The sequence below is a fragment of the Chenopodium album genome, chromosome 13 (genome assembly GCF_948465745.1).
Source record: "Chenopodium album chromosome 13, dcCheAlbu1.1, whole genome shotgun sequence".
Taxonomy (NCBI): Eukaryota; Viridiplantae; Streptophyta; class Magnoliopsida; order Caryophyllales; family Amaranthaceae; genus Chenopodium; species Chenopodium album.
The window spans coordinates 44,486,103-44,558,191 of record NC_137846.1 but is presented as its reverse complement, the minus strand read 5'-3'; the positions used below and the strand labels follow the sequence as shown (position 1 = coordinate 44,558,191).

At 33.7% G+C, this 72,089-nt stretch overlaps 2 protein-coding genes and 1 pseudogene across 2 annotated transcripts; 1 reads left to right on the top strand and 2 right to left on the bottom strand.

Moving 5' to 3' along the window:
* Positions 1–22,472: 22,472 nt before the first annotated feature.
* On the top strand, positions 22,473–32,458 carry LOC145574795 (alpha-1,2-mannosyltransferase ALG9-like). The gene is made up of 11 exons (XM_081632655.1): positions 22,473–22,776; positions 23,777–23,861; positions 23,956–24,115; positions 24,906–25,123; positions 25,277–25,578; positions 27,358–27,472; positions 27,567–27,705; positions 28,496–28,692; positions 29,148–29,237; positions 29,320–29,503; positions 32,321–32,458. The coding sequence occupies exons 1-10, from the start codon at positions 22,499–22,501 to the stop codon at positions 29,446–29,448; spliced, it is 1,713 nt and encodes a 570-aa protein (XP_081488781.1). The 5' UTR covers positions 22,473–22,498; the 3' UTR covers positions 29,449–29,503; positions 32,321–32,458.
* On the bottom strand, positions 30,869–32,488 carry LOC145574796 (uncharacterized). Its single transcript, XM_081632656.1, has 2 exons — positions 32,347–32,488; positions 30,869–31,806 (listed from the first exon to the last, which is right to left on the bottom strand). The coding sequence occupies exons 1-2, from the start codon at positions 32,486–32,488 to the stop codon at positions 31,049–31,051; spliced, it is 900 nt and encodes a 299-aa protein (XP_081488782.1). The 3' UTR covers positions 30,869–31,048.
* Positions 32,489–38,304: 5,816 nt separating this feature from the next.
* Positions 38,305–41,236, bottom strand: LOC145575563 (uncharacterized; annotated as a pseudogene).
* Positions 41,237–72,089: the final 30,853 nt, after the last annotated feature.

The window sequence follows — 72,089 nt, the reverse complement described above, 5'->3', positions numbered from 1 at the left end:
CCAATTTCCGTCGGTAATCGTGTTTTCGACGGAATTCCGTCGGAAAGTGGCGTCGTAAAAGACCTTTTCCGACTGAAATTCCGACGAAAACACTATTTCGACGGAAATTTCCGTCGTAAGAGGATTTTCAGGCCCAGAAAAATCCGTTGAAAATTTCCGACGGAATTGCAATTCCGTCGGAAAACCCAGTAAAAAAAATAAAAAAAAAAAGTAGCACCACCCCATACCACCACCACCCCCCACCGCAAAACCACCACCTCCACCGCAACAAATAAATCTGAAAATACTCCTCAAATATTCCCCACAACCACCACCTACCCCACCACCACCTCACGGCCTCACCTCCCCCTTAACCTCCACCAGCCCGCACCTCTCCACCAGCCCCAACCCCACACCATGACCACCAGCAGCCCAAACCCCACACCACTACCACCGTTCACCACAAAAAAATCGAAAATAAAATTAACCAAAAAATAAATAAATAAAAAAATAACCACCACAACATGTAGATCTAAGTTAACCACCAAAACAAAGACAATTAACCCAAAACAATGTCGAAACAAGTAGATCGAACATATAGAATTTCAGTAAAAAAAAAAATTAACCATAAAAATTAAAAGGATCCAAATAAATATACAATTATCCTCAAAAATTTATAAACTACTATTACAATTACTTGAAAAATTAACCATAATCAGAAATTTATTAATAAATACATCTAGATCACAATCTAAACTAAACTAAAACAAGATTTATAATACTTGAGCGATTGACGATTCTTGCGCGTTGCCGGTGTAAATGTGGTCGCCATTGTTTTTGCACGGTTGTTATGGTGGTAGTTGTTGTTTCACGGTTGTTATGGAGGTAGTTGTTGTTGGTAGTTGGTGATGGCGGTGGTGTTAGGAGATCGGCGGACAGAGAAGGGGAAAGAAGAGGGCGGACAGAGAGGGGGAAAGAAGGAGGACAAAAGAGAAGAGGAAAGAAGGAAAAGGAAAGAGAAGAAGAGGAGAGAGAAAGAGAAGAGAGGAAAGAAGGAAGGAGAAGACCAGAAGAGGCGGACATGAGAGAGAAAGAGAGAAAAGAAAATAGAGGGAAAAAAAAGAAAAGGGGCGGAAGAGGAAAGAAGAGGGGGTTAGGGTTAGAGTTTGTCTTTTTTTTTAAAAAAAAAAAATTATATTCCGTCGGAACTTTCCAACGGAATATTCCGTCGAAAAGTACAAATTTTCCGACGGAATTAAATTCCGTCGTAAATTAATGACGGAAAAAAAATGTCGGAAACTTCGAATTTTCCGACGGAATTACGTGTCCGTCGGAACCAGTCCGTCGAAAATGGGCTGTTTTCTTGTAGTCTTATAACCATACTGGATAGACCTATGAGAATACATTAAGAGATTTAAAAATAGTCATAAGTGTACTTCTCATTATGGCTATCGGAACCTATTTCCTCGACCATGAGTATTGTGAGTTCTCTTATTTGAGTACTAGTATGCTTTGATGTTAGTCAAACGTCTGTCGTAAAAGGGGATTATAACGGCAACACTTGGGCGGCTAGGTCCTCTCAGTAAGAGAAGCTACATTACAAGACTAGGAATGTCCCCCTACTAAAAATAGGGAAGATGTCTTTGTTGTTTACAAGGCCTCTCGAAGAGTGAGACTGTGAAATGCATGGCCGTGCTCGGATGGATTTTAGAAATCATCTGTTTATTGACAGTCAAACTCGGATATCAAGAAACACTTCTAGACGTAATAAGGATGACGAATAAATCTTACCTTATAGTTCATGAAAAGACATTAAGCGACATAGGAAAAAGGCTATACACTAAAATCGCACTTGTTCGGAAGGACAAGTGGGAGATTGATAGGAATGGTGTCCTTCGAACAAGTGTATTATTCCGATAGAGGGTTCGGAATTATTAGAAAGCTAATTATTCAGTGAGGTCAAATGATCAGAATGCCTAGGTGGAGGCCGCTTCCGATCAGTAATATTAATGAGTAATTAATATTACAGCTTAATCTTGACGGAACCCTTCGGGTCACACCGAAGCAACTAACGAACCGACACGATGAATTAATTCGAAAGGAATTAATGAGTCGCTCGACTATTGTGAACAAAGACGTCGGATTCCAAGCGTAGAGCGTCGGAACAGAATCTTAAAAGTCGAGCCAATATTTAGGAATTGGCGAGACGGGAAAATGCTTCAAGTAACAAGTAAAAACCCTAGCCGCACGAAAGGCTAGGGAAGCGCGCCAAATAGAAGTGCGCCATGTGGCAGCGACCATGGTGGCGGCGTGCCACGTGGGCAGCCAGCATGTGGCAACGCGCCACGTGGCAGCGTGCCACGGTGGCAATGCCATGTGGCAACGGGCCGCGGACCCGGGTGGCGAGTCATGGATGCGGGCCCAAAAGTGGCGGTCCAATCGAACCCAACTTGGGGCTCAAGGTTGGGTAGCACATGGTTAGCTCACAATGCATGTGAAAACTTGGGGAGCAAGTGAGGAAGTGGTCCTCACATAACCATGTGACCCTTGTTACTTTGTTATTCCTTGGTTTATTTAACTAAGGATTGAATTCAATATTCTTTCTATGTGGGATCTTTTTGTGAAAAATTCCCACATTGAAAGATAAGTGGAATTCACAAGGAAGCACTCCTTATAAATAGCCAAGGCATACCTTGGGATTGTTCACTTAGAAAAGGCATCTCCATTGAGAAAACCTTTAAACACATATAATTACTCGAGTATTAGGTCGGGCTTAGCTAACCTCTAAGCATTGGACCTTGCTGGGGTCGAGTTGCGGGTGGATTTCCGTATGAGGTCTTCGCGTGAGCAAAACTAAAAGCTTTCCCAAGTAAGAGCTCGGGATACGGGCGAAGCACGCGTCAAAGGTAATTAATCTTTCCTTAATTCTTGTTGTTTAAGTTAATTATGTCTTGTGATTATATTAATTGTAAGTGTGGTCTTGGCTCGGGTTTTCTTCCACGGTGAGTTGGACTCATCGAACCCCAACAAAACCTATAAAAATCGGTCTTGATTCGGACCGATTTTTTGCTTAAAATTATACATAAACCTTTAGAAAAGATTAAAATTATCCTTAACAAGCATGGAAAACTTTAATCGTATGAGATTTTTTGTACTAAACATACAAAATAACATATGTTAAAATATTGTTTTTTTTCTTCTAGTTTTCAATAAATTATTTAAAATTTAGAATTTTTTAATAAAAATTCTAATATTGGTCCAAATTAGTCTGGTCTGAGTTTTAGACCAATTTTTTCAATCCGGTTCGAGTTTTAGACCAATTTTTTCAGTCCGACCCGGTCCAAGTTGGTCCAATCCGATCCGGTCTTGGACCGATGAACAACCCTAATTATGGATCCTACTAACGGATTTTATCCATGATTTAGTTAAGTGGTGGTAAAAGCTAACTTTTTAAATATTTTGTGGTGTTAAAACAAAGTTTAAAAAAAAAAAAACCATTTTTGTGTTTTTTTGTTGTTAAAATTCAAAATAATCTAATATATATATATATATATATATATATATATATAAAGGGGAGTTTTCCCGAGATTTTAGAGAGCCAAGTAGGATTTAATTTTTTCAGCGAACAATGTAGGATAATAAATTTTAGTGGTAGCCAATTAAATACGACATTATTAATTTCTTTTAGATTTAATAATTTAAATGACACATAAGCAAAATTGGCGAATGAGATTTTTTAGTTTAAATTAATTAAATATAAAATATTATCTTTTGATATTAGGAATATATATATATATATATATATAGGAAGGCTCATGTAAGAACCCTCCTCTATATAAAAACCCAACTTATATAAGAATAAATCTGGACCGTGTGATTAAAAAGATCTAACCGCCCAAAACTAATAGATTTGTAATGGCACTTTTGTAATTTCAATGGCACACTTTCCCCTTTCTTTTTCCTTCACGGTTCTTTCTCTGTAGCATTGATATATCATACAATTCTCTCTCTTCTCTCATAATTTTGGCTGCAAATTCCTTCAAGAAATTAGGGTTTACTTTAAGAAATTAAGGCTTGTTTTCAATTCTTATGATTCTATTATTTCTTTTACTGAATTTATGTGTTGATTTAGAATGTTGTTTTTCGTTTTTTTTTGTTTTTAATCTATTTTATGCGATTTTTGAGATCGAATTTATGCGATTTCTAAGCGATTTTTTGGTCGATATTTGTGCGATTATTGTTACATTATTTGTTGTTTTATTGCTTACGATTTTTGTTCGATGTTTGTATTATTTTGTACGATTATTCGTTTCGAATTTTTGTTTTCAGTCGTTCTTTGTGTTATTCTTCATGTATTCTGATTTGTTTTTTTTTCTTTTCCGTTTTGATTGCTAATGAACGAACTCATTGATTCTATTTATTTGATGATGTTTTAATGATTTTGTTGCATTATTATTGAATTATTGAGTCTAATTTTGCTGCATTTTATTGAATTTTGGGTCTAATTTTTCTGCATTTTATTGATTGTGGGTGTATTTTGAATTTCAAGTTTATCATATCTTATTTTGGATCCTAAAGTTAATCTAATGCAGCCATCTTCTTCATCAATGTTCTTCAATCAAGTTAATTTCTAGCTTGTAATTAATGTCAATGGTTTTTTTTTAGGAAATTAATGTCAACACTTAAATGTTTGACACTTCATTTCATATGTTTTTGAACTATAATTAGATCATGTTCTAAATATTTGTGCACATGTTCTAAACTATTATGCAAATGTTCTAAAGTTTATTCATGTTGTATGATAAGTGTTTTATTTGTCCACTTATCATGGCTTTCTAAACACAATTTTGTACTCTTTCCCCTACTTTAATCCCTTTTTCTAACTCCTCTTGTGCTAATTTGCATCTTTTGGCTTCCCCGTTTCTTTTTATGTGTGTGCTCGTGCTTGTAGGTACGATGAAAAATGGGCTAAATAGCATAAGCATGAAGAAATACTCTTTGGAAGCAAAGGAAAGCAGGAGCGGGCGTGCAGCCTGTTAAGAGCGGGCACTCCTGCCTGAACTGCCACATTCTGCCTCCCCCTGCACATATAGGAGCGGGCGTGCAGCCTTCAAGGAGCGGGCGCTCCTCCCTGATCCTCTATATTCTGCCCCAATCTGCTGCAAGAGGAGAGGGCATGCAGAGAGCCCAGGAGCGGGCGCTCCACACGCAGGAGCGGGCGCTCCTAATTACTGGGGCGGGCGCTCCCCCTGTTCTGAAGCCCGATTTTGACGGATTTTACGATGTAACTTTTGGACATATAAATAGGACGCTTGATTTCAGATTGGAGGATCTTCTTTCCCTTTAGTTTTCTTAGGCCCTTAGTTCCTCTCAACCCTCATTAATTAGCTTAGATCTTCTCAAACTCAATCATTGTAATAGATTAATTGAAGATTGTTCTCTTGAATTCAACAATTTCTCAACTTTGAAGCATTTTAAGTAATTTCTTCCCTCTATCTCTTACTCTTTAATTTCAGTTTTATTTACTTTGAGTTGTTAAATTCCTCTCTTGATCTTGCTTAATTGTTGTTGCATGTCCAATCTACCTTATTCCTACTACTCCTCTCAACTTGTTAATTTAATGTTTGAATTGGAACTTGTTGTTTTGATGTCCTTCACCATGTTTAGTGAGTAGTTAATTAGCTAGGGGTTGGGTGAAGACCCAACCAAGCCATGGGTTGATTGATGTTTGTGCTTGCATGTTCATTTTGGGTTGATGATTGATTGTTAAAGAATTGGTTAATTGCATGTGTAATTGGATGGCCACTTATTGCTCATGTATTCACTTCTATGCTTGCATTGAGAGATGGATTCTAGTTGTGAGCCTTTTCTTATATGGCTATGCTAAATTCCTCTTGATTATGGTTCCTTGTTTGAATGATGTAGTAGTCTTAGTTGCAACAATTAGGTGAGAAATCTCAATTGCTTGTGCTTTAATGCTTTCTTGGACCGATCGAAAGACAAACCCGATTTAGTAGTCTACTAATCATCGTTAAGACTTGGTTGGCCTATCTTGTTAGTTGAGTTTGGCTTAGGAATGCTTAGTGTTGTGGCTTCGAAAGAAGGCAACATTGAGTGCCCTCTCTATCACCCAATTTGTGTTCATGCTTGCCTAGTGTTTTGATCCATTGGTTTGGTTGGCGTCGATTCCCATTTCCCCCTAGTGTTTGTCTCCATAGTAGTTACCTAATCAAAACCCCCAATTTGTGACCGAACTAGATTGCAACCGTTTCATACTCTCGGTGTACTTACCCATTCCCTGTGGATACGATCCTCTACTTACCCTAGACTTGTCTTAGGTTGGTTTAGGTAGAATTATTGTTTGGTTTTAGGGTGATTGTCCAACGACCGATATATCCCTCTACCATTGTATTGTATTTAGTGTTGTGAATAATTGAACAATAAGATTGTTTTTCTAATGATAATAGTCTTAAAACTCCTCAAAGTTGTACCTTCATTTAATCCCTATAAATATTACTACCTCTGTTAATTTTTATGTGCAACTTTGGGGTATTATTTGTGAGATGTAAAATATTCCAAAGTTGCACATAAAAATTAACGGAGGTAGTACATTAACTTGTATCTTCTCTATGTGAGTTTTGTTAGAATTTGCCAACTTGGTTCCTAGTATGTCTTGCATCAGAGAGATAATGATGTGCTACTAATGGCAATAGTCTTGACTACTTAAGCTTTGATTTGAAAGAATATTGGAGTATAGTTAGAACTTAGAACCGTGTCTTTGAGTCACTAGAGGACAGTCATATGCTAGTAACCTGTTCTCACAAAACTTGATTTTTTTTTTGTAAACTATAGTCCAAGAGAGTCCTTAGTTGCATATATCCTTTCAAGTGATTGCACATAATATTTTACAGATTTGAATATGTATAATTAGTTGCATAAGTTAACATTTGTGAATTGAAATTGTCACTTCTAAGGACTTAATTTTCTTGGTGTATGGGATTAGAGAAATAGTCTAAGTTAACATTATTAATAAAATACTGAGTGCAAGAGTTTTTAACATCTCTCAATATTGACTTATTCATTGACTTATCTAGATATAGTAGTTTATACAGATTGGGGAAATATCTTGATATAGTCATGGGTTATGGCTTTATTTAACCTTAAATTGTTAGTAATTTTTTGAGGATTACTCTATGGACCTATGTCCTTTATAGTTAGAAAGAAAAGAAAATATATGTCAAGGCTATTAAAGTTGGTGAAGTTTTACGTAGTGCATTGTTGCAACTTCTTGGTAAGGATATGCGTGCTTTAGTAAGAGACGCATTGGGTTTACTTGTTCAATATTTTTCTTGAGCTTTATCAGGTTTGCTAATTGGTTTCCTTCCAAACTAGATACTTTCATGTATTGTCCTTTTCTTAATCTCTTTCATTGGACTAAGTGGTTATCTTCAACTAAAGTTTATGCAAGGATGTATTGCTAGTGCTAAGGTTGGACACTCTTCGTTCTTCCTTTGTTTGGATAGAAAATTTAACCATGTAGGATGATAGCTAGATTGTTGGGTCCCATTTTTTATTCCTGCAAATTAAGTATGAGGAGGAGACTAGCCGAGTTGCTAATGATGCATGTTTCTGTGCAGAGGAGATGATAATTCGATTACATGAAAAGAAATTGTTGGTTTTTACTTGCTCAGTATGTGTGATGAGAAGAGAAAAATTATTAAGAACAAAGCAATGGTGCATTTTATACATGTGTTCTAAAGTTTCTTTATATGTTCTAAAGTTTTCAATCTATGTTCTAAAGTTATCTTACTATGTTCTAAAGATTTGGTTACAGCAGTGTATGGATGTCAGATATGTTGGAGGTTGTTCAAGCCATCAACAAGCATGTTAATGTTAAATCTTTTACTCATTTTAGGAGAGCAGACAATATCGTTGCTCATCTTGTTTCAAAATGGGACACAAACGGGAGTTCGGAGTTAATTTGTATGAACACTTTCCCCCAAAGTATTCAAACTTTGGTGGATTTTGAGTTGCAATAATATTGCCTTCTTAATTTTTTCTTAAAAATAAAAAAATTACACATTAGCCTACTAGCTCAACAGGTAGAGCATTATGCCAATGCACAAAAGATGTGGGTTCAAATCCCAAGTAGGTTCATTTGTATAATGTGGAGACGAGAGTTTGTATGAGAGTATAGTTGTGACAAGTTTTTTTTATAGTCGTTAATCATTTCAAGCTAATTTTTTGTTCGTATAGCTTAGTGCTAATTTGATTTATTTTCATGTTTTACTTTTAAGTTATTATGGTTTACTTTCGAAAGTTTTTTATAGAGATAACCTATGTAGGAATCGAACCTACATCCTCTATGCATTTGCATAGTGCTCTACCAATTGAGCTAATAGGTTTTAGCATATGTTCTTTTTCTTTTTTTTTATTCTTCTAAAATTTACCGTAAATGTTCAAAAGTTTTTTGCTAATACTTTAATTTTTCAAAAGTTTTTTTTTGCTAATACTTTAATTTTTTCTGCCTATGCTCTTTTATATGTTCTAAATTATTTTCCTATCATCTAAACTTTTTCATCCATTACTCTAAATTTTTTTTGTATATGCTCAAAATTTTCTGTATATTCTGAAAATTTTCACCCTATGTTCTAAATTTTTTCTATCTATAATCTAAATTTTTTCACTTTAAGTTAAAAAATTTTCTATCTATGTTCAAAATTTATTCACACTATGTTCTAAACCTTTTTCCTATGTTCTAAATTTTTTCACCATATGTTTTAAACTTTTTCCCTATGTTCTAAATTTTTCACCCTATGTTCTAAACATTTTTCCTATGTACTAAAATTTCTCACTCTATATTCTAAACTTTTTTCCTATGTTAGTTCTAAATTTTTTCACCCTATGTTCTAAATATTTTCACCTTATATTCTAAACTTTTTGAATATGTTCTAAACTTTTTTTCATGTTCGACATTTTTTATCTATGTTCTAAATTTTTTCCTATGTTCTAAATTTTTCCATCTATATTCTAAATTTTCTGTCTATGTTCTAAATATATGTTCTAAATTATTTTCATCTGTTCTAAATTTTTCACCTTGTGTTCTAAACTTATGTTCTAAATTTTCTTTTATATTCTAAATTATTCTTACTATGTTCAAAACCTTTTCTTAAGTTCTAAATTTAATTTTTTTACCTATGTTCTAAATTTTTCTACTTATGTTTTAAAACTTTTCCCATGTTTTGATTTTTTCTTATGTTCTAATTTTTTTTCTACTTATGTTCTAATCTTTTTTTCCCTATGTTCTAAAATTTTCTGCTTATGTTCTAAACTTTTTCTTATGCTCTAATATAATCTACTTTTTTTTCAATTTTTTTATATTAGCAAAAAATTGCATTTCAAGTAAACATAATGAAAACAAAAAATAAGCCAAAAACAATGATTAGAAGCGACTATCGAAGTTCAAATTGAAAAAAACAGTGTGTCATTTTTATAAAGCTTGATATATAAAGGATTAGCAATGCAACAGTAGCTTCATGTTGTTGGAGAAGTTAATAGTAGTGTAGTAGTATGTAGTTGTAGTAGTCCTCAAGAGTAGTAGCTCTGATATTTTCTCATTGTAGCCGTTGTAATCTTATTAATCAAAAATCCTTCAAGTTTTCCTCTATTTATCTGTTATTATTATTGCAAGTCCATAGTCAGATTTCCTAATGCTAAATAAAGAACATATTACAGAAAATTCTTTTTTAATGTTCAATTTTTTTTTCTCTATGTTTTAAATTTAGTCCACTTATGTTCTAATTTATTTTTTCCCATGTTCTAAATTTAGTCTACTTATGTTCTAAAGTTTTTTTCCTATGTTCTAAATTTTTTCTACCTATGTTCTAAAGTTTTTTTTTTCCTATGTTCTAAATACTCTTTTACCTATGTTTAAATTTCTTTTGCCTATGTTCTAAATTTTCACTGCCTATGTTCTAAATTTTTTTCTATTTTCTTAAATTTTTCTACCTATGTTCTAACTTTTTTTTTATGTTCTAAATTTTCACCGCCTATGTTTTAAATTTTTTTTTCTATGTATTAAATTTTTCTACCTATGTTCTAACATTTTTTTTATGTTCTAAACTTTCACTGTCTATGTTCTAAATTTTTTTTTCCTATGTTCTAAATCTATATGTTCTAATTTTTTTCCTATGTTCTAAATTTATTCTGCCTATGTTTTAAATATTTTTCCCTATGTTCTAAAATTTAATTATTCTTTGTTGTAAATATTTTATGCCTATATATGTTCTAATTTTTCTTCTTATGTTCTACACTTATGTGTAAATTTCTTCCTATATTCTAAAATTATATTTTTCCATATTCTAAACCTATGTTCTAAATTTTTTGCATATGTTCTAATTTTTTTTCCTATATTCTAATGTTTTTCCCTATATTCTAAACTTTTGTTCTTAACATATGTTATTTTTTTTTTTATGCATATGTTCTAATTTTTTTTCTTCATATAATAGCCCACATTAAAGTCCATGAGAATGAATTTCTTCTAAGGGTAATTACTGGTAATGAAAATGTATGAAGAGAAATATTTTTTTAGAAGTGGATATCCATTAGACCATTACCATGGCTATTTTCAAAATAATTTTTCATGAGAAATACGTAGTAATTACACAATTACATGTCCTTGATCACCTTGCACAACTAGTTATGATTCTTTTGAACATAAGCAATCCAATAATGATTTCGAGCACAATCATATTGATATTCTTTGTCAAAGTAATCCAATCCATTAACTCTTTTTAGCAACTCAAAATGTACTTGAGATTACTATAATTCTCAATATTATTTCTGACAAATATCAAGAAAATATTAACTTTTGACACTATCAAAGTATAACACGTTAGCATTTAGCTCTAACAAAACAACATAATTTCATTAAGCTGCTCTTCAAATTAAATAGAGCCTTACGTCTAGAAAATATAGACATGATTTTATTATAAAGAGCAAATACCAAAATGTTAATTAAATAAGGGATCAATTTTAGACAAAACTGATGAAATTCAATGAAAAGTCTGAACAAAATTGCTGAAAATTCGTAAGAAAATTGCAGAAGAAAAAAAATACATAATAACTTGCATGATTATATCAACCAAGAAAATTTGACAAAATTAACACCGAAATTGAATAAAATAATCAAAATCAAACCTGTTGCAACAATTTGAATACTAAAGAATATCAAAAATCAACCTAAAATAGGAAAAAAATGTACTTAAAATTCGTCGAAATTAGTAGATTATTACTTACCTTTGCATTTCGTGACTTATTTTCGTAGCATTTCGTTGTTCTTTGCCAATGTCAGTTTGTATTTCACTTTGAATCAATTTTACGAAATTGAGGGTTTAATTTTTGTGAAATTTTTTCTAAAATTATTTAATACAACTTGGTTATATGCAAGTTTATGAACAACAATCTTGAAATTAAGCAGAAATATTAAAGAGAATCGTTGATTTCTAGTTGATTTGGAGCAATTTTAGTGTTTTGAAGAGAGAAATTACAGTAGGTTTAGGAGAGAGAAAATAGAGAGGTTGGGTTGGGTTTGAAGAGAAAGAAAATTAAAGGTGAAAGATTTTGATAATTACAAGAATGCCATTATTTGCTATCCATTAATATTAGCCATTCATCTCAATCTAATCCTACAGTTGAGATTGGTTCTTATATAACTAGGGTTCTTATATAAGGAGGGGTTCTTACTACCGGATCCCTCCCCTATATATATATATATATATATATATATATATATATATATATATATATATAAAGGGGAGTTTTTTACCGAGTTTTTAGAGAGCCACGTATGATTTAATTTTTTCACATATGTTCATTAAAGGCGGATTTACACTAATTTAGTGTAAATCAGCTGCTTAAAGGAAACAAATATTGTTTCCTTTTTTACTCACACGTGCGCGACAGGTTCTTCAAATTTAACAAAAAGCGAATTTTCTCTTTCTTCTTCATTATTCAACAAACTACTTTCTCTCTCTTGTTTCTTCCTCAATTCGCCATTTTCTCTCTCTTCGAACACCATTTTCGCTCTCTTCAATCTCTCTTCTACAGACGATTGTTGCTCTCTGCGTTTGAATTTCGAAGTTTATTTGCTATATTCAAGTTCGTTTACTTTTTTTTTTTTTGCGATTTTTATTAGTTTAAGTTGTTTTGATTCTTCGATTTTTAGGTTTTTTGATTTTTTTTTTTTTTTTTGTTTTCGATTTTCGTAGTGTTTTATTCTGCAATGGTTAAGAAGAAGATTACAAAGAAGTCTTCAGATGTTGAAGAAGGTGTGTTTACTTAAATTTTTCATCACTTTTTCAAAATTTTCAATTGAATTTTCGCTTATATATGTTGAATTAGTAGTGCATGTTATTTTTATAGTTTTCACTTGATTTTTCATGCAGATTCTGATAATTGAATTTGAATTTTGAAGTTAATATGTTTAATTTTGCTTTATTTTTTTGTTCATTGTTTATAATTGGTTAAAAATTTGTTATATATATGTTGTTGTGTTGTTATATGTTATACCTATTTTTCATGTTTATTTTCAGAATTTTTTTATCATTGCTTATTATTCTTTTAATTTTGCATGTTAGGTTTTAGCAGAAAATGCTAATTAAACTGATTTTAGGTTTAGGTTTTATGTTTTGGTTTGAGTATGAGTATAATAGGCATATGTGCATTGTGTTTGTGCATTGTGTTTGTGCATTGTGTTTGTGTATCTGTGTTTGATTAACATGCATATGTGCATTGTGTTTGTGCACCTGTGTTTGATTAACATGTATATGTGCATTGTGTTTGTGCATTGTTCATTGTGTTTGAGTAATAGACATATGTGTCATTTATATGCTTTGACAATGTTCACTTTATGATGTTAAAAGGATCACTTTATGCTGTTAAAAGGGGTCACTGTATGTTGTCACATGGGTAACTTTTTCAGTTAAAAGGGTTACTTGTTGTGTTTAAAAGGGTCACTTTATGCTGTTAAAAGGGTCACTTTATGCATATAAAAGGGTCACTTTTTGCTATTAAAAGGGTCACTTTGTGCTGTTAAAAGGTTCACTTTGTTCTCTTAAAAGGGTCACTTTATGCTGTTAAAAGGGTCACTTTATGCTGTTAAAAGGGTCACTTTATGCATTTTCCATGAGTAATTTCTGAATTTGTAATTTTTTGTTATTTCTCTGTAATAATTAGATACAGGTGGTTCAATAGGTGGATATCGTTATAAATTGCCTACAAAAGGAAAAGGAAAGCCTAAAGAGCCTGCTAAAGGTAAAGCAGTATCTAAAAAGGCCAAGACAGTTCCTGAGAAGAGCAAAGCAGTACCTAAAAAGGCCGTGACAATTCCTGAGAAGGGCTTAATTATTTCTAAGAATGCCAAACCAGAGTCTGAGAAGGCCAAAATAGTTCCTAAGAAGGCCAAAATTGTACCTAAGAAAGCTAAAATAGTGCAAGATTCTGATTATGAAATGCTTTCTGATTCTCATTCTGATTCTGAGTCTTTTGTGTAAACATACATAGTTTTTTTTTTTTGCATTTTTTAATTATATTTTGTTTTTAGTTTATATTGTTTTAGTTACATTTTTATTTATTTTTTATTATTTAAGGAGCGAAGAAGCTTGATTGCAAGGTGTAGACCATATTCATTGGAAATTTTGTTGCAGAACTTTAGTCCTGAGCAAAAACAGGCTGTTGAAGAAATTGGTTTTGGTGGTTTATTACATCTGAAATTGAAAACTCTTAATTGTCAAATGCTACCTTGGCTTGTTGAAAACTTCAATGGTGGTAGCTGCATGTTTACCATTGCTACAGGTAAAGAATTTGTTGTTACTAGAAATGATATATGCGATGTGTTTTGCTTGCCTTTGAGTGATATTTGTGTTCCTGAACTTAATAAAAATTCTGAAGATGAAAGTGTAGATAAACGTATCATTCAGGCATGGAGATCTGATTATGGTCTTTCTGGTAAGCAACCTCTTCATTTGTCAAAATTGTAGTCTCGGATGGTTGATTTGGATGATGGAGGGGAAGAATTTAAGAGGTGTTTTGTTCTTCAAGCTATCTCTAGCTTTTTAGCTCCTACTACTAATAGGACTATTTCATTGAAGTTGCTGAAAGCTGTTGAAGAAGTTGATGAAATTAAAACTTTCGATTGGTGTTCATATGTTTTGAAAATGTTAAAGAAGGCTGTTCAGAAGTATAAGAATGATGAAACTGCTCAAAATGTTAGTGGTTGTTTGCTGGCTTTGCAAATTATGTATTTTCATCGTTTAAATTTTCAAGGTGAAAAGGAAAGTAGTACTCTTCCTTTGATCCAACATTGGACGGATGCAAAGATTAAGAAGCGGATTAAGTTAGAGATCAAAGCTGGTGGTTATGGGCAGGGACCGTTGGATACTTTTACATATCCCGTGTCACAGCTTAATTTTAGGGAAACTGTTTTTAAGCAACCTCCTACTTTGGGATATGATAAGGGTGCTTCTACAAGTGGTACAACTGGCCGCATTGTTTCATTTGAGCTTCCAGAAGGTATTATGACCGATGAAGAAATTAAAGAAATTTCAACTGATGTAAGTGTTCTGTTTTTATATGTTTAGTTATTATTGCTTTATGTGCACAAAAGTTACCCTTTTTGTGTACAAAAGTTACCCTTTATTTGCACCAAAGTTACCCTTTATATGCATTAAAGTTAGGAAATTTTAGATTTTAACACCTCATAAAAACCCGAAAATGGTTTTTAACACCCCCATAAAAAAAAATTTATTTTAACACCATACAAATTTCCAAAAAAATGGGTATTACCACCACTTAACTGATTCCGTTTAAGAATCCATTAAGTGGGCCCATAAAGCCAGGTGTCGCTTTGTTATTGGCCAAAAACAGAAAAAAAAAGAAAAAATAAAAATAAAAAACCTAAAATTACCCCAGCCACCCCAGCCCCACCACCGCACCACCACCGCCCTCCGCCCAACCCACCACTGCCCTCCCCGAAGCCACCACCGGCGGCGCGTCTCCTCCCCCTCCCTCCCCCAACCCACCTGAACCTCCCCTTCCCTTTCCCGCAACCGTAATCGGCCCCAAAAACAACCAAACCCATAACCCTCAACGGCCATGAATCCCTCAAAATAGCCATAATTCCGGCCACAAATGGCCGAAATCATCCGATTAAGGCCACTCAGCCCCAAAATCGGCCGATTTCGGCCATTTGTGGCCGGATTCGTGGTCGTTTTGGGGAAGGAGGGTTTTGAGTTTGGTGGTTTTTGGGGGCAACACGGTTGCGAGAAAAGGATGGGGAGGGTTCAGGTGTGTTGGGAGTGTTGGTGCGCCGCCGATGGTGGGTTCGGGGAGGGCAGTGGTGGGTTGGGGGGAGGGCGGTGGTGGAGCGATGGTGGCACTGTGGTGGTGGCTGGGATGGTTCGTTTTAGGTTTTCTATTTTTTTTTAACAAATAAAATGGTGACACGTGTCACCGTGGACCACACTTAACGGAATTCCTAAACAGAATCCGTTAAGTGGTGGTAATACCAATTTTTTCTAAGTTTGTCTGGTGTCAAAATAATACTTTTTTAAAACCATTTTCGGGTTTTTGTGAGGTGTTAAAATCTAAAATTTCCTTAAAGTTATCCTAAATATTTAGTTAAAAGGGTTACTTTATGCATTTAAAAGGGTCACTTTATGCATTTAAAAGGGTCACTTTATGCATTTAAAAGGGTCACTTTAAGCATATATTTTGAATTTTTACTTATTTTATTAATTTTATTTGTAACATTCATTTTTTTTTGTTCATATGTTTGTAGGTTTTTCATGAAACATTTCTTTTGTTTAAAAGAAATATGGATGTTTTATTATTTGTTCAGTCAACTGGTTTTCAAACCTTGAATGAGCTGATTACTTCTCGCAGAAGTGTTTCATTATCTTCTGATGATTCTGTTTCAATTTCTCAAACTGAACAGCTACTCTCTGATCCTCATTATCTGAAGATTTTAGATGGTTTAATTGATGAGTGTAATAAAATGAAGTCTGTACATGATTTGTTTCGTGGTTTTTATGAACCTACAGAAGGTGATAAAGATGTTGTTCCTGAAAAAGAACCTGCAAAAGGTTTCAATGAAGATATTCCTAAGGATGATGACAATGGTCATGGAAAAATGGTTAATGAAGGTCTTAATGGTTCTGGACCTTCTGGTATCATTCCTGGTCCTACTAAAAATATTCCTGTTGGGCATATTGATCAAAATGAACCTGCTGGACGTATCATCAAAGCAAATAAATCTCTATACTCTCTAGACTGTGGACCAGTAGGTGTGCAGGTGCCTTTTGTAACTTTGTTTTTGAAGGGCAATGCTCGGATTTTCAGGAATTTGCCTCAATTACATTTGGAAGTTCTCGATTATTGTTTGCTGAAGGATGTTTCAATGAATAGGAAGTTAAGTGTCATTTTTATGATAATTATTTTTTTATCTGTTTTTTTTCCTCTATTTTTTTTAATGCTGATCTTATTTTTTATTGTTTCAGTGAGAGCCTTGTTACTTTTGGAATGAATTTTTTAATTCCAAGAGAAGACATGGTGTCCCTTGTTGCTCCACTCAGGATTCGATGGTGCATTATTGATTGCTACTGTCTGTATTTGAATGAGAAAGCATGTTTTGAGGCTATTGGTCCTCGAAAATTCTTCTTTGGTGTGAGGCAAAGTGTAAGTTATTTCTTTCTATTTTTTATATATTTTAACACATTTACTTTATATATATATATATATATATATATATATATATATATATATATATATATATATATATGTATATATTAATGAGATCTTATACTTTAATAGTTTGCATTCTTGCATGTTTGTGACAATAGTGGCAAAGGTAACATTTCTAGTCCTGTTAAGGATTTGCACGATCTATGGGAAGGTTGGGTGAGCTATGAGAATCCAAAATGTGATATAATGGATGCTGATCTGGTATATTTATGCTAAAATTAATGTCATAACTTTTAAAGAGTTCGGTTTATGATATGCTCTGTCTAAATCTCTTTTAATTTTGCTGTTTCAGATCTATTTTCCTGTTCTTATTGAGAATCACTACATTTTGTTTGTTATTAATCATACAAAAGAGTTGGTATATTATCTTGACAACGTTATCTGGCGTGATTCTGCTCTTGATTATACAAAAGAATTGTGTTCACACATGGTATGTTTGTGTTTATTTTTTGTTATGTTTCTGTTGATTCATTGTTTCCATTTTAACCTTTTTGATTTTAATGTATTCTAAACTTTTATATTTTATGTCAGTGTGTTCAAATGGGTGCTTTTCTTGGCAAAAGAAATCATCCAAAGAGTTCTCAGCTACCTTCTTATGGGTTTGAAGTTGTTGAGTTGGAATGGAGAAAAGATAAAGTTGACAATTTGGACTGTGGGGTCTTTGTCATGTATCACATGCTCCATTTTGTTGGCGAATCGTTCAAATTAAATGAACTCAAAACAGTAATTATCTATATAGTTTCTGTAGTTTTTTCCTTTCTAATGCTTTTATTAATTACATATTGATAATTTTTTTTCCTGTTGTGAGATTTTTGGAAGGAAATTTCTGCAAGGAGTGATCTGTACCACACTGGTGTTGTGTGATTTGAATGAATCTAGGAATGATGTGTTGTCAGAATTACCCAAGTTCAACGAGAAGAAGAAAGATCCTGCTTATGTCAATGGAGTTGGAGAAAGATTAAAGGCTGCAATTGCTGAGAAGAAGAAGAAAGAAACAGAAGAAAGAAAAATGGCAGCAAAAGCAGCAGCAAAGGCAGAGGCAGAAGAAGAAAAGACCAAAGGAAAAAGGGCAAAAAAGCAGGAAAAAAGTATACTCCTTCTAAATAGTGAAATGATTGATAGTTATTAGCTGATTAGGTCAGGGGTTTTTTTTGAACAATGAAAAAACTTAATGTATGTGCATACATTAAGTTCAATGATGTAATTAAACTTAGTGTAAAGTTTTTGGTTGTTTTTTTGGAATACTGATGTATGTGCATACATAAAGTAATTAAAAGGTTTGTTTTTATGTTTTTTATGGGGTCACTTTTTTTTCATAAAATGGTGAACTTGTAGCATAGAAAGGGTTACTTCTGTGCGTAGAAAGAATAACTTTATACATGATAAGGGATAATATTGTGAGTACACAGGGTAACTTTTATACATAAAAAGGGTAACTTTTTATTTATAGAAAGGGTAACTTTTAAGCAAGAAAAAGGTAGATTTAGTTGTTAGAAAGGGTAACTTTAGCTATGAAAAGGGTCACTTTTATGTAGAAAAAGGATCACTTCTATTCATGAAAAGGGTCACTTTTATGTAAATGGTTACTTTTTTATGTGAAAAGGGTCACTTTTTTCTGTTAAAAGGGTCACTTTTTGCTTGGAAAAGGTTCATTTTTTTTTTGTTAAAAGGGCCACTTTTGTAGTTTGGATTCTCTGATCTTGATTTAAACGTTTAACTAAATAAAGATATGCTAATAATAGTGTCAATCACATTTTCATAAAACTAGTCATATAAGTAAAAATATATATATATATAGTTTTAGAATACAAATTACATTAATTTTGAAAAAAAAATGATCTAAAAAAGTTCCTAAAAGAGTCTCAAATTAGGTGTTTTAGATCCGAATTCTGAATGTGAAGGTGGCAGTGCTGGTTTTCTTTTTCTCTTGCTTTTTTCAAGATCTCCTTTTGCTCTCTTGCTTCTTCCTTTTGTTACAGCCCTTTTTGGATCAAGTATTGTTGGTACACTTGTGCTTGTACTCGATGCCGAAGAAACATCATTGTTGTTGTGATTGCTATCTGCCACATCAGAAATATTAGAAGCAGCTTCTGCACTTTCTCTCTAAGCAGCACTAGTAAGTAAGTCTTCCACCATTTTAAGACTGTTTCTGAAGCTTTCTTCCATAAATTCTCTTGTCTCTTCATTTTCTTGACTCTTTAAGATTAGATTGTAGAATTTCCTTATCATTGTTTGTCTCCATGGAATATATTGTTGTGTAGGATCCTAATTCTTCAACCTATCCCATGTCTCTGTTTTTGCAAACTTAGTCTATTTTTTTGAAACATACTTGTCTGGTATTCTTGTTACTGAATGCAAGTGTAGAATTCTGATGCAATGATAACATAACCATCCAGATGCTTCAAAATTTTTACAAGTACACCATACACTCTGGCTCTCATGTATATAGTTTACTTGATGTGCAGACCATGGCTTGTCTTCCAGGGCTACCTGATAAAGTAGACATTCTTCATTTCTTCCTATCATTTGAACAGTTGTTGCCATAGAGTATCCAAACTCCTCTTCAAAATCTCTAAAGAGTGACAAAGTGAAAACCTGTTCACCAAAATCATTTAGCTACATTTAAACTGCTATAATTTATGTGTAATTTATGTACTTATCAGTTAACTTTTTACCTGTGCAGCATGCTTTAGCATTCCAGACAGTGGCAATGAAGTGAATGCTATTGACTTATCATATTTCTCTGTGCTTCTCCAACGATTGGTTGTCTTCTTAAATATGGTATAAAATTCTGTCAAGGTAGTTGCTTTACTTGCTCTGAATCCTATTGCATGATTAGTGCTTTCACTCCTTTGTGACGATAAGATTCCCGCTGAAAAGAAATCTCTACTAAGGGCTGGACACCATTTCTCTTTCAACTCGTACACTCTTTGGTACCAAGAGTGTGCTGTCAACTCATATTTCTGCATCATTGCCTGCCATTTTGCTTCAAATTCTTGTTCTGTCACACACATCTTTAAGCACTGGTTGAATGCATACTTGAATTCTTTGTCTTTTTTAAGAGCTCCAAATCTGGTTATGGCATTTTGTTCCAAATGCCAGATACAAAGTCTATGCCTTGTATTAGGAAGCACCTACATTGAAAATAAAGGGGTCACTTTATGCTGTTAAAAGGGTAACTTTATGCAGTTAAAAGGGTAACTTTATGGGAGAAAGGAAAACATTATTGTCAGAGTTTAAAATCTGTAAAATGTCAATATAAATCTTTTACCTGCTCAATTGCATTTGCCATTGCTTGGTCCTGATCAGTGAATATTGAAGTTGGTGTTCTATTCTCCATAGCTTTCAAGAAGGTTTCTAGTAGCCAACAAATGAATCTGTTTTTTCATCCCCAATAAAAGCACATGCAAACATACAATTATGCCAGTGATTACTTATTCCAACAAATGGAGCACATATAAGATTAAATCTGTTGGTTCTGTATGTTGTATCAAAGACAAGCACATCTCCATATATCCTATAGTCTTCTAGCATCATTGAATCTCTCCAAAAGATATTGGAAATTCTTCCTTCCTTGTCAAACTTCACTCTAAAAAAGAAGTTTGGATCCTCTGATTGTTCCTGATTTAAAATGTTCACTAAAGTTTGAGCATCTCCAGCCTCAATTTGTTCCATTCTTAACCTTGAGCAGAAATTCAGGTGATCTACAACACTATGACCTACATTCTGTTCTCCTCCAGCCTCTGTAGCCATGTAATTGTAAGTGTCCATTGTAGTTAGACCTGAAGATTTCATTGTTTTGATTGCTTCAGCTTTTTCTTCTGTCATTTTTCTTTCAGAATGATGCAAATAATGCCACTGTGACCTTGTTAGCTCATGGTTATGCTGAATAACATGAGCCACTACCTCAAACTGTCCTTCTTTATTCACTTTTGCTCTTATGCATGCCTTGCAATTCGATCTTGTAATGGTTACTTGTCTTGGCTTTCTTGTTTTTACATTCACATCCTCTTCATCAACCATTTCAACTAACTTTGTTTTCTTGTCAGCTGAATTTCTCTTTCCTTCAGCAGAACACACATAATTTTTCTCAGTTACTATTTTTGTGTGTGTCTTGTATGTAGTTGTATGCTTTCGTATTGAAAACCCCAGTATAGTAGCATGTTTTTCATATAATTCCAAAATTTCTTCAAAAGTTTCTCTTACCACACCAAGAAATGAACCTCTAAGATCTAAACCAGAAGCGTGAATTGGATTTGTATCTGTGATTTAATACAGATATATCAGATAATAACCAGAGGCAGCATATCATTCAAATTGGAGGCAACAAAAGGGTACCATTTGTTTGAAAATAGGGTCACTTTTATGCATGAAAAGGGTAACATTAAGGCATACAAAGGGTTACTTTTTGCATACAATCTGAATTTTCTGCATACAATCTTAGGGTAACATTTGTGCATAAATAGGGTCACATTTATGCATGAAAAGGGTAACTTTAAGGCATACAAAGGGTTACTTTTTGCATACAATCTGAAAAGTTTATAGAAATTACCTTCAGTTGCATTTGATTTGGTTGTTTGTTTAGAATTTGAATCAATTGATTTGCCAGGAACCACTTGATTTTCTACATTGTCAATTGCTTCTTCTGCATTCTCAATTGCTTCTTCTGCATTGTTAATTGCTTCTTCTGCATCGTCTCCATTGTTTGGATTGTTGAATATTGGTACGAATTCATCTCCAAAACTCTTAGTTTCTTCTTCTTCTATAATCGATCGATTTAAATCGATTTCAAATTCAGTTTCAATTTGCCTCTGTTTTTGTAGCAATTCGTGGATGAGATTGCTACAATTTGTGGTATCGAAAGTCGAATTCTCCATTGATAATCGAATTCTCCCCAATTTGTGCGTTTTCTCACTTTCTCTCTTCTCAACTGATGATCGAATTCTGCAATTTGTAAGTTTTCTCACTTTCTTTGTCCTTAATTGATGATCGAATTTTTCAATTTGTGCGTTTTTTCACCTTTTTTTGTTCTCAATTGATGATCGATTTCTGCAATTTTTGCGTTTTCTCACTTTCTCTCTCCTCAATTGATGATCGAGAGCTGCGTTTTCTCACTTTCTCTCTCCTCCATTGTTGTTCTGCGTTTTTTGATTTTGAGGTATGAAATTCCGCAATTTTGTTTTTTTTTTTTAAAAAAAAAACTAGTAAATGAGTGGCACGTGCAAACAGTCTGATGTACAGTAAAAATACTGTACACCGGGTGCATGCAAAAGGGATTGTAATTTTTTTAGCACGCCATATAGGATAATAAATTTTTATCTAAATATATAACAAATTTTAGCACATAAATATATATATTAAAAAAATTATTTTAAAAAATTTAAACAAATCGTGCATCGCACGGGTTTCATCTAGTTTTATCTAACAAATTTTAGCACATAAATATATGTAGAAAAAAATTATTTTAAAAATTTCAAACAAAGTATGTATCGTACGACTTCATCTAGTTTTTTTTTTATTTGAATTTTGAAACACTATGATACAGTTTAACGTAGTATATTTTTAAAAAAAAAAAGTTAGGGATGTGATTTACTAAATTACCCCTAATATCCTCAAGCATCTTTACTTTCCATCGGAGATTTAAACCAGAAGCAAAAAACCTCAGGTAACAACAAGAAGAACACTCCACAGTCCACACTAACAAACCAACCCCACAAAAATGGCGACGACAACACGACAGCGGCGCACTCATCCGTCAGATCAACCAGCAGCACCATCATCAACGTACTCCAAGCTCAACAAGCCATCCAAACACGGCGGCGGAGGCGGCGGAGACGACGGTGGTTTAGGTTGGGGATTACCATTGTTTGCCCTTGGAATGCTGCGATACTTGAGCGCAACTTCCAACATCATTCATGATTGCGATGAAGTCTTCAATTACTGGGAACCTTTGCATTTTCTTCTTTATAAGTCTGGCTTTCAGACTTGGGAGTACAGGTTTATTCTCCATTGTTATATTTTCTCTTTTCTTTAATTGTGGTTTTATTTTGTTTCATTTTTGTAAATTTTAATGGGATTGTGGATTTATATGTATATGTTTGTATTTATTTGTTTGTTGGTATCTTTGTTTGATATCATTGATGTTGGAATTCTTTAATTTTGGTTTTATTTTGTAAATTTTAATGGGATTGTGGATAGATATGTATATGTTTATATGTATTTGTTTGATGGTATCTATGTTTGATGTTGTTTGTGGCAGAATATTCTATCATTAATGTTGGTATTTGAATATTTTGTGTCGAATATATATATTATACTCTTTATTTATTAGCCTGTGTATTGCACGGGTTTGAAAGCTAGTAACTTGATGAATATATGATTGAATGATTGTAGCTATTGGTATTGTGACAGAGATGAGTGCTTGGGTTTTATGGGATGGAGTTAGGGACATTGTTTGCGAGGTTATGCAATCGAATTTTATGGGTGTTTTGTTATACGAAGTAATTTATTTGTTACATAATTTAGTTGGGGGAAGGAAAAGAGGGGGGGGGGGGGGTTTACTTTTAGTGAATGCAGATTTACCAGCTAAAAAACTTGCTTATGAATTGATGCTACTTCTTTGTGCTTTAGGTTAGTTTATGTTAGAAGCATGAACTTGTAGTTTTCATTCACCAGGGATATATATAGTCAAACATTCAAAATAATGTTACATCTCTAAATTGCATGGATTTGATGACTAAACTTTTACTTAGGGGATTAGATGTCAATGATGATATGATGGAGTTTAACAACCTATCTTTAACAACCTATCTGGGATGATAGCAATGAATAGCAAGGTTATTTGTGATTGATTTTTCAATTTGGCTTTTGACGGAAAGTTGTACATTTGATGATTACTTATTTTGTATGGAGGCTCAAGTTGGGAAACATTAAACATACTGTGATAATGGATAAGCTTTTGCTCTCCAACTGATTCCGATTCTCTTGCAATTTGTAGTGCTGAATATGCTCTGAGATCGTATCTGTACATCGTATTCCATGCTATTGTGGGCGGACCGGTTTCCTTTTTGTTTGAAGACAAGGTAAGTTTTGTACAAACTTCGCTGTTGGTAGGCGTCTTAAGTCTTAATTTAAGCCTCATAATCTTGTAAATGTGTCAAAAATTCTACCTTTCAGGTCAGAGTATTTTATGCTGTGAGGCTCTTTCTAGGGCTTATCTCTGTCGTTACAGATGCATTTCTTGTTGTAGCTCTCTCCAGAAAGTACGGGAAACGTCTTGCCTCTTACACCCTTGCGATGCTTTGCTTAACCAGTGGATGCTTCTTTGCTAGCACAAGTATGTTGCTCTCAATATTTTCTTTTCCTGGATGCTGTTATGTCCTTTTCTGCTTCTTTTGCTCATCTCTTTTGTCTTTATCTGCTTTTTGATCATCCTACATACTTGCATCAACTAAGAGAAAATAAAATATGAAAAACTCTCTTTCCTCTCTCATCTCTCCTTTCTCTAAAACCCTAGCCTCCATTGTTAAATTTTGAGAAGGCTTCCATATTGGTGGGAAGCCCCAATGTTTATTTCTTGTGTGTGTGTGAGTGTTTTTCTTTCCTTTGCTTTTGTCTGTTTTTCTAAAGACATGGTTTTTGTTCTTTACAATCATTTCTCTTTTGAAAAACATAGTTTTTCTTTTCCTATTTTGAAGGAGGATTTGCTTATTTGTTTTAATGGATTGCTGTGAAATTGTTTCATTGGTGAAAAATTACAGCTTGATTGCATTTACCAATTCTTGAATACAATCAGATGAATCAAATATAAAATCCTCACAGCTACAGTAAATCCTTAGATTAACTCTCAAAAAAGACAATATATTCCAGCAATGTGAGCTAGTAATGTTCCAAAGTGCAAGATATATTTGATGATCGTAGTTTATATGAAGAAATTCTTTATTTGATTCAATATGTTATGTAATTGTTAAATTTGAATATCTTTTGTAGATGTCGTATGACTTTTTATTAATGTATTGCTTTTACTATTGAAAAAAAAAACTAAGAGAAATTGATGCTTCTATAGTTCTATTAGTCTTTTTGTTCTTTGAAGTGTCTGATTTATAATATGGATACTACAATTTCAGGTTTCTTGCCAAGCTCATTCTCGATGTATTTTATGTCCCTTGCATCTGCATTGGCTCTTTTGGAAAAACCAGCAATGGCAGTTTCTGTTGCAGCTAGTGGGGTTATTATTGGGTGGCCCTTCTCAGTGTTAGCTTTTCTGCCTGTTACATTGTTCTCTTTGCGTAAGAGCTTGAAACAAGCATTTATTTCAGGAACAATCATTTCTGTTGCTCTTCTGGTAAGTTCAACTTTTTATTTTTAGTAAAATTTATTTTTATACTTGTATATGTTAAGCTATCTCTGAGCAATATTGAGTTCATGTGTGGTTCTCAATGCAAGGGAATTTGTACTAAACACGCTAATTACATTTACCAATGTGTATTTGTTCTAGGTTCTCTCAGCTGTTGTTGATCACTACTACTACAAAAAATGGACATCATCTGTGCTGAATCTGCTACTGTATAATGTGTTGGGAGGTGGTGAAAGCCACTTATATGGAATTGAAGGACCATTGTTTTATCTACGGAATGGATTCAATAATTTTAATTTCTGCTTTGTCATTGCTTTGCTGTTTCCTGTGACGTTGCTTGTGCGCGCTGTGCGGAAGAAGTATGTCCCAGAGCTGTTAATTATCATCTCACCTGTATATATTTGGCTTGGATTTATGTCCCTGCAGCCACACAAGGAAGAAAGGTTTGGTAACTAATCCCCCTCTCCCCCCCCCCACCTCCCCACGCTTATTTTTCCCTGAAATTTTGGTTTTGGTGAAGATTTATGTGTTTAAATTTGGCATTTTTGTAAAATTTTGTTTTCTTTCCTTTATGATATACTTAAAATCTTTGATTTATCCCCCTTATTTTATATATAATTTAATTGTTAATTGGTAAGTGAGAGTTTGGATGAGATGGACTGTTGAAATCAATGTTCAATGTGGTAACTGAATGGGTGAATGGCTCATGATAGGCGGTGAGGAGCCGAGAACATATTGTTTAGACATTTTGGACACTTCATGGTTGCTTCTTGTTTATGTCAAGTGTGAAGTATTGAGCGAGAATGGTAGTCAACAGCGTAAGTGTAGTGGAGTATAATGAGCTGATATGCCAAATGATTTATTTCCCCCTCTTACTTTTATGCTCAAGACGAACATACCTGACCAGCTGACCTTGAGGATATATCAGGATATTAATTTCCTTTGACTAGTGCCTAAGTCATCACTTTGCTCCAAGTGACAATGTGTGTGCTATATGCTAGATATTGCCCCGTGATCATGAAAAATGATACTTCACTGTGTCAAAGATGAAGTAGGTCATGTTAGTGATGTGCAATCAATCTGGATGGACCTTGTTTATTTGAATTGCTTTTCATTCCTACTGATGACCTCTACACCGCTTCAACTCTTACTCAGGCAACAGGGCTGGTTGGCTGATGTGGGGAATTGCCTTGAACACATGTCATGTGATGCTGATTAATGTTATGAAATTTCTTGGGGATTTTTTTAACTACTGTTTTGAGCTTTTGATCATTCTACCAAACTGGTTATTTGCTATATAGATGATCCCTACTTTAACCCATGATTTTTTACTACAAACCAATGATTGGTTTGATTTTTGCTACTTGTTTACATCTTCTGTAGCTGGGTTACTGTAGGCTCGAAGTCTTGTCATAGTTGTTGAATTAATACTTGATACCAACTGAAGCATGTCATTGTAACTTCACATTAATTGTCAGATGATTGGACTCAATTGTAAACTGTAAAATGTATGTCAAGTATCAACCACTCAACATTGTATCTGATATTCCTGATCATACAAGAACTTCTGATCTAAATTTTGTGAATTTTTGTTAGAATTTACTGTTTCTTGGAGTTGGATTGTGGGGAGCTTTTAAAAATTCTAAAGAAGGGTCAGAAACTTAGAGGCAAAGTATGGGAGGGAGAGGATAGAGATTCTTTAATAAGACAAAGGGAGTGACTTCTCTTCATACAAGTGGTTACAAAAATGCAATATATTCTATTATAAACTGACATGTTTGTTCATCTGGTGCCGGGTGGAATGCATTATTATGCTATATGCAGATTGAATTCCCTTGATACAACTTCCTTTATTTTATTTTTTATTTTTCTTTTCCTGGTCTGCCAAAGTAATTACGTTTACAATTATCTGCAACTTTGATAATTCATCACAATGACCATGAAATTGTAGTGATTATCAAAAGCAATGTGACACCAGCTGGCAGCAGTACCATAAGTAGTTCCATGAATAGCAGTCGTCTGTCCCATGTTGCTTGTTTAAGTGTTAATTCAGAACTTAGAATAGAGAGATTTTGGAAGTTGTTCTGGTCTATCGATGTTAGTCAATTATTATATTTATCACTCATGTAAAAATGTTTTGTTTGGTTAAGTGGACTGCAAATTTCTGTTGTTGTCTATCCTTGTTCTTTCTTGCAATACTTACCTTGTTTGTGTTTCTGCAGGTTTCTTTATCCGATATATCCACTAATTTGTGTGGCTGCATCAGCTTTTATTGAAAGTATGCCTGATTTTTTCCGTGATAAGTACAACCCTAATGATAGTTCTGCGCTTGTTATGGTGAGTGTTTAGAAATTCCTCGTAAATCTTTGCTGCTGTTTTGTCAATGTTGTGATGGTCTCTAATATATAAACTGTTGTGTTTTGTTAAACAGATTGCAAAATTTGTCAGGCCTCTGATCCTCGGCTTTATACTTTGTGTCTCCCATTCACGTACTTTCTCCTTGATCCATGGGTACTCAGCTCCTCTTGAGATCTATAAGCATTTGCAGTACCATGAGGATGCTGGATATGGTAAGCTTTGGATTATGGTTTATGCATTGCCAATATGCACAATTCTAATTTGTCTTGCAGTAATGATTTCTCCATTGCACACTTCTAATTTGTCTCCATTGACTTAAAGCATACTATCTCCATCCTAAAGTGTTGCTCATGTTGACTTTTTCCGAAGTTAAGAACACAATAACTGACTGGCAATTGGTCAATAGCATGTTAGTGTAGCGGGCATAGAAAGTTTTGATTGTAAAATATGATTAATTATTTTAAGAGGACAATAATATGGTTCAGAAGGGTTGTATGACTGCTGCAAGTAACTAGTTTCTGTTTATCTGATGAAACGTGATCTTACCATCATGACATAGCAACTGATCTTCAGCAACTCAGTAATTATGCAGGATAACATTTATTCCTCTATCTGACAAAAGCTGTCAATATATTAATGTTTTGAAGTTGTTGATAAAGTTACGGTTCCTTGGTTTTGTATTCTCTCACTTATTCTTTGGAGACTGAGAAGATGTTAGTAAATCACTTCTTTTGTCTTAATTCCCCTGCTGTGGACACCACTTCCTTTCTTCCATTGATAGCTTGGATATAAGTCTTAGTTGTAATGATTTCTAACTTCTTTTAATGTTATTATTGGAGAATAGTAACCTCCAGAGTAAAGGACATTTCTATAAACATTTTTTTTTTTTTTTTTTCGAGGAATGTCCTGGGTCTCACATTTTTATTGTTTGGAGGGTCCTTAACCTTACAGTTCTTTTGAATTTCACTATGAACTTTGCTTTGTTTTTCATTGTGATTACAGGTTCGACCCTCTGTGTTGGAAGTGAATGGCACAGATTCCCTTCTTCGTTTTTTATTCCCGACTATGTGGCTCAAGTGCGCTGGATTGATGATGGATTCCGGGGTCTTCTTCCTTTCCCATTCAATTCAACACTTGGTGGAACTTCAGCAGCACCTTCTTATTTTAATAACAAGAATAAAGCATCTGACAAACAATACGTAATGAATTTCAAACTCAGCCCCTGCCTTCTCAGTTCTTGTTTATTGTGAAAATCATAGCCTTTTCTGCTCTTAATCTACAAAATTAGTTTCTTTCATTTAAAACATGGGCATGCTTGAAATGGAGGGAATAAATATGAGGTAATGAGATATAAAATAAGAGTTGGTAGATGGGATGAGGTAGTAGTGGTTGAAAGAGGAAGGAGTGATTGAGGAATTATTCCCTCCTTTTGGGGGTCATATATTACTTTAGAGGTGTGGTAGGAAATTATTATCCTCAATGGAGGGATCGTAGCTCCGCTACCCCTTCCTCCTCTCTCAAGTATCCCCACCTCCATCATTCTATTTCTTCTATTTTGATTCAATTGCACCGTAATTCATTACTTCCAATCCAAGGGTCCCCTGAGAATGATTGTAAATTGCTTGTCTGAATTGCTGTTGCAATTAATGTGCAGCTCCAGGATCTTGAAATCTGTACCTTGCTTGTTGAACTTCACTTGAAACGTCCCTTTGCATATCGTGGTAGTGACTTGTCAACATGGGAGGTAGTATTTCTAGTATTTTCTTCCTCTTTAATTTTTTTCATTTTATTTTATTTTTATACGCTTATGCTGAACTCATAAACAGGTTGTTGCGGCATTGCCTTACTTGGATAGGGAGCTCTCGCCATCCTTGCATCGTTCATTCTTCATCCCATACTTTTGGCAGGAAAGAAATGTTTTCGGCTTGTATAAACTTCTTAGAAGAATCCCATAATGAGCTCTACTGCAGGAAGCGTCTGATCTGGTCTAACTTATAACCCAAAGCACAGGTACTTTTAATTAATCCTAGACATGATTTAGTCTGAAAGAGTAACTTTTTAATTCAGGTGGAGAGCCTTATGCTTTTAAGTTATATCCACTACACTTTGTTCGTTTTTTGATTTTATTTCAGAATTAGGCAACTAGCAATTATCTTTAGTATGATAGCGGCAGTGTTTGAAAAAGCGCGCCTAAGGCGCGCTGAGGCATTAGAGGGCATGCGCTTTTTATGGTCTAGGCGAGGCGACTTCAATGAGGCGCAGCTAAGGCGCACCGAGGCACGCCTAGGCGCACTAAGGCGCACCAAGGCGCAGCCTGAGGCGTACTAAGGCGCACCAAGGCGCAGCCTGAGGCGCATAATGAGTTTTTTTCCAGATTTTTTTGTTTCTTATTATATGCGCCTCACTTCAATGAGGCGCACCAAGGCGCACTGAGGCGCGCCTTAGGCGCAAGGTACTCCAAAACGCCTTGGTGCGCCTTGAGCCTTTTTATACATTGGATAGCGGTATTGGGATATGTCATGCTTTGTCTGGGTAGTGAGCTATAGGATTCTCTTTTAAATACTGAACTCCCTCTCTGTGAATGTAATCTTGCACTCAGGCTTCGGCTTGCATTTTTGATAAAACAACTAGGTGGTGCAAAAGTGGTTAAATGTGAAAATAAATTTACAAGGGGATAGATAAAAGGGAAAATAAATTTAGGTGAACCAAAATGGTTATGTGGCAGATAATATTTTGGATAGATACAAAACAATAAATTACAAATCTTGTTGAACATTTCATGACATGTTATCAAGGAAGTATTCCCTTAGTTTATTTATTTATTTGTAAATTTGTTCTACTTTGATTTCTTGCCTTTACTTTGAATATTAATATTGTTGCGATTTATAAGGAAGAGGAGGTATACAAGTAAAATGACTAAAAACAAAAAAAAGTTAATATTTCATAATATTTATCGATACATATATAATGACGTTAGACATAAAAGTATTTATTGTTATGCTCCTCTTGTCCCCTTTTAGTTGTCATATTTAGGTAATGAAAATAAATGAGGGAACGTTATTTATTGTGATGCTTCTCACCTTTTAGATTACTTATGACCAATGAAAATTGAGATTAATGGCACTTTAAATGCTTTTATTGTTGATGATTGGAAACCTGACAACTATTTTAGGACATTCCAAATTGAAAATTTGACAACTAAAATGGAAGGATTTATATAGGTAGAAGTATATGGTCAATGTGAAGCATGTGAATAGTAAGTGGTATCAATCAAAGTGAAACAATTGAAATATTAGAGGGAATATGATAGTAGAACTTTTTCTTTTGGGTTGGGGAGGGGGGGGGGGGGGGGGGGGGGGAGGTGCTAAATGGGAATAATACATTAATACGCCATTTTACATCGGAGATTTTTCCCCAAGCTGAACATACATTACAACTAAACTGGGTTGGATACAACATTGACAGATCTACAGATGTTGCAGGACATTAGTCATTTTTTATAAGTATACTATAGGTTATAATCAACTTTATCAAGCTTTACAGGATTATATCACATTACCAAACTTTTTTTGAACCCATTAGCCCTAGAATGTCCTCCCACATCCCTCCACTATTCACATATTCCAGCCCAATAACATTCGGACTGCATGCAGCAACAGTCCAGTACCCGGCTCGAATTTCCTCCTGCAACTGCTCCTTTTCCCATCCACAATACCCATCAAAGAACTTAATGTCATCCAACCCAATCACATTCCTCTTCACCATCTCAGCAGCACATCCCACACTCTCCTTGGTCCCGTAATACAAACCTTTCATCACCTCATCAAACACCCCACTCTTACTGACATCATCATCCCCCTCTTTTGGGCTTTTAACAAGGAACAGTCCCTCTTCTAAGGGACCTCCAAAGTACAAGGGTCGGTCTAGAAATGTGCCTGATGAATCCAACACTGTCGATTTCGTTTCCTTGATGGACATTAGTGAAGGGCGGTTTAGTATGATTCCAGTTGGGCCTATAGGCCCTGTTGCTAGCATGAGGACCACAGTCCTCTCAAAGATGTGTACTCCGTCGAGCTTCTCTGTTGCTATGAGTAGGCAACCTTTTTCAGGCTCGTGAATAGCATGGGCCCAATTATCACTTATTATCAGCTTCTGCGGATCAACATCAGCTTCTGCTGCTGGTGGTGTTGTGGGATTTTCAGGGATAGAGATTTTCTCAGCTGCAACAAGTTTTGCTCTGAATGATCTCCAATCTCCACTGAGAGTGGGATTTATTTCCTCATTTCTGGATGACGAGAATCCCATTTGGCAACCTACGTGCATAAAATTTTTCCAAATTTAGTTGAGTATTCTGTTTTGAATTGACGTTACAAGTACTGATCAATTATCATTAGTTCCAGTTGATAATCAGGGTAGGGATTATAGGAAAGGGGATAGCTTAGGTATGTCTTCTAGCTGAGATTAGGCTGTCCACCTTACTCTAATAGTTCATGACAGGATTAACTCATGTATTAATGTTATAATTGTCAGTAAGTAGAGTTTCAATCTTGAACTTCCTCTACTTCATAATACCCTACTGAATCAATATTTTATGATTCAAATTGTTTGTCAATTGATACTTAATGTTTCAATTTGTTTGTCAATCAATAAATTAATGCAGTATCACTTTTCAATTTGAAGTACCAATGCAATATTACTTGTCACCTAAATGCTAGAAAATAATTCTTCATATGTGTGCATAACCTTAAACAACAGCTAATTGATTATTATCAAGAGTTTCTGAAACACTGCTTCTGTAAATGCTAATTTGGTAAAAGTTTGTTTCAGAAATGACAAGTCAAAGGCTAACTTACATGTTATGGAAGACGAAGTTACATGCTTATGACTGTGGAGCAGAGAACTCTTCTTGGGAAGGGTAAGGAGCTTTGATTTCGCCAATGGAATAAGTTCGATAGTCTTGGTAATGCAGTTTGAGCTGAGAAAACAAGCTTCCATCTTTCTCTCTTTTTGCTTACAAATGGATAATTTTGCTTAGATGTGAATGTTTTTGGCTCTTGCTTAGATGGAAGAATATGAAGTGGTACTAATACGTACAAGAACTCCTAATTTTTATTGGAAAAACAGGCAATGTCCACCACACATATAGTTAGTGTATTAAGTTGGATAGGGTGGCTTTTGCACTTTTTGTACTCTGCTGGCCTATTGGATATGACGTGATGTGGCGAAAAACTATAGGTTAAAAATATTCATGTTCATCTACCAATCTTAAGCACTGTATTTTTGTTTTTCATGTATTCATATTTATTTAACAGACTTAGCATTATTATATATTTTATTTTATGTTATAAACTTTGATAGATTGTCGAGTAAACTGTCATAGTGTCTCCTGAGGTGGCATGAAACTAATTTCATGGTGATGATCAGCTTCTTTTGCGGTTAAGGGGCTATGAAGAAATGCAGGTTAAATGCTTTGGGAAGGTTGTTTGTTTTTGCAATATAAAATGCATGACCTCAAAATTTGATGGTTTTGCTGCACATGTCTGCGTTGGAAGTTTACATACATGAGATCTACATACATATAGTGTTTGTATGTAATTGATATTCGCGGGAAATCATTTCCCTTTTAAGTCACGACTCATTTGGCAGATAATAATAAATGACAGTAATGGTAATGTCGTAATGAGTTTATATAGAGTTATAGTAAAGTTTATGATTCAACAATTGCATGCATTATGATTCCCTTCAATACTATGACTATAAATGTTAGGCATCATTTGAGATTAAGTTGCTCCATAATCAATGACATGAGATTTTTATCATAAAATATTATTCAAGAATTGACACAAAAATCATTTATACTCCCTCCTTTCATTATAAATTTTTGCTTTGTTTGAGCATTTTTTAAAACGCATTATTTCTATATTTTTATCAATTTGGGACGCTACACTGCACGAATGGTATAGGCAAAGTGTAGTTTATAACTTTATATATATAAAAAAAAAACTGCTTCATAACAAATGATGAGCAATGCCTACTCCGCGATTAATGCACCAAATCAAAGTCACCCAAGACACTGATCTTTAGTGCTCAAAACATTTTCTAAATTTCGTCATTTGTAGCAGGGGAGATTCTTCATTAGTGCTCATATGAGTTCCCATAATTTTTGTAAGATTTACTAAACCGTGTGTAATAAATATGTTGACTTAGACAAAATATTATGTCAAATGTCAAACATAAATATTTTTACTACTTAAATTAATATTTAAATCATTTATCAAGGCCTTAAAATTTTATGCTCGAATCATACCATTACAATTTTTTTTTCATAGCTCACAATTATAAACTACAAATCCAAACTTTCATTCTAATATAATATTCCCTCCGTTTAATAATGATGTTATCATTTAGAATCTTTTGTATAAATTAAATTAAGGAAACAATCTTGAAATAAAATACGAGTACATTTGGCCCCTTCAAACACAATGGAACCATCCTTTGGAATGAAGTACATTAGGACTAGAGATGACAATGGGGTGGGTCGAATACTCGAATGCGGAGGATAATACCTTCACACCCATCCCCGCCTAAAAATCTTATATCCATTCTGCCCCACCACGCACGGCGGGTACAATACAAACATCCATACCCACCCCGTCGTACAAACTAATATCCATCCCCGCCCCTCCACCCATTTGGATATCCATACCCACATCAAACCTGCCCCATCCGCTACCATAGTGCCATATTATGTCACATAATATGAAGAATTATTATTTATAACAATTCTCTTTTTTCATGTACTTGACGGAATTCATACGACGTTATGTTATCAATTTAATATATTATTTTTACTATATTATTATAGTATCTAGATTATAGGCTCTTTGCAATTTGTTTTAACCTTTACAAAAAGTAGTATAAGGTGGATATGAGGCGAGTGATAGGGTGGGGTGGGGCGGGGCGGGGATGAGACATGTTTACTCTAAAATCCATACTCGCCCCATCACCCGTGACGGGTACACTTTTTATACCCATCCTCGCCCCATCACCCGCCAAACCTACCTCCATCCCCGCCCAAGTGGGTCTCCTATTTAACCTGACCCACTGCCATCCCTTATTAGGACCACTTATTATTTTAAAATAAAGTACATTGGGACCATCATTTTTTAGATTGGGACTATTAAAATGAAGGTTTATGGGAAAATAATAAGGATAAGTGAGGAATTAAAATAGAAAGTAGGGAGATCATTTTGAAACACTTAGGGGTCATTTGGTTGACAAGGGAAATAATTTTCAATAGGAATTGACAAATTATGGGAATTAACTTCCCACATTAGAAATCCCAAGAATTGTTGAAAATTGTTTGTTATTTATGGAGGAATTTGCAAATCATGGGAATTTCAAATTACCAAGGGGGCACTTGGTAATTTAATTCCCATGTTTTGTGGGAATTGAAAATTCCCATGAATTTGAAATTCCCACGTTTTTATGTTTTGTGGTCAACCAAACAAAACCCACTATATAAATTCCCATGATTTTCTATTTCCCCCATTTCTTTTGTGCAACCAAACAACACCTTAATAGAAAGTGAGAACATCATTATAAAACAGAGGGAGTACATGTTTTTAAATTATACAAAATATTATTTTTTATATTTATATTGTACATGCATCGTCGGCAGCATCGATCGTAATATGTTGCTTTCGTCTATTGGCCCTTAGTTTGTGTAAACTAAATTTGTAAATCGAACTCGCATATTGTTTCCTCACGTTAATTAATGTAATTATCCATCTTATAATTGTATGTAACAAGCATACAAGAGTTATGTAGGATCGATTGAACCTACTGCTTTAAACTTGATTTCACTCAGATTATTGTTATTTGCTAAGCTAAAAGCTAGATATCTATTTAATTAGAAGTTAAATTCGAAACTTAGCCCCTCATAAATTTTAGTTTAAGATTCACTACACTATTCCTTCTTACTTTATATCATTATATACAGGATGTGAATAAAAAATGTTATGATATACTACAACAATTCATAGATCTAAGCAAGATAATCGCTGCATTACCTTATAGTTTTAAGAATCTCGAAACGATTTTCAACACTTGCTAAAAAAATCATAAATAGAGTGACTATTTTATTCAAATTTTATAACGCTTTTTCTTCTTATAAAATTCTTTGATAAATATGTATAATTTTTGTGTAGTCCTTTGTTGACCCTCAACGAGCTGATATCGAGTCTAGCCGATAAGTATAAGTTTGCGGCTTAATATAACGAGCAGTTCAACACTCTTATAAATGAAGTTTGTAAGGAGATAGTTCAAACTCTGGACACAAACATTTCAGGAGGTATTGCACATGCAATTCTTGTATTTGAAGGAGATTTGTGCCTTGAAACAAACGCTGCATCGAAACTTGTATGTGTGCGTGGTCTAGAATCAAATGCAACCAAATCATGGAATTAGCAGATAACTAAATTAAATTTTAAAATTGATCAAACTTAAACCATACTTACTTAAATGCACTACATCCTTTTAAACCAATGTTGTTTTTTTATATAATAAACAGATTTGTTTCGAGCTAGTCATGCACCAAGGTTGTGGAAACGATACGATGTTTCCATCATAGCCGAACCTTACATCATGATAATCATCTCAACTACTACATGCAAACTTACAATGTTCGTTCACGTTTATGTTAGCTATCAACTTTTTATGGCGGCAAAGTACGTTTGTGATACATTTTGATTGAGATCTTATTCATTTATTTATTTTTAAATTTTTTGAAACCATATATAGATCTTATATAGAATAATTACAACTAGCTAACATGTTTCAATTAAATTAATTGTAGGACATGCAATTTCACTTAAGGACTTTGCAAGTAATAATATTTTCTCGAATGGGCTTATGGATCCATTCAGTTCTTTGGGGTAAATTTAATACCAATTACATACTATCATATACGAAGTACAAGTAGATTGATATGTAGTCGATCTTTATTTGTCCGACTCATAATTTTTTTGGGTGAAATAAGGTGTTGGAAGACATCTCGGAAACATCGTTGGCAATAACTATAACATTACAAGTTTATTTCATAACTCACAATTATCAACTACAAATAAAAAATTTCCTTCCAAAATAATACATATTTTTAAATTATACAAAATATTATTTTTGTACATATATTATACATATATTGTACATGTATCGTAATATGTTGCTTTCATCTATGACCCATATAAGTTTGTGTAAACTAAATTATCAATCTTTTAATTGCATGTGACAAGCATACAAGATTTATGTGGGGTTGATTAAACCTATTGCTTAAATTTGACTTCGCTCAGATCATTGTTATTTGTAAATAGCTAGATATCTATAATTTTAATTAGAGGTTAAAGCTCGAAACTTGGCTCCTCATACCTTTTAATTTAAGATTCACATATTGTTCCTTCTAACTTTATATCATTATACACTGGTTGTGAATAAAAACTGTTATGATAGAATCATAGAATACAACAATCCTGGGGTCTAATTAAGAAAATTGCTGGACAACCATTATAGTCTTAAGAATCTCGGAATGATTTTTAGCACTTGCGGGTAAATCATAAATTAAGTGATTATTTTATTTAAATTTTATAATGCCTTATATTCTTATAAAATTCTTCATAAATATATGTTGTTGACCCTCAAAGAGCTAACATTGAGTATCGCCTCAACACTCTTATAAATGAAGTTTGTATGGAGATAGTTCAAGCTCCGTACACAAATATTTTAGGAGGTATTGCGCATGCAATTCTTGTATTTCGAGGAAATTTGTGCCTTGAAATAGGCGATGCATTGAAACTTGTATGTGTGCGTGGTCTAGAACCAAATGTAACTAAATCATGGTATAGCAAATAACTAAATTAAATTTTAGAAATGATCAAACATAAATACTTAATTAATCTATAAACCAATGTTGTTTGTTTATTTAATTAACAGATTTGTTATGTGTTAGTTGTGCACTAAGGTTGTTGAAACGATACGATGTTTCCACGAACCTTACAATAATTTTAATTAGACGTTTAAGTTTGAAACTTAACCCCAATAACTTTTAATTTAAGATCCGTCACTATTTGTATGCATAAAAGAATTATACTATACTATTTTGTTTCAAAGATTCCTTGATATTCCATCGATAAGATAAACTGGGTCAATTATTTCTTTAGTTAAGTTCAGATTTGTATGATACTTCGTAATACATAAAGCTGTAATTTGAAAATATCTAGTATTACATTAGTACAAATTGTTGTATTGAGAAGACAAAAGCACATCCTGTCATTCTTGCATGAAATGACCACGATTTTAGTCAGTTGTTGCTGTAGCACCTGAAGAAAAAGGGAAACAAGGAAATGAGGAATCAATACGAGACTTGGTGTGTTTGATGGTACGTTGACGGCACACCTTCAAAAGTTAGTCAGATGATGAATACAATTCTGTATCTTGAATTTTTGTTATATACTGTAAATATACTTCGTGAAGTAGATTCCTAAAGGTCATTTGTCACTACCCAAAATTAGCAAAGAATGACCATAACAATAACTTTAAGCTATTCACAAAACACCTTTCCTTGCCACCACCATCACTCTCCCCATCCTCGAGGCACTACCTCTTTCACTAGTCACTAATAATAGGTATATGTACAGTAATATAAAAATGTTCATAAGGCAAGAAAGTGGGCCGATGTTGCTTTTCTCTTATTGCTTACAAAATTGTTGGGTAGTTTTACTACCACAGATTGTGCTTGAATGCCAAGGAAGAAGCTGTTACGGGGCCATGATTCCTTTAATAGTGTATGCAAGGGACTCTACCAAGTTAGCTTTAAATAACAATGTCTGAAGTGTGTGCATCATGTCGTATCCAGGATCAAGCTTCTGTTGCCAACCCTACAACAAGGACAAAGGCCATAAATTTTGCTGCGAGCATCAGGAAAATACAGCAGCTTGGCAGGAATATCAACTTAATTAACAAAAGTAAATTTAGATTAAAGCCACGAAAGGATCACAGAGCAGGTATATCAACATGTGAAAAGTCAGATAAGCTTACATGCAGAGCATTGTTTGACTAGCAATATATATTTAAATGTATAATCGGAAACTTGGTTTCAGTACCGAATCACAAAATCATTAGCAGAAGGTAACTGGGCATATCCATTTATAGGAAATCAAATAAAAACTATTATATGGTGATTCTTCATCAGTATAAGCATTTTGAGTGAATTTACATCACCTAACCGAATAGTGGGACAAAAAACTCAAATATATCATATTAAGGATTAAAACCCAATGAGAAGCACTACAATGCAGTTTTAATAAATGCCACATTCTGTGTTGCTGCTATGTTCTGGTCATAGAGTGCACATACATGTAGGAAGATACTGATTACCTTAAGGACCAAAGTTGTAACAACTACAATGTAGACATTCCCATCAATGTTAACTTTGTGACACCTGACTTTCTCGAGCAAATGATGCATGCAATCAGCTAGATGTATAAGATCGCCTTTTGGAGTACCTCAGAAATCAAAAGACTCCTTGACCTCCTGATAATTGATTAAATACACCGAAAATAAGGACAAAGCCAAACACACAATCAAGATATCATCTAACTACTAAGGTCATAATGTATGATGCACAAAGACAAAATACCAGCATCAATAACTGTATGAGACAAGGAATTCCAAAGCTTTTTTTAATCCAAGTTTTGGATATCTAAGTAGAGAGAGGGATGGATGTGACTGTGTGAGCCACAAAAACTGAAGATGCCAAAATACTCTTTTTCTCTATACTTAGACATCTTTTGCACGATTTATGCTTCAAATTTTAGTTTTAAACCACCTTCTCATCTAGCCCCATATCACCAAAAGAGAAAAGACGGAAATATAAAAGAAAAAAATAAATTAGATTGAGGGTCTATGGATACAAATTCTAAATGGCTAACCCATGGGAAAAGCATGCTATTAAATGCAAGAAAAACAATAAATTGAAACTAAAGCCTTTTTTACTACTTCCAAAGTTCCAAATAATTGAAAGTATTAATTCCATTGTCACTACGAGTTAGCTCACCTTAATAAAGGCCTTTGGATCTGGACAACTCTGTTGCTTTGACAATCGCAGGATGCACTCAGTAGCAGTGCGCCCATCCCAACAACCAACTGCCTTAAAGAAATTCAATAGATTCATTTGGTCACTTTTAGAAAGTTTTGCAGTCATGCCCACGTCAAGGAAAACAACATGAGGCTTTGACTTCAGTAGCCGCTTTCGAGAAGACTTGTTCGGAGCTACCCTTACAAGAATATTGCCAGGATGCATGTATGCGTGAATGAAGTTATCTACCTGAAATAAAGAAAAAAAATTCAACATAAGCGTATAATAACTTACAATTCATAAGTTTCTCTACACAAAATAGCAATCAAATGTCAAGGCTACATGAAACAATATTGTAGAAACTTGCATGATATTGATGACATTTTGGCAATTAACAAAATCCAGACTTAACCAAGATTCACCGGAGTCACTGCGACATATCTATCACCCAAACTGTGCTATAACGCACTAATGGAGCATCATGACATCATGAATTTTTTTAACAAGTCTAAGTCATGATGATTATGAATAGTTTTATGGTAATACTTCACAAAAAACTTTAATATGCAAAGTGAATATATGACGAAAGGAACATCAGATAGATAACTAAAATATCTAATGGGGATTGTCAAATATAATGTCGACCACTAATATTGTTACCAAGAATATAAAATATGATGCTTCTTACCAACATCATCTTTAGAAGGGCATGAGTGCCAATGTTAGCAAGAGCTGCTTTAATTCGGTTACGTCCTTCAAGTTCATCAACAAAGTGAGCCACACTCTTACCTTGCTCAAATGTCTTAACTAACACAGCAGGATGAACAAGCGGATAAACAGGCTTTGGGAAGGATACATCCTTCCATTTGCGAAAGTTGTATATGAAGCGATTCAGATGAGCAGCTTCCCTTGAAAGGTCAACTTGTGACATCATGAAAACAGAAGACTGCTGCACGCTTTCATCTAGTCTTAGCCACTTTAACGGTGGAATGCAATTTGACATCTTAACAACTTCATTAATGGGAACAAAATCTCTCCTGATTGACTCACTTACCCCAGGATGCCTGACTTTTACAGCCACTTCTATAGGTTTGACCTTTTGACTAGGGTATTGAAACTTCAAAGATGCCCGGTATACTTGAGCTATACTTCCAGACGCAACAATTATGGTCTCAAAACATTCAAATATGTTAGAGATCTTTTGACCAAATGCTTTCTCATTAATGCTTTTTGTATACTCAAAGTTATGTTCTGGAGCTATACTTTGAAGCTCTACTAGTTCAGAACATAAATCAACAAGAAATAGATCTAGTCGTATGGCTGCCCACTGAGCCCATTTTATAAATGCCGGACCAGCTTGTCTTAGAGTTTGATGGACAATCTGAAGACATAATTTTCTGAATTCGGGTCCAAAAGTATCTGCAAATTGAGCCATTAACATGCTTGGTGTGAACAAAATTGCCAGATAAAGAGCTCTTATTAATTAGCAAAACGAGAACTTCTAGCATAGCTAAGAATAGGATAGTCATGTAGGCCTGTCTATCTTCAATAGACAAATGTGATAGGTTTCCAGAGGGTAAGCAATCTGTATCGGCACATGCTGCATGTGCCATTGTGAGACTTCCAAACATTAGCCCAAAAGCACCGTTAATCACAACATGATACCTCATTGAAACCAAGCTGATGGCCTTAACAAGTCTATCGAATAAAGGAGATCCAGAAATCCGTTTCTGTGAAACTCTCTTCCATGTTGTTTGAGCATGATGCTTCACACAATTACTTGCATTTAAGAGAGATATGTTCCAAATAAGATATCACATTTCTTTAAACTTTGAATAAGGAAGATACTTAGAATGGTAATTTTTATATACGACATAGGGTCCATTTTTTCTTAATTATGTAAATCTGCTGATTTGGCTTTTTGAAGAGGAACGTGCACTTCTCTTAACGTTTTCAATATCACAGTTCTGCGTTAAATTACATGGCCAATATTGGATTAGAAATTCTTATAAATATATAAAGAAACTCCATATGATGTGTAGTTGAAGCCCATAACAAATGGTTGTTTATTTCTGTCTGCATAGCTATGATAAAGAGCTACTATAAACTTATGCCATGTACTCATGCAATACATGTAGTGGCAGATGACAAGATAAAAAGCCAAAAATTGAGGCGTCTATAAGAAGATGAAGGCAAGACACCACTAAGAAAACATAACAAGAAAAATAAGTCAATATCCTACAAACTAAAGCAATTATACCCCCAGCTAATTCCAGTATAAGTAATGATGATACACATTAAAACTAAGTGAAGCAACAAAAAGAAACAAGATAGGAAAAACAAAAACAAAAAAGACCCTTTGGCTACCATGGGTATGCAAGCAGTCATATTACATTGCCTTAACTCCAACGCTGTAATATCTAAATGCTACTTATAATCCTACATTCCTACTTAACCATAAATAATCACAAATGTATCCCAAGAAAAACTAATATTATAAACGTGTTTGGTTCCCAAGGTAAAATTTGTGCTTTTAATCCTAAAACTGCCAGAACTCACCGGCTTCCCTAAGGCCATAGATGGAAAAAAGATCTCAAAACCTCACTTTTTTTTATCACACCACAATTAATCCATAAGACCAAGGCAAACATAATTCTATTGTTTGACTGCAGATAGGAGGGATAAAAAAACTCATCAGAAAAAGAAATATATATATATATATATAAAAGAAATATATATATATATATAGAGGGGAAGGCTCTCGTGAGAACCCCTTCTTTATGTGAGAATTCTTCTTATGTGAGAACATTTTTTATGTTTTAAATTTTTAGTCATATGTTCTAAATTTTTACTCGTATGTTCTAAATTTTAAATCTGATGTTCTAACCTTTTCTCGGGTATTCTAAATTAAATCAAATATTCTAACTTAGCAATCACATGTTCTAAATCGTAAATTAGTTAAGTTAGATGTTTAGAATTTTGAATGACTTATTCCAAAATTTTAACTTACATGTTCTAAATTAGCAATCACATGTTCTAAACCGTAAATTAGTTAAGTTAGATGTTCTAAATTTTGAAACGTGTATCGGTGTATGTGTTCTAAGAATTTTAGTTATATGTTCTAAATTTGAAAGCATATGTTCCAATTTTTACTCGCATGTTTTAAATTTTTACTCATATGTTCAACATTTTTACTCCCATTTTCTATATTTTATACCAAGTGTTCTAAATTTTTTATTCACATGTTCTAAATTTTAAATAAGATGTTTTAAATTTTATTCAGATGTTCTAAATTTCATAAAGCAAATTTTTTTAAAATTTTACTCACATGTTTTAATTCTTAAATCAGATGTTCTAAATTATTACTCATATGTTCTAAATTTAAATTTGAGTCGCATGTTCTAAATTTTAACTCGTATGTTCTAAATTTTTACTCACGTGTTCTAAATTATAGATCAGTTCTCATATAAGTATGAATTCTCACATATGAACCTATTCTCACTGGATCCCTCCCCTATATATATACTACCTCCGTTAACTTTTAGTTGCAACTTTGGGGTATTATTTGTGAGATATAAAATATTCCAAAGTTGCAACTAAAAGTTAACGGAGGTAGTATATATATATATATATATATATATATATATATATATATATATATATATATATATATATATATATATATATATATATATATATATATATATATATATATATATATATATATAGTTCAATGTAGATGAGTATGCACAGCAGCATAGGTCCCTGACAAAACTATACATTTCTCAAGTGACGCTATCAATTTATAAAAAGTTAGTTATATAACACTCCCTCTCAAGTCACCCAACAATTTATTCTAGGTTTTCCTCACCCAGGAGCAGCTACTCCATGTACTTAATCTCTTTAGCCTCCAAAGATCCAAAAAATTGTGTTAAGTTTGTTGCATCTCCCTTCACCTCTTCCTCCAACTTGGGCAGATTCTAACTCCACTTGCTTGACTGTCCTCAGTGCTAGGAAGATTTGAATTTTTCACCTTATTTCAATATTTTTTTCACTCACTTTCTAAGATTGTTATTCACTCCTATGGTCATGCTGAACCACTCCATAACCCTATAATTCTTGATCACAAATTGGTTTTCTCCTGTTTTGACCTTTAGCCTTTAGGGCGTTTGGTTGTTGTGGCCTGTTTGTTCAATTATGAGTAAACAAATCAAAGAATAAACTTTCAAATTAGAGTAATATACTAATATTATTGTTGAACACGTCCAAGAAAGAGACAAATAATGGTAGATTAATTTTCCTATTGGTTTAATGGAAGGGTTTTACCATCCTTATATGTTGTTTGAAGTTCGTAGGACATCACAGAAGGTTCTTACATGGAAGATTTTGTTTTAATTTCTAGATTTTCTTTTGTAGACTCCTTTATTCAAGTTGGAAATACCTTAATTGGCGGAATAAATTGTTTTGATATTAATGCTCGTCAAATCTCAGATTTTCGCAGAACATCACAGAAGGTTCTCACATGGAAGATTTTGTTTTAATTTCTAGATTTTCTTTTGTAGAATCCTTTATTCAAGTTGAAAATACCTTGATTGGCGGAATAAATTGTTTTGATATTAATGCTCGTCAAATCTCAGATTTGGCAACTCCTCGCCCTCTTAACCTTGCAGAGGACTTAAATGGTAGAAGTGATGGATGATGATAGTTTGTAGCTTCAAGATAATCACCTTTAAGAATCAAATTCAAACATGAAAATGCAGGAAAGTTACATTTGTTACCAAATAAAAATAAGCAAATTTTGACATTTGCTATCACTAAAAACACCATGTTTCACATTTGCTACCTGTTAAATTTTTTTTTTTTTACTTTACTACCACCTAAAATAGAGTTTGTTAAAAATCACTACCACATGCCTTATTCTTTTACTGTTTTCGTTAGTGGGGTCCACTCCACCGTTCAGCCACCCCTCTAGCCACTTCCACCTTACAGCCCACCTTCGAGCCATTGGAATCTACCCTTTTCCCCGTTTACCCCACCGGAATCGGCTCCCCTCCCCATTCCCTCCACCGGAATCAACCCCCTCCCCTTCCCCTACCCAACTTGTTTGTTTCTCTCTCCTTTAAATCTCCATTTATCTCAACCTCCATTTGATTTCAACTCCGACAAGCACTACTAGCAGCGACGTTGTCACTGTCTACGGCAAGAAGGGAAGCAACACGTGGTTGTTTTCGTGGGTTTCATGGATGTGATTTTCGTGGGTTTGTGGGTAGTTTGGATTTAAGGGTTTCAGTGGGATTGTGGGTGGTTTGGGTGATTTTGTGGCTTGTGGGTGGTGGTGGTCTGGGTTTGGTGGTTTTGATGGGTTTGTGGGTGGTGGTGGTCTGGGGAATCGCCGGGATTGGGGGTTGCGGTGGTGGTGGTCTGGGGGTTCGCTAGCATCAGGGGAGCATTTGGGCGCCGACAAGGGGGGGGGGGATGGTGGCTGACGGGGAAGGGAAGATGGCTGGGGATTTTTGTTTTTGTTCTTTTTTTTTTTATATAAATTAAATTATTATTTAATGAAAATTGGGCCACACTTAACGGATTCTGTTAAGTGGTAGTGATTTTTAAAAAAACTCTGTTTTAGGTGATAGTAAAGTAAAAAAAAAGTTAAACATGTAGCAAATGTGAAACATGGTGTTTTTAGTGGTAGCAAATGTCAAAATTTCCTAAAACTAATATTTTAATAAATAAAAGTTCAGTTGTGAAGAATAAATTAAAGCTCATCAAAGTTGCGCTGACTGTTGTCAAGCATAGGGTACTACTTACAGTGGGAACATTGTCTAAAACTCTAAATGATAAAGTTTTGAGAGATTCCACAGAGACTTTTCTAAATTGTTAGCATCATAAGAGATCTTAGTGACTTTGAAAAATGTAGACCACAAATGTGTAGTATTTGATAATCCTAATTCTTACCCAGAGATTTGAATTCTTACCCAGAGATTTGAAGGGTTGTTAACTCTAATAAATGTGCATCTATTTATTGTGAGAAGCTGAATAGAAGGGGATTTTTTCTTGATCCCATTTAAACAAAGCAATTCCCCAGCTAGCTATTAGTGAGCTAAGGGAAGAAGTTGTTCAAATTAAGCTACATTTAAACAGAATTTGGAAATACTCTTTTCTAAACAATCATGGTGTTAAAGAACATAGGCTTTTTGAAGTGGATGTGGTATCCCTTTAATTCTTATATGGAAAAGAAAAAAAAAACTAGAAACATGAAAGCAATTTTGTTTCTACCAATTCTCCTTCTAAAACAACCATTTCACGAAGGAGAAGCTTGAGGGATGGATGCTTTCTTATATTCTCCACCGTCTCACAATAAGGTACCAGGAAGATTGAAAAGACATCATATTGCAAAATCATATGAACATTATTTACGATAAAAAGGAGCCAATATTGTTGGATGCTATGATATTAGACATAGATGATGGGTGACATTTAGAAATTTGGGAAACTTGAAAACATATATCCATCAAAACCTTAAAAGAATACAAGCCATATGCAAAAAAGGAGCTTAGAAGATTAAAGCTATTTAAATAATTGCATTAATAAACACTTATGGTGCATAAAATGCAAAGCAAGATTGGCTAGGGCTCAAAGCATGTTTCACATTCCTGAGGATTGAATATGAGAGAGATTCAAGACTCTGAAACTTTTTTCTCTTTTATTTTGGTAGATGAGGCAATGCCTTCTATTTACTACCTAATCACATACATATTATTTCGAAGGTAAAGAGAAATGAAGTTTGTCATGTTAAACATAATAATGGAATACCTTGTTGATAAGGAAGTTAACAATATAAAGTGGAAGTATCAAAAGTATTAATTAGAAGGATTTAAAAATAGAGACAAAAAGAAACAGAGAGAGAGAAACCCAAATTTATTCTACGTCCAAAATGAATATCCATAAAAGAGCATTTAAATCCCACAGTTTAGCTAAGTATGTTTAATATCAATATTGTCATCTCTCGATAGTGACCAATTTGGCATTATGAAGTCCAAACCCCTATTAACTGAAATCTGTTTTAAGATTTAAGTCAACGCAGTTCCTTCATAGATGTTCGAACAAATTGACTCTAATCACATGTTCCATAACTCTCTTCAGGATTGTTGCTTTGACACATATGACATCCTTGCGTATATTCTCTGCATCTTTAGATTCTACCTTCAGAAACTAAACCCCAAAATGTGATTCTTCACTTGATATTTAATAAGATTCAGCAAACCTTAAATGCAAGCATGATTTTTCAATTTATCATATTGACAATATGTTAATCAAGAAAAGCGTACTCCCTCCATCCTTTAACAAATGTCATGTATGTTACATTGGCCATTATTGAAACAATTGTCATGTTACCTTATCTTAGTTTTAAAAGGCGCAAGGCGCACCAAAGCGCAAATGGTCCTTGCAACCTAGGTGCGAGGCGCGAAGCGCAAGGTGAAGGCACGCACCTTTTGTATGCAAGGCACATATATTTTTATATTTATTTCAATTTATTTTTTACTTTGATTGTACTTAATACCAATTAAAAAGATTCATAATAAATTAAATAATGATATATGTGAAGCTAAGGTAATCTGAATTTGAAAAATGTCCATCATTTTTCAATTTATGACTTAGATCATATTTATTTTCCTTGAGGCACAAAGGCGCGCCTTACCAAAGGCGCTTTGAGGCGCACAAGGCGCATGCCTTTCGTAGGTGACTGAGCCTCGCCTAGCTAAAGCCCATTTCCTAGAGCTTGAGAGCTAGGCGCACCGAGGCGTGCTTTTTAAAACCAAGTACCTTATTTATAAATTTTAGCATTATCACCCCATTCGTTACAACCCCTTCTCTAACTATCTCTCTTTCTCAGACTTACTTTACATCCCATGTGATGTGTGGCCTTCACTAACTCTCTTTCACGCAATCTTTTTTCCCTTTTGCTATCACTTTAACAACATATAACAGAAAAAAAGGTACAATCCCTACTTTAAACTCAAACTATGCAAGCTCAATCTTAAAAGGAAAATTATCTGAGGATGGAGGGAGTTTCTCATACACCATCTAACATTCTTATATCATTGAATATGGATGGAAATTGGTTGATAAAGACCATGTCATTGGTTCTATAGATATGATGCAAGATGGGAGTAACAACAATTATTATATCTACCCACATTCCCATCCACATATATGATTTTAAAAAATGCCAATAATCATAAGTTGAACATGTGTGTTCTAAGGACTTCTAACCACTCATAAGATCCACACCATGTTTAGTTTCAAAACCTATCCCTATTCATCAAAACTGTTTTTCAACTTTAGCTATGTTCTTTAACATTGAGCAATAGGTCATATATATAAAGATCATCAAATCCTAATGAAATGGATGTAGCAGTGGCTTGCTGCTTGCTGAAACCAGAGTGAAATCAATATGAAATAGAGGTCAGGGCTCACTAGCAATTTGAAGCTTTAGTAAGTAATGGACTTATATGTGAAGACAATATGAAATGAAGACAATAATGTCTTATTCAGCACTGAAAATGAATACAGCAACAAACTACAACAAATTAAGCTTCAACAACTCAAGTTACTCAATTAAAAAAGACTAGGGTTAAACAGCAAGTAGAAGTTTATATTGGCCAACAAGCAACAAATCAACCATACTAATGGAGAAATAGCTGTGAGGGAGTGAGAGGCAATCAATGACTCAACCCCACAGGGAAGCAAAAGTTGATCAAGAAATACTCCTTTTGATGACCAATCACATCACTTTTCTTGCCACGTGTTTGGTAGCTGGTTATAAATAGCTGTAATGTGACTGAATATAAATACAATTGGGCAAGCAAAATAACATCGTCTCTAAAGTAATGCAAGTTCCTCCTCAAAATTGTGTTTTCCTTCACAAATATCCATTACTGCCCAATACCACCCTCGATTGGTAATGGAAATTTGTGGAGGAAAAGAGATGAATTACCCCTGAAAATGGATATTAATTTCTCATACAAATGTATGAAAAAAATAAATCCCATTACCACCATTTAATACCACTTAACAAACAGGTTGTTAGTACTAATACAATATGGGGTTGCAAGCTTGCAAGTTGCAACCCCATTTCATAACCACACCTAGCTTCCCTATTGAAAAAACTGATCTGAATTTGTAAATCAAGCGCAAAATTTTAATTCCAATCCCATTAATTCAAACCCTCATATCAAATTAGTTTTAGCTACAATACTAATACTATAATTTTTGTGTCAAATTCATTCTACAACTATCACACTAAGCATACTCTACTAAATTAATAACAAATATATATATATATATATATATATATATATATATATATATATATATATATATATATATATATATATATATATATATATATATACTCTACTAAATTAATAACAAATCCATTCTACCCAGATTAGTTATCATACCACTCAATCAAAATAACACCCATTAATCACCAACAATTCTCATAAAACCTCACCAATTAGCATACTTCAACCCACAACCAAAAGAATTAAAAAAAAATACCAACTAAAAAAAATAATCAAACCAACATAAAACCATAGAAAGAGGCATGAAAAAGATGAAAAGACAAAACAAACCTGAACATGACTGAAATATGGCAAGAATATAGTAGTGTTAAATACTAGCAGCATAATATCTTCCTCAAAATTGCAGAGTTGGGTTGAGCAGGAGCATGGCGGCGGAGCAGAGGTAGACCGGATGATGAAGCGGGGTTTAGTCTGCCGTCGACTTCACACGAAGTTCCTGCATCCGGGATTTTCGACTTTATTTGAAATATTTTAATTTATACATGTTACAAGAACCGACTTCGAATTGTAAATTTAGGTATTTGATTTGATTTGATTTGAATTGAAAATATTTGGACGAGATCGGGTTTATTGGGTTTAAGGCTTTAAGCTAGAGATCATGGCCAAACATTAACCTTTTAGGCCTCGTTCTTTAGAGCTGCTCTGCTCTGCTGAATCCTGCTCTGCACTACTGAAATCTGCTTTGCTCTGCTCTGCGTCAATCTACCCTGCTCTGCTCTACTTAAAAGTAATACTTAATATTAAATTATTATAATAATAATTAATATTTAATAATAATAATAAATAATTAATATTTTATAATAATAATAATTAATATTGAATTATTATAATAATAATAATTAATATTTAATAATAATAATAAATAATTAATATTTAATAATAATAATAATTATAATAAATAATTAATATTTAATAATAATAATACTAGTAGTAGTAGTAGTTGTTGTAGCAGTAGGAGTAGGAGTAGGAGTAGGAGTAGTAGTAGTAGGAGGAGGAGGAGGAGGAGGAGGAGGAGGAGGAGCAGCAGCAACAACAGTAGTAGTAGTAGTAAATCTGCTCGGCTCGGCTCTGCTCTGCTCTGCCAAAAAGCTCAAAAGAACAGGGTCTTACTCTTTTTGTCGTTTAATAATATTCTTGTGTTTAAATAAGTAAATATTTATGCCTTTTGCACTATTTAGATAATTCACTTTGACTAGTGTTTGTAATTTGTACTTCCTCCGTTTCTATTTAATTGACCTATAGCCTTTTGGCACACAATTTAAGGAAGAGATTAAAGAAGATAAACATAAGCTAAATAAAAAATAATGATGTCATGAAACTCCAATTTATCCCTTTTATTGGTGGTTTAATTTTTTTGTATTAAAAATGTCGTTTTCTTCTTTAATTAACTCCTTAAATTGCGTGGCATGGGACTATAGGTCAAGTAAATTGAAACAGAGGAAGTATATAAGAATAAATGTACACTTGTGGATATTTGTTAGAAGCGTCTCAATTATTAGTTTTATTGTAATTAAAAATATTATTAGTCAAAGTTCTGCATTGGCATATGTGCACAAGGGAAATGTTTTATTTATTTAAACACGGATGGAATACTCTGTAACTAATTTGATATCCAGACAATGTCCCGAATATGGAGTTAAGGTCAAATACGGCCCCTAAACTAACGTATTTGTAGCATTTTAGTCCATCAACTATTAATTGAGGCAAATTGGTCCCTTAGCCACCAAGGAATACTATTTCCGACAAAATAATTTGGGGACCTTGCCTAGTCATCAATATTTTAGGGACCTTGCTTAGTCAACAAAAATAATTTAGTACATTTAATTAATATATTATTACAATAGTTTAGGGACGTGTCAAATTAAGTAATTATAAGAATAATTTAGGAACTACAAAACAGACTTGGCAAAATCAGTCATCACAAAAAAAAGTTTAGGGACCTTTTAATTTACTTGTACTCTAGAAGGCTTTGGAAAAGAGGGTTTATTATATATATAGAAAAAAAAAAGAGAAAGAAGAAGACTATTGAAAGTGACTTTTCATCTTCAAACTCAAAGCAAAAAAACACAAGCTCTATTGTTTGATCAGAAGGAGAGGAAAATCGTTTTAATCAAAAGGAGAGAAAAATCGCAAAGCTAATACGAGCTCCAAGATTTAAATTTTTTAGGGTTTTGATGTGATTTTTTTTTGCTGCTGATTCACTTAAATGATGTTTCTCTATGATGCTCTTGACAATCGTATGAATTTTTGTGAGGTATGGTTCGAATTTTTTTATGGTTTTGACGTGAATTTATTTATTGTTAATTAATTAGTTGACACCATCAATTGCAAATGCAAATATAATTATTCTTCATGCTTTTTAATACTATATAATATACAGAATAAATGAAACCGCTTCTATTGCAAAAATAGTCCATTCATATTACAATTCCTAATTGAAATAATAATATATGTAGTTACCAGGTATTTGAGTTTCTAATGCACTCGTAACAAATTTTTTGAGCATATGAATATTGTGGATGATCAACAATAATCTGAAGAACACAGAGCTATACACAGAAAAATTTTAATTTGAAACAGCTACTTTTTTTTACTAAACGAATTTTTGGGTCATTTGTTGTACAAACTAGCTTAAGGCCCGTGCCATGCACGGTAAATCTAGTTTTTGTAAGAATATCCAACAAATAAAATTTGATAAAACATACACATCAAATATAGAAATTATAATGTCATAATCTATCTATATTAATAAGCAAGCAAAAAATTAAACAAAAATGGATTTTTTGGGCTGCCTAAACCCGAGTATTTTTTCAGGCGAGGCTTGGCTTAATCTAGTCTAGCTAGTGGCTATATTAGTAAATACTTATTTATAAATAAATTTTTAATAAACATAAAAAATTAATCAAACAACATATGATATTTTACCTTCTCCTATAATTAGACTACAATTAATTGATATTTTACCTTTTCCCATAATTAGACATATGATATAATTGTCAAACACAACATTTATTTTATAGTTATACTATACTCTATAAGTCCTTAATTTGTAATATATACGTAGTAGTAAAATCTCAGAAATAAAATTATAATTAATTTGAATTTATAGTCATATTGAAATTGAAATAAAATATTAGCTTGAGGAATTGGAAAAAAAAAAATTAAGTATTTTTTAAAGTAATTTCTTTAACATCTTATATGAATCAATTTACTATTACTTTTTTGCAAAATTTAATAATACTCCATTTTAAAGACAATTAAAAAGGATTGTTTATAAAAAAATTATAAATACGAATTAATATAAAAGAATATATTTGTTATAAAGACAACATAAAAGATTTGGAATGGTATTATTATAGAAACAAAATCAAATATTGACAAAAGAAATTGTCATAAAAATAACATAAAATATTTGGAATGATATTATTATCGAATCAAATGTTAAAAAAAAAGTAAAAAGGGAAGAGGAGTTTTGGAGGGAAAAAACAGCACCAGGATGTGACACGTGTCACTCCCAATGTCTGTTTTGTATTAAGTTATTGATATTGTAACACCCTGATAATTCTCCCTTTTTCAAACCACTTACTTTAAATAAAATTGAGGAGAACTATTGACATGTTACCGCCACATGTTATAACGTTATTTGAGACTTTATGGAGCGGAAAATCCAAACTTAAATCTTAAAAATAAAATGGTAAAGAAAACCAATAAGTCAAAGCTTACAAACTGGAACCTAAAGACACCTAAAAATGTCTCCCCGAAACCAAACTCGATGATGAATAATCTTTCACCGCCATTATTGGTCAAGTTGAGTATTTAATCTTTGAAGTGCTTAAATCCATATTCAATCCCAATACATTTCATGAACCAACCCAATTCTTATCCCATTTTCCCCAAATCATAACTTATTTTCCCCTTTTCGTGGCCACGTAACAAAACCGAGCTAATATTATTTTGTGGCCCTATAATTTTAATCCAAATGTTATTTGGTTGGATAGGCCTTTCAATAAGCTTTCCAACGATATATTCATACGCCCAATTCCGATTTAAAACGAAAAAGATATGAGCAAAACACTAAACTCTATCCAAAACCGACACCCTTTCACTAAAACAAACATATCTTAAAATTTACATTAAATTTTGACCTGTTTTTAATTGGTTTGGAAAGTAGAATTTATACGCTTTCCAAAGATATATTATATGCCTTATTCTAAGTTACGGATCAAAAGTTATCATAGTTTTAAAAACGCAAGAAAACGGGAAATTAAATATACCGCGCCACGGTATGCACACCGCGTGACGGTGTTGTGCACCGTGTCACGGTGTCTTGTACCATGCCACGGTATTTTTCACCATGATACGGTGTTTTTCTAAGGTTTTTTCTTCGCGGCGCTTCACTTCTAGGGTTCTGTAGGGAATATTTCAAGCATCCCGCAATTGAGCCCCACTGTGATCATACACTTAAGCATGGTGGTGTCCAAAGGGAAGGAAGCTAGAGCAAAAGATTCGCCAAAAAGTTTTAGGAACTTGTAAACCATTCACATGGTGAAGGTTACTTCCCTTTACGATCCATGAGATCGCTAACTCAATAATGGTCCTGAACCGTGATTGGATATTCGGGGATGAAGGTACAAATCCAACCTAAAAGAGATTGAACCTGCCCTAAAATAGGCCTCTACTTTGTTCTTCTCATATTCATGTACACTTTCTGACTAACATACAATCAATATATTAATCCTAAACCTGTTTAATCTATGTTGGTTGAATATTAATGCACAAACAAATCTATTATTGGCAATCACTTGAATTATAATCATATTAGCCTAAACAAGATTATTAATTATCTTATTAAGCGTGATTACAAGTACAAATTCCCTTTAAACCTGCAATAGGGGGCGTGATCAAGCAATAACAACAATAATAATATCAAGCAACATAATAATTGGATAATTAGAGTCCATACTTTATTATTTAAAATCAGATTAAGTCCTTTAAAACACTTGTTGTATTCCAACTAAAATTCTTTATCTTTTCTAAAAATATAGTAATTAATCCTAATCCCTTTTTAGAACTTAAAATAACCGTCTAGATTATTCTAGAAAATTAAAATAAGTCTTAATGACTTTAGGAATGATAATTAATATAATGGACCCTCCACTTGATCATTGGGTCACCCATAAAACTCATTTAATATCCAATTTAATATTTGGGCTATAACTTCCTCACTATTCATCAGAATTGGACTTATAATATATCGTTGGAAAGCTCTTTCTGAGCCCCATCCAACTACACTATTATTGGACCCATATCATGGACAAAAAAAAATTAGATTGGAAATTTTCATAAATAAGGTACGAAATGGAACATTTTCGAAAACAGAAAGAAATATTTTTATTAAAAACAGAGGCATAAAGAGACTCTTTCACATTTCACCTTGTTCGATAATCAACTGACGTGAAAATTACTCATCACTGGGTGTGGTTTTGGGGAGACACAATTTGGTGTCTACAGGTTTCGTGCTTAACCTTACTCTTTTTCTCTATAAATACGTACGTGATTTCTCTAGTTTCGGGGCACCAAAAATCATTCTCTTCCTCCCAAACAATCTTGAACTCATCAAATCATTCTCTATTCTCTCTTTTATGCTCTAGCCTATATACTTGCCTTCCCTATTCTTTCATCATTCCTTCCTTAAGCACTCCAAGGAATCCATACTTGACTTGAGGTTCCATACTTAAACCAATGCGTGAAAGGTAGAATTGACTGAGGGTTTGGACCAATATCAACTCTTTTTTTATTTAGTTTAATTTAATTTTAATTTGATTTATATTTTTATTGAAGTTACTAACAATTTATTCATGATGTAGCAATTCAAGGAAATGCGAAAAGTGAGTAATTAATTAATTCACTTAATTACTCTTATTATTATTTTTATCTTTATTGCTAGTATCATGATTAGGGTTATTATTATAATTTGATTTGACTAACGATATTATTGTTAAATTGCTTCCAATGTTGATATTTATTCTATTGTTTATTTTTGGTCACTATATTGCGTGTTTAAAGGGAATATGTAATTGAATATAACGCCTAATAAGATAATTTGTACGATGGGTTTAGGTTCCTTTTTAATCTTGTTGTTTAATTAAAGTGATCACAATATTCTAGAATTATATCGTACATTAATATTCAACCAATTTATCCTAATAATAGTTTGGAGCAAATTGAATCTTTGTTTGCATGCCTTTGAGATCGCTTCGTACCATCATCCCCGATCCTCCTTTCGTGGTTCCAAACCATATGGAGTTAGTAATCTCATGGATTATGAATGAGGTGTAACCTTCACGGGTCAATCGTTGTTGCCTATCATTGTCCTTTTATTCGTGGTTGCCTTAAATGATCAGTGATCGGTTTACAAGTTCCTTAAAACTTATTGGCGGCTCCCTACTTTGCTCTGTCCTAATTGTTGTCTCTAATCATATATGTCAATTCCCACTTCCTATGAGTGTCAAGCATATTCACACATTCTTAACGTAGGCGCGCTTCAAACGACACCTACAATTTGACGACTCCACTAGGGAGGATTCTTGGTTATTCATCGATTTGAGTGATCGGTACTTAATTGAGATGAGTGGATGAGACTTGAAAGATTCTTGAATTGTATTCCTACGATTTAATTAGCATTGTCACTTATGCATATGCATTTTAGCTTACGTATTTTTCCATAATAGTACGTGTTCTACGTATGTGGCTAGCCCGGGGATTTAAGCTCTATCAACCCGAAAACGCTCATGGCAATAAGAATTCATCCGAGTTTTTTAAATCCACCCAAACCATGGACTCAAGTTCAATTTCATCATGAACTCGCGGAGCCGCCTGTTGGCATACACCCTCAAGGGAGGCTGCCTTGCTAACGTGTCCAAACTCTTAACCGTGGTACCTTTTGACACCTTAATAAGATTGACCATAGTGAAACATATAGAACTCGACTCTATTTAGCATCGACAATGTGTTTATGTATGCATTTTTTTGTGACTTTTTTTTTTAATTTTTATTTTTTTCTCTATTTTATTTAATCCTTTTTTTTTTTATTATTATAGTCGAGTCATAGTCTTTTTTTTATTTATTTTTGAGTCAACCCGGATTTTTATTCCCGTATCCTGCATAAAAATAACCTTGTTTTGATCATAGCCGGAGTTCTAGAAAGAGTTACGTGTCGTGCCACCTATGAATTTTTAGCCCAGAGTTTTATCTTTTATTTGGAGTTAATGTCGTCCCAATCAGAGTCACAGATCAAAAGTTATTACCGAAATTCTACATCCTGTATAGTTTAGGTGTCTTTTTAGCGTCCAACCTTCTTTTTTATTTTTCGTTATCTTTTCGTGCAAAGCTAGTCTTAGCCAATCTTCTACTTCTATTAATCCTTAGATCCGTTTCAACTCGTAATATAGGATTGTAGATTTTTATTTTTATTTATTTATTTATTTTTACCCATGAGTTCTAACTAGTCTAGAATTCCAATTGTTTTCCTAGTTTCTTTTGTGATTATTATGCTAACATTAACATGAGTTCTTTGGTTGTGTATGATCTTATTAATGACTAACAATTTCCAATGGACGTTTTCACCTAGTAGTAGCATAAACACTAAAATTGGACAAAATTAATCAAGTTAGTTTGTCTTTTTATTCTTCCGTGCTATTTTGGTCCATGCGTAAGTCGTATTGGTGTTTTTTTTTATATGTCTAGCCATACGATCATACCACGAGTCTTATATCATCACTTAATCACTCATGAGTCAAGTATAGTCCACACACTTTCTTTATTTTTTCGACTCGAATTGTGCACCATGTCATTTATGATCATATACTAGGTTCATGCACCTCTTTTTTTCTGTTATAAAAAAATGAGTGGAGTTTTTTTTTTTCTATCTTTCCCTCTTCCTTCCCAATTTTGATCAGTGTGTCAAACCATTAAGTGAATTTGTTTGTACTTGGTCAAGGAGCAGGGGTAGATTGGTGCGGTTCGAGTCACTACCACAACACCTCTTAGACCTAAGGAGCGTTCAAAGAAAACTTCACTATCTCCGCATCATTTATCACCTCCAAACTACTTTTAGTTTGTTCCAATGGCCACTAAAGAGGATATTGAGAACATTAACAAGTCGCTCGAGGCACTTTTCTTCCATGATGCAAACTCTTACCACCAGGGTCACCACCATGGAACAAAACAAGGTCACTGTTGCCACAGTTGACAAACTGAAAGAACAAGTGAGCAAAATTTCCGAAGAGTTCACTTATGTGGAACAACCTTCCACTATTTTGGATGTAAGGGACAAGCTCCCTGAAAAATTCTCCACTTCTGACATACCAAAATTCAAGCCCACTGGCAATCCAATGTTCCATTTAAAGGCTTTTTCTGCAACAATGGCTCTCAAGGGATTGGACGTAACACTCTTCCCTACAGTGTTCCCTCTCTCCTTAGAGCATGCTTGTCAGCAATGCTTTTATTCTCTCGATGCCAAGCACATTGCAACTTGGGGAGATGTCACCGAAAGTTTCATGAATCGTACAAGTGTAACATTCAAGCTAAAACTTCTGAACGTGAACTCTCCATTCTCAAATAGATATTGAGAATGAAGGCTTCACCGCTTATCTGAATAGGTAGGTGGAGGGAAACAACTGCACTGTTGGTAGATCCTCCTAAAGAAAAAGAGATGATTCGCCTCTTCATCCAAAATCTGACTCACAAGTAAATGCAACATCTCAAGTTTCTGCTATTGAATACTTTTGAAGTTGTATATGATATCAGCATCAATATCGAGGATGAGCTAATAAAGACTGCTGGTAGTAATAATAATAATACTTGGAAAAATAAAAAGAACAACCTTTTTTCTTCTTCCTCTTCTAAACTCAAAAACATTACCAACAATATCAACCAAGTGGATCTCAATGAAGTTTTAGCTCTTAACGTTCCCATTCAAAAGTAAAGGAGAACTTACACTCCTTTAGGAATGACATAAAACGCTGCCTTTGATCGCCTTTACGGCCAAGGCTTGATTACACCAATTGGGCAATTTCTAGAGCCAAAACCTAAACAAAGGAGCGCCAAGTAGGACCTCAACGCTCACTGTAAGTACCATCAAGGAAGGGGTCACTCTACCGAACAATGCTGGAATTTAAAAGACGATATTCAAGATCTAGTGGATGCCAACAAGCTTCCTGTCCCTCCAGGTGGCAAGAAGTGATAAGCAGCAATGAAGACAAGGCGCACGGCAAGCCCTTCGTGCAGGATTTCATGATATTTTTTTTATTCATCTCCCTTTTCCCCATTCAAGTCTAGCATAGATTTTCCTTTATGTAATTTGATTATCTTTTTATTTATTAATTCACCATTTTCATCAATAAAATGAGCATTTTTTTCCTTTACATCTCGATCATGTCATTTTTGCATTATAAAAAAAAAAAAAATCAATTGCCAAACTGTAGACACTTGATTGTGTCTCCCCAAAAACTAAATCCATTGATGAGTATCTTTCACGTCATTGATATTGAACGAGGTGAAATGTTAAAGAGTCTCGTGAATTTCTTCAGTTTTTTAAAAATGTTTTAATAAAAATAATTCATTTCTATTTTCGAAAATCATTCATTTCGTAACTTATTTATGAAAAACATCTAATCCAATTTATTTTGGTCCATAATTGTGTAGAGTTGGATTGGGTTTGAAAAGAGCTTTCAAACGATATATTATAAGCCCAATTCTGAGTTGTAATGAGGAAGTTATGACCAAAATACTAAACTGGGTCCTAAATGAGTTTTATGAGTGGCCCGATGATCATGTGTAGGGTTCATTAATTATAATTGTATTTCTAAAGTCATTAGGATTTATCCTAATCTTCTAGAAACTTCTATAAGGTTATTTTAAGTTTTAAATGGATTAGGATTAATGTAGGGGATATTTTAAGCATCCCACTCTTGAGTCCCATTGTGATCATATACTTAAGCATGGTGGCGTCCAAAGGGAAGGAAGCTAAAACAAAAGAGTCGCCAACAAGTTTAGGAACTTGTAAAACGTCCATGAGGTGAAGGTTACACCCCACTCACGATCACAGAGATCGCTAACTCTATAGTGGTCCTGAATTATGACAGAATATTTGGTGATGATGGTACGAATCCAACCTAAAAGAGATTGAATCTGCCCCAAATAGGCCTCTATTTTATTCTTCTCATATTCATTTGCGCATTTCGATCAACATACAATCTATATATTAATCCTAAACCTGTTTAATCTATGTTGGTTGAATATTAATGCACAAACAAATCTATTATTGGCGGTCACTTGAATTAAAATCATATTAGTGTAAAATAAAATTATTAATTATCATATTAAACGTGATTTCAAATAAAATTTCCTTTAAACCTGTAAGAGAGCGCATGATCAAGCAATAACAATAAATATATCAAGCAACATAATATCATTAATAAATTATATATACTATTCGTAAATTAGCAAATAACATAAGTAATTCGAAAATTAACAAATAACGTAAAAAAAATTCGTTAATCAACAATAACGTGAAACAATTCGTTAATTAACAAATAACATGAAATAATTCGTTAATTAATGAATTACATGAAACAATTCATTAATTAACAAATTACGTTAAATTATATATATAATTTGACACAACAAATCATCATCATCAAAATATTCTCAAATTATAATATTAGCAAAATCCTAGACATGATACTAACATGATTAATAACAAATCATAACATGTCACTAGACAATAAATATCAAATCTTTAGCTTTAACATAATACTAGAGACATACATGATATAAGAAATAGGAAGCAACCTAATCATGTTACTAGAAAGCAATAAATAACATCCTAACATGATACTACGAATTAATATAATCTAAGCATGCTTTCTAAAATTATATAGCAATGAAATTACTTACTTTGTTGCCTCGTATCTCTTTCTATTAAAACAATACATACGTTAGTAAATTCAATAAAAGTATTAAATCAAACAATTAATTCAAATAGGGATTAGGGACCAAACCCTTAGAAATTATCAACCTTTCACGTCTAGGGCGAAGGCAACTATGAGTTTGGCTAGGTGTTTCTAAATCTCGTGATAGACGTATGGTTTATTTTAAAAAGGGCGAGACTTAAAAAGAGGGAGAAAGAATAAACTTCTAGCTTTGAGAGAGAGAGAATAGAAAGATGATTATTGATGATTGAAAACGGGGAAATACGACCCTATTTATAGAGAAAAACATCCGAAAACGATTAGAAAAGATCGAATTCCAATCGAAGTAAAACTGCTCCCATGCGCGGCACGACAGGATTATCACAAAGAGATGGAGTTGTGGCAATGCGATAGGCATATTACGGCGTGTTGGACCTGTCACAACGCGAAGGTGCTGCGTGATAAAATTTGCGTACGGAGTCCTTTTTCCAATATAATTGGATAAATAGAATCCGCATTTTATCATTAAAATCAGATTTAATCTCTTTAAAACACTTGTTTTAACTTTTCTAAAATATATATAAAAATATAATTATTAATCCTAATCTCTTTAGAACTTAAAATAAACTTCTAGACTATTCTAGAAAATTAAAGTAATTCCTAATGACTTTAGGAATGTTAATTAATGGACCCTCCACTTGATTATTGGCTCGCCCACAAAACTTATTTAAGATCCAATTTAGTATTTGGGTCATAATATAACTTCCTCATTATTCATCGGAATTGGGCTTATAATATATCGTTTAAAAGCTCTTTTCGAGTCCCATCCAACTACACAATTATTGGACCCATACCATGGACAAATTAAATTGGATTGGACATTTTTATAAATAGAGTAAGAAAAGAAATATTTTCGAAAACAAAAAGAAGTATTTTTATTAAAAAAGAGGAATCACGAGACACAATTTCGATAATCAATGACGTGAAAAGTATTCATCACTAGGTTTGGTTTTTGGGGAGACACAATTTGGTGTTTACAATTAGTAATTATAATTATGATTGATTTTGAAAAGATAAAGAATTCTCTTTGGAATAAAACAAGTGTTTTAAAAAAAGATTAAATCCTGGTTTTAATAAAAGATAAGTACGGACTCTAATTAACCTAATTCAATTAGGAAAAGGACTCCGTACGAATTCTTATCATGCAGCATCTATCGCGTCGCGATAAGGTCCATTGCGCCGTGATAGGCCTGTTGCCATGCGATAGAGTTAGTTTTACTCCGAGTTAGATTCTGGCTCTTTTCTATCGTTTGCGGTTGATTTTTCGCTATAAGTAGGGTATTTCCTCCGTTTTTATGGACCAACGATCATTAACAATCATTTATTCTCTCTTTCTCTTTATAAGCTAAAGCTTATTCTTTCTCTTTCTCTTTTGATTTTTAAGCCTAGCCTTTTCAAAAATACACCATACATCCGTCACGAAACTTAGACACACCTAGCCAAGCTCGAATTTTTCTAAGACCTCGACGTGAAAGGTTGATAGTTATGAGGGTTTGGTCCCAAATCTATATTTCAATTGTTATTGTTTATTGTTTGATTTGATATTTTCATTGAAGTCACTAATGTGTGTATTCTTTTGATAGAATGAGATACGAGGCTTCAAAGTGAGTAATTTCATTGCTCTACTTCTTTAGAAATCATGCTTAGAATATTATTTTAATTCCTAGTATATTGTTTAAGATAAAGCTTTGATTTTTATTATCTAGTATCATGTTAGGAATAAAGCTTTGATTTTTATTATTTAGTGACATGCTAGGATTTGTTATTAATTATGTTAGTATCATGCCTAGGATAGATCTTGCTAATTTTATTATGCTTTCATGAGATTACGATGATGATGATTGTTGTGTTAATATTATTATGTTGCTTGATATTATTGTTATTGCTTGATCAAGCCCTCTCTTGTAGGTTTAAAGGGAATTTGTACTTGAGATAATGCTTAATAAGATAAATAATAATTTGAATTAGGCTAATATGATTTTAATTCCTTTTTTTTTTTTACGGGAATATGTTTTTAATTCAAGTGGTCACCACTAATAGATTTATTTATGCATTAATAATCAACCAACATATTATATAGGTTTAGGATTAATTTATTGATTGTATGTTGATCGGAAAGCGCACATGAATATGAGAAGAACAAAGTGGAGGCCTATTTAGGGCAGATTCAATCTCTTTTAGGTTGGATTTGTACCTTTATCCCCGAATATCCAGTCATGGTTCAACACCACTATGGAGTTAGCGATCTCTATGATCGTAAAGGCGTGTAACCTTCACCTCGTGAACGGTTTACAAGTTCCTAAAATTTGTTGGCGACTCTTTTGCTCTAGCTTCCTTCCCTTTGGACGCCACTATGCTTAAATGCATGATTATAGTGGGACTCAAGTTTGGGATGCTTGAAATGTTCTCTACACGAACCAAGCACAAGGTATACCAATGATTTAAGGCACCTTTTACAGCCCATTATTTCTCTTTTAACCATTCAAACATCCCCTTTCTACTTCTTCACTAACCACTTTGAGCCTTGTCTAACGTTTGACCTTCATTTCTTCAACCCGCATTCAATTAACCCTGGGATGGGAAGATTTGCAATTTGTGTAACATTCAAAAGCAAGTTTAAAGAAAAGAAAAGGCAAAATAAAAATAAAACAATGTCTAAGGGCAAGGGTTCCAATGTCTTTGATATGAACATGTCTTGAATTGCGTCTCTCATCGAGTGCTTGGTACCGTGCCTGAGAAACATGAATTCTAAGTGAGTTATGGATCGCATGATCCAAGATTGGCCACATTGATTCAAAAGAAGAAAAAATGAAAAAAAGAACAAAAATTCAAAGCAAAAAAAATAAAAATAAATAATATTAATAATAATAATAATAATAATGAAAAATAAAACTTGCAAATTTCAATTTCAAAAACACAATTGCAAATCTTTGGGGGGCTTCTCTCGGGTCTTAAGCCTTTACCCTTTTCTTCTTTAAACTATCATCTTAACCACATTATAACCCTCAAAAGACCATTTTGAGGTGTACATACACTTGTGCAAAGTTCGGTTAGAGCTACGTTCGGCCTGATTCCTAACGGATAATGCAGGTAACCTCACATCGAGGTGCGGCCGCATTCTTATGCATGATCGAGTTAAGGAATATCCAATTCCTTATCCCTATCCATCTAGAGATAGACTTGGGGGCTTGAACCCACATCACTTAGCCTACCCAGCCTAAAGAGTCACCATTTCGACTCTTCTCACAATTCTTTTCATCACCATAACCTTTGCAACTAGCCTTAGTATCACATTCACAAATTTCTTTCACATATACATAACCATACATCATTCCCTTAGGAACCTTACTTGCTTAGCTTCTTGACCCAAGCAATATTCATTATTTCACGCATCGCATAATGTGCTCAGCAACATTTATATATCAAAGATCTGTAATCATACAAAGCATATCGTGCTTAGCTTCTTGACCTAAGCAACGTTCATTATGCAATACTCATCAATCACTTCATCTATATACGTCCTTAGCTTCCAAACCTAAGCAACGTTCATTAAGATTGTTTTTCATACACTACTTGATGCTTAGCTTCCTGACCTAAGCAACATACATTGACAACATACATTACTGTGTTTAGCTTCATGACCTAAGTTCATTCATTAATTGTGTCACATGAAGTAATCGTCCTTAACCTCCTAGCCTAAGAACATTCACCATGCATACATTATTTTTAAGACGAGCGAGTCAATTTGACAACAAGAAAATCCATGCGATTTATCTCGCTTTGCTCAATGAGGAAGCTCAAAACTTCTTCCTTTTTTTTATGTCTTTTCTTTTGGTGCAGTTCAAAAAATTTTCAAAATTTTTCTTAGCGAGGAAGTATAAAACTCCTTTCCTTTTTTCATCTTTTTTCTTTTGGGGAAGTTAAAAAACTTTTTCAAAATCTTTATCGAGGAAAGTTCGAAAACTCTCACTTCATTTTTCACATCTTTTTTTTTTCAGGAGAAAGTCGATACCCTTCACACATGATAAAAAAATGACGGAAATTTTCGCTTTTGCATTTTCATTTGCTTGTGTCTGCACACGCACTCAAACTATACACACATAGTCACAAGTCGTATAGATATCATGTCATGTCAAGTCAAGCTTGGTCAAGTCAATTGGCCAAGTCAATCATAGTCTATATGAGACCATTGGAAAATTTTATTTTTCAGGTCTCAGTTACAGGCCACGTTCGGAGATAAGCGAACCATCTACAACCCACGTTCGAGGATAAGCAAACCGTCTATCGCCCACATTCGGGGACAAGCGAATCATCTACGGCCCACGTTTGGGATAATCGAACCATCATCATTCATCAAATACTCAATGATCATCATTTAATACATTGCTCGAGGCAAAGTGGCTCACGATAGCTTTTCTTGAGGTGAGGAAGTTATCTTCATTCAGTAGGCTGCTCGAGGTGGAGTAGCTCACGATAGCTTTTCCTGAGGCGAGGAAGCTATCTTCAATTAGACAAGTTTTTCACAAGGCGTAGAAAAATTGTCGATCGTTGCCACCTCTCAAGGTGAAGAAGTCGGCGATTACAACATTCTCAAGGCAGGGAAAAATCATCATCTAACATCGTTCTAGAGGCGTGAAATCATCATCTTACAGCGTTCCTGAGGTGTGGAATCATCATCTAACAACATTCCCGAGGCGGGGAAAAATCATCATCTAACAGTGTTCCAGAGGCGTGTATTCATCATTCCCAAGGCAGGGAAAAATATCGCAATAGTCTTCATCCGGTGGATTTCTTCAGGTGTAGAAAACTACCAAACATATTTGTCACTGATACACTGGTGTCAGATACGTATTATATCCCTTCACTCTTTTATCTGTGAAGCTAACATTTTTCTGTAGATATCGGTGTATACAGAGTAATTTAGGATCACAAAACGTCTAAAATCATTCTCCGTCCCAATCAACTACTTTGACTATCATTTTCAAAACTGACGTTTCTACAAACTCAGTCAAAGTGGGGGCTTCTGTAGATACCTAAAAATGTCTCCCCAGAACCAAACCAGATGATGAACAACCTTTCACCGCCATTATTGGTCAAGTTGAGTATTCAATCTTTGAATTGCTTAAATCCATATTCAATCCCAGAACATTTCATGAACCAACCCAATTCTTAGCCCATTTTCCCCAAATCATAACTTATTTTCCCCTTTTCGTGCCCGCGTCACAAATCTGAGCTAAACTGATTTTTTAGCCCTTCAATTTTAATCCAAATATTATTTGGTTGGATAGGCCTTTCAATAATATTTCCAACGATATATCTTAAGCCTAATTCCGATTTAAAACGAAAAAGATATGAGCAAAACACTAAACTTTATCCAAAACCGACACCCTTTCGCCATATCTTAAAATCTACAAAATATTTTGACCTGATTGCAAATGGTTTGGAAATTAGAATTTATAAGCTTTCCAAATATATATTATATGCCTTATTCCGAGTTACGGATCAAAATTTATCGTAGTTTTAAAAACGCAAGAAAACAGGAAAATACCGCGCGACGGTATGCACATCGCGTGCAGTGTTGTGCACCGTGTCACGGTGTCTTGTATAGTGTCACAGTGTCTTTTACTATTTCACGGTATTTTACACCGTGAAACGATGTTTTTCTAGGGTTTTTTCTTCACAGCGCTTCACTTCTAGGTTTTCGTGCTTCACCTTACTCTTTATCTCTATAAATACAAACTTGATTTCCAGTTTCGGGGCACCAAAAATCATTCTCTTTCTCCCAAACAAGATTGAACACATCAAATCATTCTCTCTTCTCTCTTTTATGATCTAGCCTATATACTAGCCTTCCCTATTCTTTCATCATTCCTTCCTCAATCACTCCAAGGAGTCCATACTTGACCCGAGGTTCCATACTTAAACCAAGGCGTGAAACGTAGAATTGACTGAGGGTTTGGACCAAATCAACTCTTTTTTTATTTAGTTTAATTTAATTTCAATTTGATTTATATTTTTATTGAAGTTACTAACAATTTATTCATGATGTAGCAATTCAAGGAAACGCAAAAAGTGAGTAATTAATTCACTTAATTACTCTTATTATTATTATTATCTTTATTGCTAGTATCATGATTAGGGTTATTATTACAATTTGATTTTACTAATGATATTATCGTTAAATTTCTTCCAATGTTGATGTTTATTCTATTGTTTATTGTTGGTCACTATATTGCATGTTTATAGGGAATATGTAATTGAATATAACGCCTAATAAGATAATTTGGACGACGGGTTTAGGTTCCTTTTTAATCTTGTTGTTTAATTAAAGTGATCACAATATTCTAGAATTATATAGTGCATTAATATTCAACCAATTTAGCCTAATAATAGTTTGGAACATATTGAATCTTTGTTTGCATCCCTTTAAGATCGCTGGAATACTTTTCCCTATAAGAATCGAGTAGAGGCCAATACAGGCGAATGTGACTCCATGACTCATTTCGTACCATCATCCCCGATCCTCCTTTCGTGATTCCGAGCCATATGGAGTTAGTAATCTCATAGATATATGAATGGGGTGTAACCTTCACGGGTCAATCGTTGTTGCCTATCATTGTCCCTTTATTCGCGGTTGCCTTAAATGATCCATGAATGGTTTACAAGTTCCTTAAAAACTTGTTGGCGGCTCCCTACTTTTCTTTGTCCCTAATCGTTGTCTCTAATTGTATATGTCAATTCCTACTTCCTATGAGTGCTAAGCATATTCACACATGCTTAACGTAGGCGCGCTTCAAACGACGCTTACAGAACCATAAAGACCCTTATTTAAAGCCAAACCAATATTCAAAATCCAAAGCATAAACGAAATAACAAAGCATAAATAAGTTCAACACAAGAAACGAATAATCTCAATCACACCAATCCCTTGACAATGCATATGCCATATCCCCGAACTTCACATCATCATTGCTAACTTGTGCAATACTGCTCCCCAATAATATAAGTCTAATAATGTATCATCATAGGGTCATTGAAAGGCAAAGGTTATGACCAAATGAAAACACAGACAAAAGCACGCAATCAGTGAAGTTGAGTACATACAAGCTACAACACACCAAACCTATCATGCTCAACTAATTAAAGTAAATATACATTCAACATGAATTCATTAAATAAGATTCCACACTAAAATAGTTCAATCAATTCAATGTACTCACAAACCAATTCTAATCACTTCACTCTTTATGTTTAATTTAATTTGGAGTAAGCAATAGACAAGGTTGTCCAACCCACCAAATGATTTTGGTCCCAAATGGCCATTTAAAATTAAAAATATAGCACGGTTGTAAGAATGGGCATGACTCTATTCTCACAAAGTTAGTCTAGGATATCATCTAACTCTTTTTATAAAACAAAATACCAAAAGAAAAGAGGACATGTTGATCAAACAAGCCTCGCAAAGTCACAGGCTACCACCGTATACCCCAACCCATAATTGTCAATGCTCTCACTACCACAAAAAGTTGAATAAGCAACACACAATACATAACTGTTAAGTTTCATAGGCGATCTCTAGCATTATACAGAGCGTCTATGTAAGATAAGCGTTTTGTAGGTTAAAACCTATAGAGCGCCTATCTAAGTTAACCGCTCTATTTAGTATATCCATATACAACGCTATACAATATACATCGCCTCTTATAGATAACCGCTCTAAAGTATACTTTTTTGAGAAAAAAGAAAAAGAAAAAAAAACATGCATGGGTATTCCACATTTCCACCCTAACCCTACTACTCCCTACTTCATTCCTTCTCAAGTCTCAAAGCCGTCACTTCCCTCATTTCTCACCTCATTCTCTCCTCTAATGCATGACTTCATCCCTCAATTACCAGTTCACTTATCTCCCCTTTACGCACACACACAACAACGACCCTGCTTTCATACTTTAACTCCGATGTGGTGCGTGAAGGTTCGATCATGGTGTTTTAGTTCGCAAAACCCCGATTGTGATGAATTTTGGGTTGTTTGGTGGCGGAAATCCAGTCATAATATTTCTGGGTTGTTTAAATGACGCCCTTGTTCTATACATGGAACCATTGATGATTTTGGGTTGTTTGGTTGCGTATGTCCGATCCTGGTGTTTGGCATTGCCGAGCTGGTTGGGGGCTGCAAATGGTGTTGTGATTTATCAATTTGTGTCTTAGGTGATGTTCATATGATGATTTTTTCTAGAATTTCGATTCAGGTATTTAATTTTATTATGATTTAAATTTCTGATTTTAATTCTCAATTCTTAATTTTAGATCTCAAATTTCTTATTTTCACTTTAGATTTGGTTTTAAATTTCAATTGTACATGTACAAGATCTAAAATTTCTGATTTTCATTTTGAAATTTCAATTATATTAGAGCAAGTGATGAGATGTTTGATCGATTTTGACATTTGATTAATTCAAATTTCTGATTATAATTAATTTGTTGGTTTTGTTATTACTTAGATCTGATTCACTCCTTGTAATTTTTGAGGAGATGGTATGTGATAATTTTTGTTTAATTTTGGGTGGTTCGGATTTACTTTTGTAGTGGTTGTTGCAAGTGGTGGTCTATATCATGGGGCGGGCTGTGTCGCAATTGGGGTTGGTGGGGTAGTGGCTGGTGGTTGTGGGTCGTGAAAGATAGTGGGTCGTGGTAGGGGCAGTGGGTTCTGCAGTTAGTGGGGGAGTGGGTGGTAGGTGGTGTTAGATCTTGGTTCCCATTGGGTTTCTTTTTTTTTTTTTACTTGTTTTTCCAAATATCTTGCCACAATGTCTTAAATCTTTTTATCTATTTGCAGATATGAATGGAAGATGAACAATATTGGAGCTTCGAGGACGCTGCCGCATAAGATTAGAAAATTGATCAACTTGTATAATTTGTGTTATACTCCGTATTTAGTTTTGTATTTGAGTTTTACTACGTATTTGTATTTTTTAAATAAATTATTTAAGTTATAACAAGAAACTATTATCTAATCTTTGGCTGTAATTGTGGTGTTTTTCTATTATTATTATTATTATTATTATTATTATTATTATTATTATTATTATTATTATTATTAACAATAATAATAATAATAATAATATAATATAATTTTTTTTTTAAAAAAAAGTAAGGAAAAGAGAGCGCCTATCACAGATATGCGTTTTCTTTTCATAAAGTTATAGAGCGCCTATCCTAAGATGACCGTTCTCTTTTCCATGTTTTTTATTTACTTTGTACCTAGAATATGAAGCGCCTATCTCAGGATAGGCGATCTGTATTGTGTTAGATATAGAACGCCTCAAAGAGGCGTTCTGTAGACTTTATAGGGCACCCCCTCAGAAGAACGCCTCTGAGGCGCTCTATATTGCTTGTTTTAGGCGTTCTATATTCATGTTTTTGTAGTAGTGTCTAGAAGTGCACACTTTTAGAGTTTTATTGCTTATCCATGTTTTACTTTTATAGGGAATATTTCAAGCATCCCACACTTGAGCCCCACTGTGATCATACACTTAAGTATGGTGGTGTCCAAAGGGAAGGAAGCTAGAGTAAAAGAGTCGCCAACAAGTTTTAGGAATTTGTAAACCGTTCACAGGGTGAAGGTTACGCCCCTTCACGATCCATGAGATCGCTAACTCCATAGTGGTCTGGAACCATGACTGGATATTCGGGGATGAAGGTACAAATCCAACCTAAAAGAGATTGAACCTGCCCTAATAATAGGCCTCTACTTTATTCTTCTCATATTCATGTGCGCTTTCTGACTAACATACAAATATATTAATCCTAAACCTGTTTAATCTATGTTGGTTGAATATTAATGCACAAACAAATCTATTATTGGCGATCACTTGAATTATAATCATATTAGCCTAAACAAGATTATTAATTATCTTATTAAGCGTGATTACAAGTGCAAATTCCCTTTAAAAATGCATAAAAGGTGTGATCAAGCAATAACAATAATCAAGCAACATGATAACAGTCATCATTATCATAATAATCTCAATCTCATGAAAGCATAATAACAATAGCAAGATCCTAGGCATGATATTAACAAGATTAATAACAAATCCTAGCATGTCACTAAACATTAAAGATCAAATCTTTAGCCCTAACATGGTACTAACATGATATTAGAAAGAATAGGAAGCAACCTAAACATGATACTAGAAAACAATAAAAGTATCCTAACATGGTACTAGGAATTAAAATAAAATTATAACCATGATTTCTACATCAAAAGAATAATTAAAGCAACTTACTTGGATGCCTCGTATCTCTTTCTAATAACAAAATACACGCGTTAGTAACTTCAAGGAAAATAATAAATCAAATAATTGAAATAAGGATTTGGGACCAAGCCCTCAGAAATTATCAACCTTTCACGTTTAGGGCGAAGGCAACTTGGAACTTGGCTAGGTGTGTCTAGAACTTGTGAATGTGGATTTTGTAAAAGGGGAGGTTTAGAAAAAGGGAGAAAGAATAAGCTTCTAGCTTTTTGGAGAGAAAGAAGATTGTTCTGAATGAATAAAAACGGGGAAATACGACTCCTATTTATTAGAAAATAGTCTGGAATCGATAGAAACAAATCAGAATTTGAATTGGAATAAAACTGCTCCCTGTCGCGAGCGACCCGAGCGACAGTGTCTGTCGCCATGCGACAGAAATCTCGCATGGCGACAAGCTCTGTCGTTTAGTGACAGGCTTGTCGTTTTGCGACAATTAGAGGATAAAACGCGCTTTGTACGGAATCCTTTTCTTAATATAATTAAGCAATTAAAACTCTGTTTTAATCAATTTCAAATCAGATTTTATCAAAACAAAACACTTGTTTTATTTCAAACCAAATTCATCAATTTTCTAAAAATATTAATTATCAATCCTAATGCTATTTAAACTCAAAATAACCTTCTAGACTATTCTTAGAAGCCTATAACTATTCCTAATGACTTTAGGAATAATAATTAATGGGCCCTCCACTAGATCATTGGGCCATAAAACTATTTCAGACCCAAATTAGCATTTGAACCATAACTTCCTCATTATTCATCAAAATTGGGCTTATAATATATCGTTGGAAAGCTCTTTATGAGCCCGACCCAACTACACTATTATTGGACCCTTATCACGAGCCAAACTAAATTGGACTGGCTATTTTCATAGATAAGTTTTTAGAAAACAGAAAGAAAGATTTTATCAAAAACTAACACATCACAAGGCTTTTCGCACTTCACCTTTGTTCGATAATCAAATGACGTGAAAAGTATTCATCACTGGGTTTAGTTTTGGGGAGACACATTTGGGTGTCTACAACTTTACATTATTACAGCTTAACTAACAGTCAACTCATTCAATTATATTAAACCATACACAATCATACATAGAAATTCACTTTAAATCTTATTTAAGACAATGATGATCACATCACGTACAAATCAGCCTATAATTCCTTTTAAATTCTAAGGGCCTGTTCTGATTTACTGAAAACAACTAAATTGAAATGAACTGAACTGAACTAATTGGAGCTGAACTGAACAGAAATGAATTGAGATGAAATGAATTGTTTATGAGAGAAGAAAATTAAAGAAACTGAACTGAATTGATTGGAGCTGAACTAAAATTAAGCTGAAGAGAACAGGCCCTAAGATATCCAAAATTGTTGAACGTAGTTAACCCACCTAGTCATTTCTGCTTAATCCACTTTTACTCAAAATACTAACAAGTCTTGTTTGAGTAATAATAACAAAAAATAACTATCTCATGAAATAATTAATAAATTCATTTCACTTAAATCATTCAATTCCAATCCTTCAATAATCCAAATGTGGTTATCAACCCAATCTAATAAACATATGTTTGTATCAATATTCCATACAAACAATTAATCCAATTCAGCATGGCTGCAATCATAGATTTATACAAACATAATTAATTCACCCAAACATGTCTCTTGAATATAAGCACATGCATGTATAACCACAGAATTTTTATTTAAGTACTTTCTAAACATGAAACTAAATTCTTCTCATTTATTACCTAAA

What these genes read in the sequence shown, in the direction of transcription:
- LOC145574796 (XM_081632656.1), bottom strand. Translation starts at nt 32,488, where the DNA reads ATGGAAGCTTGTTTTCTCAGCTCAAACTGCATTACCAAGACTATCGAA. An exon ending in AACTTCGTCTTCCATAACAT is followed by an intron (nt 31,807 to 32,346) that starts GTAAGTTAGCCT and finishes TTATGCACGTAG; the next exon opens with GTTGCCAAATGGGATTCTCG.
- LOC145574795 (XM_081632655.1), top strand. Translation starts at nt 22,499, where the DNA reads ATGGCGACGACAACACGACAGCGGCGCACTCATCCGTCAGATCAACCA. An exon ending in CCATGAGGATGCTGGATATG is followed by an intron (nt 27,706 to 28,495) that starts GTAAGCTTTGGA and finishes TTGTGATTACAG; the next exon opens with GTTCGACCCTCTGTGTTGGA. An exon ending in GTGACTTGTCAACATGGGAG is followed by an intron (nt 29,238 to 29,319) that starts GTAGTATTTCTA and finishes ACTCATAAACAG; the next exon opens with GTTGTTGCGGCATTGCCTTA.